The following is a 72,089-nucleotide window of genomic DNA, read 5'->3' as shown; positions in this document are numbered from 1 at the left end:
CCAGCGCCTAAATACTAGGCCTCAAATTTATATCCCGCTAAATCTGTCGTTACCGCTGTACTGTTGTGGCTGGGCAAGTTATTTAGTGTCCGTTAAAGCACATTTTTTGTTCAGGGTTGAAATACAATTCCCAATTTAGCAATTTCATAATTTAGTGGTTTCTGCTATATCAGAGCTATTTGAAATCTATCCCTAAAAGGGTATATAATATTCAAGGTGCACATAGGGTCATTCAGAATAACTTCACACACGCTACTGTGCATTTCCAAGTCTAATTCTGTCACTAAATCCATACCGGTCACCCAGCGCCTAAATACTAGGCCTCAAATTTATATCCCGCTAAATCTGTCGTTACCGCTGTACTGTTGTGGCTGGGCAAGTTATTTAGTGTCCGTTAAAGCACATTTTTTGTTCAGGGTTGAAATACAATTCCCAATTTAGCAATTTCATAATTTAGTAGTTTCTGCTATATCAGAGCTATTTGAAATCTATCCCTAAAAGGGTATATAATATTCAAGGTGCACATAGGGTCATTCAGAATAACTTCACACACACGCTACTGTGCATTTCCAAGTCTAATTCTGTCACTAAATCCATACCGGTCACCCAGCGCCTAAATACTAGGCCTCAAATTTATATCCCGCTAAATCTGTCGTTACCGCTGTACTGTTGTGGCTGGGCAAGTTATTTAGTGTCCGTTAAAGCACATTTTTTGTTCAGGGTTGAAATACAATTCCCAATTTAGCAATTTCATAATTTAGTGGTTTCTGCTATATCAGAGCTATTTGAAATCTATCCCTAAAAGGGTATATAATATTCAAGGTGCACATAGGGTCATTCAGAATAACTTCACACACGCTACTGTGCATTTCCAAGTCTAATTCTGTCACTAAATCCATACCGGTCACCCAGCGCCTAAATACTAGGCCTCAAATTTATATCCCCCTAAATCTGTCGTTATCGCTGTACTGTTGTGGCTGGGCAAGTTATTTAGTGTCCGTTAAAGCACATTTTTTGTTCAGGGTTGAAATACAATTCCCAATTTAGCAATTTCATAATTTAGTGGTTTCTGCTATATCAGAGCTATTTGAAATCTATCCCTAAAAGGGTATATAATATTCAAGGTGCACATAGGGTCATTCAGAATAACTTCACACACACGCTACTGTGCATTTCCAAGTCTAATTCTGTCACTAAATCCATACCGGTCACCCAGCGCCTAAATACTAGGCCTCAAATTTATATCCCGCTAAATCTGTCGTTACCGCTGTCCTGTTGTGGATGGGCAAGTTATTTAGTGTCCGTCAAAGCACATTTTTTGTTCTGGGTTGAAATACAATTCCCAATTTAGCAATTTCATAATTTAGTGGTTTCTGCTATATCAGAGCTATTTGAAATCTATCCCTAAAACTGTATATAATATTCAAGGTGCACATAGGGTCATTCAGAATAACTTCACACACACGCTACTGTGCATTTCCAAGTCTAATTCTGTCACTAAATCCATACCGGTCACCCAGCGCCTAAATACTAGGCCTCAAATTTATATCCCGCTAAATCTGTCGTTACCGCTGTACTGTTGTGGATGGGCAAGTTATTTAGTGTCCGCCAAAGCACATTTTTTGTTCTGGGTTGAAATACAATTCCCAATTTAGCAATTTCATAATTTAGTGGTTTCTGCTATATCAGAGCTATTTGAAATCTATCCCTAAAAGGGTATATAATATTCAAGGTGCACATAGGGTCATTCAGAATAACTTCACACACGCTACTGTGCATTTCCAAGTCTAATTCTGTCACTAAATCCATACCGGTCACCCAGCGCCTAAATACTAGGCCTCAAATTTATATCCCGCTAAATCTGTTGTTACCGCTGTACTGTTGTGGCTGGGCAAGTTATTTAGTGTCCGTTAAAGCGCATTTTTTGTTCAGGGTTGAAATACAATTCCCAATTTAGCAATTTCATAATTTAGTGGTTTCTGCTATATCAGAGCTATTTGAAATCTATCCCTAAAAGGGTATATAATATTCAAGGTGCACATAGGGTCATTCAGAATAACTTCACACACACGCTACTGTGCATTTCCAAGTCTAATTCTGTCACTAAATCCATACCGGTCACCCAGCGCCTAAATACTAGGCCTCAAATTTAGATCCCGCTAAATCTGTCGTTACAGCTGTACTGTTGTGGATGGGCAAGTTATTTAGTGTCCGCCAAAGCACATTTTTTGTTCTGGGTTGAAATACAATTCCCAATTTAGCAATTTCATAATTTAGTGGTTTCTGCTATATCAGAGCTATTTGAAATCTATCCCTAAAAGGGTATATAATATTCAAGGTGCACATAGGGTCATTCAGAATAACTTCACACACACGCTACTGTGCATTTCCAAGTCTAATTCTGTCACTAAATCCATACCGGTCACCCAGCGCCTAAATACTAGGCCTCAAATTTATATCCCGCTGAATTTGAATACAATACATTGGGCCAAATAATATTTTTGTTGTTGTGGTGAACCATAACAATGAGGAAAACATCTAGTAAGGGACGCGGACGTGGACATGGTCGTGGTGGTGTTAGTGGACCCTCTGGTGCTGGGAGAGGACGTGGCCGTTCTGCCACATCCACACGTCCTAGTGTACCAACTACCTCAGGTCCCAGTAGCCGCCAGAATTTACAGCGATATATGGTGGGGCCCAATGCCGTTCTAAGGATGGTAAGGCCTGAGCAGGTACAGGCATTAGTCAATTGGGTGGCCGACAGTGGATCCAGCACGTTCACATTATCTCCCACCCAGTCTTCTGCAGAAAGCGCACAGATGGCGCCTGAAAACCAACCCCATCAGTCTGTCACATCACCCCCATGCATACCAGGGAAACTGTCTCAGCCTCAAGTTATGCAGCAGTCTCTTATGCTGTTTGAAGACTCCGCTGGCAGGGTTTCCCAAGGGCATCCACCTAGCCCTTCCCCAGCGGTGAAAGACATAGAATGCACTGACGCACAACCACTTATGTTTCCTGATGATGAGGACATGGGAATACCACCTCAGCATGTCTCTGATGATGACGAAACACAGGTGCCAACTGCTGCGTCTTTCTGCAGTGTGCAGACTGAACAGGAGGTCAGGGATCAAGACTGGGTGGAAGACGATGCAGGGGACGATGAGGTCCTAGACCCCACATGGAATGAAGGTCGTGCCACTGACTTTCACAGTTCGGAGGAAGAGGCAGTGGTGAGACCGAGCCAACAGCGTAGCAAAAGAGGGAGCAGTGGGCAAAAGCAGAACACCCGCCGCCAAGAGACTCCGCCTGCTACTGACCGCCGCCATCTGGGACCGAGCACCCCAAAGGCAGCTTCAAGGAGTTCCTTGGCATGGCACTTCTTCAAACAATGTGCTGACGACAAGACCCGAGTGGTTTGCACGCTGTGCCATCAGAGCCTGAAGCGAGGCATTAACGTTCTGAACCTGAGCACAACCTGCATGACCAGGCACCTGCATGCAAAGCATGAACTGCAGTGGAGTAAACACCTTAAAACCAAGGAAGTCACTCAGGCTCCCCCTGCTACCTCTTCTGCTGCTGCCGCCTCGGCCTCTTCCTCTGCCTCTGGAGGAACGTTGGCACCTGCCGCCCAGCAAACAGGGGATGTACCACCAACACCACCACCACCACCTCCGTCACCAAGCGTCTCAACCATGTCACACGCCAGCGTTCAGCTCTCCATCTCACAAACATTTGAGAGAAAGCGTAAATTCCCACCTAGCCACCCGTCGATCCCTGGCCCTGAATGCCAGCATTTCTAAACTACTGGCCTATGAAATGCTGTCATTTAGGCTGGTGGACACAGACAGCTTCAAACAGCTCATGTCGCTTGCTGTCCCACAGTATGTTGTTCCCAGCCGCCACTACTTCTCCAAGAGAGCCGTGCCTTCCCTGCACAACCAAGTATCCGATAAAATCAAGTGTGCACTGCGCAACGCCATCTGTAGCAAGGTCCACCTAACCACAGATACGTGGACCAGTAAGCACGGCCAGGGACGCTATATTTCCCTAACTGCACACTGGGTAAATGTAGTGGCAGCTGGGCCCCAGGCGGAGAGCTGTTTAGCGCACGTCCTTCCGCCGCCAAGGATCGCAGGGCAACATTCTTTGCCTCCTGTTGCCACCTCCTCCTTCTCGGCTTCCTCCTCCTCTTCTTCCACCTGCTCATCCAGTCAGCCACACACCTTCACCACCAACTTCAGCACAGCCCGGGGTAAACGTCAGCAGGCCATTCTGAAACTCATATGTTTGGGGGACAGGCCCCACACCGCACAGGAGTTGTGGCGGGGTATAGAACAACAGACCGACGAGTGGTTGCTGCCGGTGAGCCTCAAGCCCGGCCTGGTGGTGTGTGATAATGGGCGAAATCTCGTTGCAGCTCTGGGACTAGCCAATTTGACGCACATCCCTTGCTTGGCGCATGTGCTGAATTTGGTGGTGCAGAAGTTCATTCACAACTACCCCGACATGTCAGAGCTGCTGCATAAAGTGCGGGCCGTCTGTTCGCGCTTCCGGCGTTCACATCCTGCTGCTGCTCGCCTGTCTGCGCTACAGCGTAACTTCGGCCTTCCTGCTCACCGCCTCATATGCGACGTGCCCACCAGGTGGAACTCCACCTTGCACATGCTGGACAGACTGTGCGAGCAGCAGCAGGCCATAGTGGAGTTTCAGCTGCAGCACGCACGGGTCAGTCGCACTACAGAACAGCACCACTTCACCACCAATGACTGGGCCTCCATGCGAGACCTGTGTGCCCTGTTGCGCTGTTTCGAGTACTCCACCAACATGGCCAGTGGCGATGACGCCGTTATCAGCGTTACAATACCACTTCTATGTCTCCTTGAGAAAACACTTAGGGCGATGATGGAAGAGGAGGTGGCCCAGGAGGAGGAGGAGGAGGAAGAGGGGTCATTTTTAGCACTTTCAGGCCAGTCTCTTCGAAGTGACTCAGAGGGAGGTTTTTGGCAACAGCAGAGGCCAGGTACAAATGTGGCCAGACAGGGCCCACTACTGGAGGACGAGGAGGACGAGGATGAGGAGGAGGTGGAGGAGGATGAGGATGAAGCATGGTCACAGCGGGGTGGCACCCAACACAGCTCGGGTCCATCACTGGTGCGTGGCTGGGGGGAAAGGCAGGACAATGACGATACGCCTCCCACAGAGGACAGCTTGTCCTTACCCCTGGGCAGCCTGGCACACATGAGCGACTACATGCTGCAGTGCCTGCGCAACGACAGCAGAGTTGCCCACATTTTAACCTGTGCGGACTACTGGGTTGCCACCCTGCTGGATCCACGCTACAAAGACAATGTGCCCACCTTACTTCCTGCACTGGAGCGTGATAGGAAGATGCGAGAGTACAAGCGCACGTTGGTAGACGCGCTACTGAGAGCATTCCCAAATGTCACAGGGGAACAAGTGGAAGCCCAAGGCCAAGGCAGAGGAGGAGCAAGAGGTTGCCAAGGCAGCTGTGTCACGGCCAGCTCCTCTGAGGGCAGGGTTAGAATGGCAGAGATGTGGAAAACTTTTGTCAACACGCCACAGCTAACTGCACCACCACCTGATACGCAACGTGTTAGCAGGAGGCAACATTTCACTAACATGGTGGAACAGTACGTGTGCACACCCCTCCACGTACTGACTGATGGTTCGGCCCCATTCAACTTCTGGGTCTCTAAATTGTCCACGTGGCCAGAGCTAGCCTTTTATGCCTTGGAGGTGCTGGCCTGCCCGGCGGCCAGCGTTTTGTCTGAACGTGTATTCAGCGCGGCAGGGGGCGTCATTACAGACAAACGCAGCCGCCTGTCTACAGCCAATGTGGACAAGCTGACGTTCATAAAAATGAACCAGGCATGGATCCCACAGGACCTGTCCATCCCTTGTGCAGATTAGACATTAACTACCTCCCCTTAACCATATATTATTGGACTCCAGGGCACTTCCTCATTCAATCCTATTTTTATTTTCATTTTACCATTATATTGTGAGACTACCCAAATTTGAATGAACCTCTCCTCTGTCTGGGTGCCGGGGCCTAAATATATGCCAATGGACTGTTCCAATGTTGGGTGACGTGAAGCCTGATTCTCTGCTATGACATGCAGACTAATTCTCTGCTGACATGAAGACAGATTCTCTGTTACGGGACCTCTCTCCTCTGCCTGGGTGCTGGGCCTAAATATCTGACAATGGACTGTTGCAGTGGTGGCTGACGTGAAGCCTGATTTTCTGCTATGACATGCAGACTGATTCTCTGCTGACATGAAGCCAGATCCTCTGTTACGGGACCTCTCTCCTCTGCCTGTGTGCTGGGCCTAAATATATGCCAATGGACTGTTGCAGTGGTGGCTGACGTGAAGCCTCATTCTCTGCTATGACATGCAGACTAATTCTCTGCTGACATGAAGCCAGATTGTCTGTTACGGGACCTCTCTCCTCTGCCTGTGTGCTGGGCCTAAATATCTGACAATGGACTGTTGCATTGGTGGCTGACGTGAAGCCTGATTCTCTGCTATGACATGCAGACTGATTCTCTGCTGACATGAAGCCAGATTGTCTGTTACGGGACCTCTCTCCTCTGCCTGGGTGCTGGGCCTAAATTTATGAAAATCGGACTCTTACAGTGGTGGGTGACGTGAAGCCTGATTCTCTGCTATGACATGAAGACTGATTCTCTGCTATGACATGAAGCCAGATTGTCTGTTACGGGACCTCTCTCCTCTGCCTGGGTACTGGGCCTAAATTTATGAAAATGGACTCTTACAGTGGTGGGTGACGTGAAGCCTGATTCTCTGCTATGACATGAAGACTGATTCTCTGCTGACATGAAGCCAGATTGTCTGTTACGGGACCTCTCTCCTCTGCCTGGGTGCTGGGCCTAAATTTATGAAAATGGACTCTTACAGTGGTGGGTGACGTGAAGCCTGATTCTCTGCTATGACATGAAGACTGATTCTCTGCTATGACATGAAGACTGATTCTCTGCTGACATGAAGCCAGATTGTCTGTTACGGGACCTCTCTCCTCTGCCTGGGTGCTGGGCCTAAATTCATGACAATGGACTGTTGCAGTGGTGGCTGACGTGAAGCCTGATTCTCTGCTATGACATGCAGACTGATTCTCTGCTGACATGAAGCCAGATCCTCTGTTACGGGACCTCTCTCCTCTGCCTGGGTGCTGGGCCTAAATTTATGACAATGGACTGTTGCAGTGGTGGCTGACGTGAAGCCTGATTCTCTGCTATGACATGCAGACTGATTCTCTGCTGACATGAAGCCAGATTCCCTGTTACGGGACCTCTCTCCTCTGCCTGGGTGCTGGGCCTAAATTTATGACAATGGACTGTTGCAGTGGTGGGTGACGTGAAGCCTGATTCTCTGCTATGACATGAAGACTGATTCTCTGCTGACATGAAGCCAGATTGTCTGTTACGGGACCTCTCTCCTCTGCCTGGGTGCTGGGCCTAAATTTATGAAAATGGACTCTTACAGTGGTGGGTGACGTGAAGCCTGATTCTCTGCTATGACATGAAGACTGATTCTCTGCTGACATGAAGCCAGATTGTCTGTTACGGGACCTCTCTCCTCTGCCTGGGTGCTGGGCCTAAATTTATGAAAATGGACTCTTACAGTGGTGGCTGACGTGAAGCCTGATTTTCTGCTATGACATGCAGACTGATTCTCTGCTGACATGAAGCCAGATCCTCTGTTACGGGACCTCTCTCCTCTGCCTGTGTGCTGGGCCTAAATATATGCCAATGGACTGTTGCAGTGGTGGCTGACGTGAAGCCTCATTCTCTGCTATGACATGCAGACTAATTCTCTGCTGACATGAAGCCAGATTGTCTGTTACGGGACCTCTCTCCTCTGCCTGGGTGCTGGGCCTAAATTTATGAAAATGGACTCTTACAGTGCTGGGTGACGTGAAGCCTGATTTTCTGCTATGACATGCAGACTGATTCTCTGCTGACATGAAGCCAGATCCTCTGTTACGGGACCTCTCTCCTCTGCCTGTGTGCTGGGCCTAAATATATGCCAATGGACTGTTGCAGTGGTGGCTGACGTGAAGCCTCATTCTCTGCTATGACATGCAGACTAATTCTCTGCTGACATGAAGCCAGATTGTCTGTTACGGGACCTCTCTCCTCTGCCTGGGTGCTGGGCCTAAATTTATGAAAATGGACTCTTACAGTGGTGGGTGACGTGAAGCCTGATTCTCTGCTATGACATGAAGACTGATTCTCTGCTGACATGAAGCCAGATTGTCTGTTACGGGACCTCTCTCCTCTGCCTGGGTGCTGGGCCTAAATTTATGAAAATGGACTCTTACAGTGGTGGCTGACGTGAAGCCTGATTTTCTGCTATGACATGCAGACTGATTCTCTGCTGACATGAAGCCAGATTGTCTGTTACGGGACCTCTCTCCTCTGCCTGGGTGCTGGGCCTAAATTCATGAAAATGGACTCTTACAGTGCTGGGTGACGTGAAGCCTGATTTTCTGCTATGACATGAAGACTGATTCTCTGCTGACATGAAGCCAGATTGTCTGTTACGGGACCTCTCTCCTCTGCCTGGGTGCTGGGCCTAAATTTATGACAATGGACTGTTGCAGTGGTGGGTGACGTGAAGCCTGATTCTCTGCTATGACATGAAGACTGATTCTCTGCTGACATGAAGCCAGATTGTCTGTTACGGGACCTCTCTCCTCTGCCTGGGTGCTGGGCCTAAATTTATGAAAATGGACTCTTACAGTGGTGGGTGACGTGAAGCCTGATTCTCTGCTATGACATGAAGACTGATTCTCTGCTGACATGAAGCCAGATTGTCTGTTACGGGACCTCTCTCCTCTGCCTGGGTGCTGGGCCTAAATTTATGAAAATGGACTCTTACAGTGGTGGCTGACGTGAAGCCTGATTTTCTGCTATGACATGCAGACTGATTCTCTGCTGACATGAAGCCAGATCCTCTGTTACGGGACCTCTCTCCTCTGCCTGTGTGCTGGGCCTAAATATATGCCAATGGACTGTTGCAGTGGTGGCTGACGTGAAGCCTCATTCTCTGCTATGACATGCAGACTAATTCTCTGCTGACATGAAGCCAGATTGTCTGTTACGGGACCTCTCTCCTCTGCCTGGGTGCTGGGCCTAAATTTATGAAAATGGACTCTTACAGTGCTGGGTGACGTGAAGCCTGATTTTCTGCTATGACATGCAGACTGATTCTCTGCTGACATGAAGCCAGATCCTCTGTTACGGGACCTCTCTCCTCTGCCTGTGTGCTGGGCCTAAATATATGCCAATGGACTGTTGCAGTGGTGGCTGACGTGAAGCCTCATTCTCTGCTATGACATGCAGACTAATTCTCTGCTGACATGAAGCCAGATTGTCTGTTACGGGACCTCTCTCCTCTGCCTGGGTGCTGGGCCTAAATTTATGAAAATGGACTCTTACAGTGGTGGGTGACGTGAAGCCTGATTCTCTGCTATGACATGAAGACTGATTCTCTGCTGACATGAAGCCAGATTGTCTGTTACGGGACCTCTCTCCTCTGCCTGGGTGCTGGGCCTAAATTTATGAAAATGGACTCTTACAGTGGTGGCTGACGTGAAGCCTGATTTTCTGCTATGACATGCAGACTGATTCTCTGCTGACATGAAGCCAGATTGTCTGTTACGGGACCTCTCTCCTCTGCCTGGGTGCTGGGCCTAAATTCATGAAAATGGACTCTTACAGTGCTGGGTGACGTGAAGCCTGATTTTCTGCTATGACATGCAGACTGATTCTCTGCTGACATGAAGCCAGATCCTCTGTTACGGGACCTCTCTCCTCTGCCTGTGTGCTGGGCCTAAATATATGCCAATGGACTGTTGCAGTGGTGGCTGATGTGAAGCCTCCTTCTCTGCTATGACATGCAGACTAATTCTCTGCTGACATGAAGCCAGATTGTCTGTTACGGGACCTCTCTCCTCTGCCTGGGTGCTGGGCCTAAATTTATGACAATGGACTGTTGCAGTGGTGGCTGACGTGAAGCCTGATTCTCTGCTATGACATGCAGACTGATTCTCTGCTGACATGAAGCCAGATTCTCTGTTACGGGACCTCTCTCCTCTGCCTGGGTGCTGGGCCTAAATATATGCCAATGGACTGTTGCACTGGTGGCTGACGTGAAGCCTGATTGTCTGTTACGGGACCTCTCTCCTCTGCCTGGGTGCTGGGCCTAAATATATGACAATGGACTGTTGCATTGGTGGCTGACGTGAAGCCTGATTCTCTGCTATGATATGAAGACTGATTCTCTGCTGACATGAAGCCAGATTGTCTGTTACGGGACCTCTCTCCTCTGCCTGGGTGCTGGGCCTAAATATCTGACAATGGAATGTTGCATTGGTGGCTGACGTGAAGCCTGATTCTCTGCTATGACATGCAGACTGATTCTCTGCTGACATGAAGCCAGATTGTCTGTTACGGGACCTCTCTCCTCTGCCTGGGTGCTGGGCCTAAATTTATGAAAATGGACTCTTACAGTGGTGGGTGACGTGAAGCCTGATTCTCTGCTATGACATGAAGACTGATTCTCTGCTGACATGAAGCCAGATTGTCTGTTACGGGACCTCTCTCCTCTGCCTGGGTGCTGGGCCTAAATTTATGAAAATGGACTCTTACAGTGGTGGGTGACGTGAAGCCTGATTCTCTGCTATGACATGAAGACTGATTCTCTGCTGACATGAAGCCAGATTGTCTGTTACGGGACCTCTCTCCTCTGCCTGGGTGCTGGGCCTAAATTTATGAAAATGGACTGTTGCAGTGGTGGGTGACGTGAAGCCTGATTCTCTGCTATGACATGCAGACTGATTCTCTGCTGACATGAAGCCAGATTGTCTGTTACGGGACCTCTCTCCTCTGCCTGGGTGCTGGGCCTAAATTTATGAAAATGGACTCTTACAGTGGTGGGTGACGTGAAGCCTGATTCTCTGCTATGACATGAAGACTGATTCTCTGCTGACATGAAGCCGGATTGTCTGTTACGGGACCTCTCTCCTCTGCCTGGGTGCTGGGCCTAAATTTATGAAAATGGACTCTTACAGTGGTGGGTGACGTGAAGCCTGATTCTCTGCTATGACATGAAGACTGATTCTCTGCTGACATGAAGCCAGATTGTCTGTTACGGGACCTCTCTCCTCTGCCTGGGTGCTGGGCCTAAATTTATGAAAATGGACTGTTGCAGTGGTGGGTGACGTGAAGCCTGATTCTCTGCTATGACATGATGACTGATTCTCTGCTGACATGAAGCCAGATTGTCTGTTACGGGACCTCTCTCCTCTGCCTGGGTGCTGGGCCTAAATTTATGAAAATGGACTCTTACAGTGGTGGGTGACGTGAAGCCTGATTCTCTGCTATGACATGAAGACTGATTCTCTGCTGACATGAAGCCAGATTGTCTGTTACGGGACCTCTCTCCTCTGCCTGGGTGCTGGGCCTAAATTTATGAAAATGGACTCTTACAGTGGTGGGTGACGTGAAGCCTGATTCTCTGCTATGACATGAAGCCTGATTCTCTGCTATGACATGAAGACTGATTCTCTGCTGACATGAAGCCAGATTGTCTGTTACGGGACCTCTCTTCCTCTGCCTGGGTGCTGGGCCTAAATTTATGACAATGGACTGTTGCAGTGGTGGCTGACGTGAAGCCTGATTCTCTGCTATGACATGCAGACTGATTCTCTGCTGACATGAAGCCAGATCCTCTGTTACGGGACCTCTCTCCTCTGCCTGGGTGCTGGGCCTAAATTTATGAAAATGGACTGTTGCAGTGGTGGGTGACGTGAAGACTGATTCTCTGCTATGATATGAAGACTGATTCTCTGCTGACATGAAGCCAGATCCTCTGTTATGGGACCTCCCTCCTCTGCCTGGGTGCTGGGCCTAAATATCTGACAATGGACTGTTGCATTGGTGGCTGACGTGAAGCCTGATTCTCTGCTATGACATGCAGACTAATTCTCTGCTGACATGAAGCCAGATTGTCTGCTACGGGACCTCTCTCCTCTGCCTGGGTGCTGGGCCTAAATTTATGAAAATGGACTCTTACAGTGGTGGGTGACGTGAAGCCTGATTCTCTGCTATGATATGAAGACTGATTCTCTGCTGACATGAAGCCAGATCCTCTGTTACGGGACCTCTCTCCTCTGCCTGGGTGCTGGGCCTAAATATCTGACAATGGACTGTTGCATTGGTGGCTGACGTGAAGCCTGATTCTCTGCTATGACATGCAGACTAATTCTCTGCTGACATGAAGCCAGATTGTCTGTTACGGGACCTCTCTCCTCTGCCTGGGTGCTGGGCCTAAATTTATGAAAATGGACTCTTACAGTGGTGGGTGACGTGAAGCCCGATTCTCTGCTATGACATGAAGACTGATTCTCTGCTGACATGAAGCCAGATCCTCTGTTACGGGACCTCTCTCCTCTGCCTGGGTGCTGGGCCTAAATATCTGACAATGGACTGTTGCATTGGTGGATGACGTGAAGCCTGATTCTCTGCTATGACATGCAGACTAATTCTCTGCTGACATGAAGCCAGATTGTCTGTTACGGGACCTCTCTCCTCTGCCTGGGTGCTGGGCCTAAATTTATGAAAATGGACTGTTGCAGTGGTGGGTGACGTGAAGCCTGATTCTCTGCTATGACATGAAGAAAGAATCTCTGCTGACATGAAGCCAGATTGTCTGTTACGGGACCTCTCTCCTCTGCCTGGGTGCCGGGGCCTAAATATCTGAGAATGGACTGTTCCAGAGGTGGGTGACGGGAAGCCAGATTCTCTGCTATGGGACCTCTCTCCAATTGATTTTGGTTAATTTTTATTTATTTAATTTTTATTTTAATTTATTTCCCTATCCACATTTGTTTACAGGGGATTTACCTACATGTTGCTGCCTTTTGCAGCCCTCTAGCCCTTTCCTGGGCTGTTTTACAGCTGTTTTAGTGCCGAAAAGTTCGGGTTCGGGACGAAGTTCGGATCGGGTTCGGATCCCGAACCCGAACATTTTCGGGAAGTTCGGCCGAACTTCTCGAACCCGAACATCCAGGTGTTCGCTCAACTCTAGTCTATAGTCCTCGTCCTTGTGGATGTCTGTACCTCTATGAACTGGTGATACCCACATTACACAAATGTCTGCAACTGGAAGAGCAATGGAAACCCTAGAAATGGGAGGGTGGCAGGAGCATAATGACAATAGACCCTACAGGGAGCTGATGCATAGTGGGTCGCTCTCCTCATTTATTTCCTGTTATCAATACTATAGCACCTATATAACACAACTGGGCAAACTAACATCAGATCTAAAAATAAAGATAACCCTGTAAAATGCAAACATTTCCTCAAATATAGAAAGTATACAAAGCTTACTAAATAATAGCATAAAAACAGATATAAAATATAGCAGCAAATCACACACGTGGGAAAAGTGAGAGGTACACACTCAGGCCCCTTTCACGCGAGCGAGTTTTCAGCGCAGGTGCAATGCGTGATGCGAACAAATAGCACCCGCACTGAATCCTGACCCATTCATTTCAATGGGTCTGTGTACATGAGTGTTTTCTTTTTCACGCATCAGTTCTGCGTTGCGTAAAAAACGCAGCATGTTCTATATTCTGCATTTTTCACGCAGTCCTGGCCTTATAGAAGGGAATGAGGCTTCCGTGAAAAACACATCGCATCCGCAAGCAAGTGCTTATTTCACTGATGGTTGCTAAGAGATCTTGCTTGTAAACATTCAGTTTTTTATCACGCGCGTGAAAAACGCATAAAAACGCATTGCACTCTCGCAGAAAAACAACTGAACACAATCGCAGACAAAACTGACTGAACTTGCTTGCAAAATGGTGTGAGTTTCACTGAACGCATCCGCAGCTAATCCGTCACGATCGTGTGAAAGAGGCCTCAAATGGCTATACTTCAGTCATAAATGCATAAAGTGTAGTATAAGGGCTTGTTCACACGACAAATAGCGGATCAGCAAAACACGGATGCCGCCCGTGTGCTTTCAGTAATTTGCGGAACGGACAACCCTTTATAGAAATGCCTATTCTTGTCCGCAAAACGCGTTGCGGGGCCACGGAACGGAGCAACGGATGCGGGCCGCACACGGAGTGCTGTCCACATCTTTTGAGGCCCCAATGAAGTGAATGGGTCCACACCCGAACGCAACCGTTTTTTTTGTTGTTGTTTTTCTTTCTTTTTTTTTTTTTCTTTTTTTTTAAGAACAAAGATCTATCAAAGTCTGATCTTCACAACAACATGGCATGAACAAAAGAGATTTCTGAGGACCTCAGAATGAGAGGCTGGAAATAAAGATCAGTCTGGAAAAGGTTATAAAACCATCTCTAAAGAGTTTGAACTCCACCAATCCACAGTCAGACAGATTGTGTGCAAAAGGAGGAAATTCAAGACCATTATTACCCCCTCCATCCTCCAGGAATAGTCAACCAACAAATATCACGCCAAAAGCAAGGTGTGTAATAGTCTGAGACAGGGGCTGATACAGACAGCAGAGGGCCCCTGTGCAAAGAATGGGCCTGCCCCCCCCCCCCTCCCTTATTGCTTTGTGGCAACGGGCAGGGGTGCACCTAGCCTTTCTGCTGCCAAAGGCAACAAATTTTATTGGCACCCCCATCATGCCAAATTCTCAACCTAACCCCCTCCGGTTAAATACATACTTAGAAACCATTACATACAGCGCTATAAACATACAGGAGAATACAGCGCAAATACCTATTATATCCAGTCTACTCTGATGTAGATATTCTCTTTCCTCATCTTCACCATTCAGACCAAACCGCCATGATGACTTCTTTCAGCCATCTCTTGTGTCTACAGAGTTTAACAAAAAGATTGCGGTATGCCAGACCAAACAGTGGAATTATACGTGAGGTCACGGTGTGAGCAATGGGTGGGCCGAGGTAAATACAGTTCTGGTTACTCCCGGTCACGTCGTCCCTGGGCAGGCTCGCATAAGTGAAAAGGAGAACGGCACAAGGATTCTCTGGGGCACACTCTGGTCTAAGGGACACAGGCCAGATGGTGATTTGAGGTGCCCTTGATGGTCTGTATTAATGTGCCTATGGCAAGGTCTCTTGTAGTCATGACGCCAGTACCTTTTGTGGTGGTACAACCATTTACTGTAGTGTTAATTTAGGAACTGAAGACGGAGACGAGGATGGTGTAATTCAACTGATAACTTTTACTGAACATTGCTCCTGGTAACGGTAACATCCAATACATCCAGACATAAAATACAGTCTCTTTAAGATGGACAGAGGTAAAGCTGCATGAGGTCCACCGCTTCCAGGTGTGATGTCTCTCTCTCAGGCTATTAATGATATACGTTTTATGCTTACTGGTAGAGGACTTCTAGGCTGGTCATTGTTATCCCAGTGTAGGTTAGTGAGGCTGCCGGAGGCCAGAAAAAATCCTTCACTTTTGACTCCATAGGTCCTAAGGTGCTTATAGTGATGGCTGTAACCCTTTGAGTGTATGTTTCTCTAGTGCTTTCTGAATTAATATACTTCTGAGTATGTGGACCAATTCAGCTCTGGGCTGAAGCCTGGCTAAGAGCTAAAGACTGCAGACTCAGACTGAACTGGAATCCACTGGCTAGGCCTGAGCTGAGCTATATACAGTTGCAAGAAAAAGTATGTGAACCCTTTGGTATGATATGGATTTCTGCACAAATTGGTCTTAAAATGTGATCGGATATTCATCTAAGTCACAGCAATAGACAATCACAGTCTGCTTAAACTAATAACACACAAATAATTAAATGTTACCTTACACTGAATAGAAAAATGCCCCCTTTACAATGTGCTCCAGTACAAAAATACCCCCTATAATGTGTGACAATACAAAAATTACCCCCCTTCCTTTTAGATCAGACCCCTATATCAGACCTTAAATCAGATCCTTAAATTAAACCTCCATATCCGATCCACAATTTAAACCGCCATAGCAGATCCGCAATTCAAACCACCATATCAGATCAGCAATTTAAACTGCCATATCAGATTCTCAGACCCCCATAGCATATCCTCAGACCCCCATATCAGATTCTTAAGCCCCCATATCAGATGCTGCGGCCCCCTTATCGATGCTCAGACGTCCATATCAGATGTTCAGGCCCCTCCATTTTAGATTCTCATTCAAGCCCCTATAGGATAAGCTAAGGTCTCGATATGCTCAGACAGGACCCCATATGCTCAGACAGGCCCCCATATGAGATGCTCAGCTCCCAACCATGTCATATGCTCATTTAGACCCCCATGAGGAGCTCAAACAGGCCCCCAGAAAAGTTGCTCAGACAGGTCCCCATATCAGTTGTTCTGAGAGGCCACCATATCAGTTGTTCAGACAGGACCCCATATAAGTTGCTCATACCCCCCATATCACTTGCTCAGAAACCCCCCCATATCAATTGCTCAGACCCCCCATATCAGTTGCTCAGACCCTTATATATCAGTTGCTCAGACCCCCCATATCAGTTGCTCAGACCCTTATATATCAGTTGCTCAGACCTCTCATATCAGTTGCTCAGATGCTTACCCCCATATTAGTTGCTCAGACCCCCCCCCCCCCCCCTTATCAGTTGTTCAGACCCCCAGGGCGCCAAATTGCAGGGGGCAGCAGGCATTGGGCCATGGGAGCCTATGGCTCCCGTTCCCTCCGTTCTGCCTCATAGGCTTCAGGCCACCATGCCTAAAGCCTATGGGGCAGTATAGGGGCGCAGGAGATTGTGTTTACCTCACTGTGACCTCCTGCACCGGGTCTCACGAGATGATGTGATAACGCGGCGCAGGAGGCCACAGTGATGTGTTCGTGAACTCAGGCCAGAAGCAATGATAGGGTGAGGAAGAGAGGTAAGTATTTTTATTTTATGTAAGTACCCTGAGGCAGGCAGCAATCGTGGCACTATGGAGGAGGGGGGCATTAGCTATACCACAAAAGAGGAAGCATACCAAGGAGGCAATTATGTAGAAAAAAAGTGGGCTATTGTATATGACAATGCTAATAAAGAGGGGCTATTATAATAATAATACAGAGGGGGCCATTATAATAATAACAATGATAGTAATACAGAGGGGGCCATAATAATAATAGAGGGGCCTTGTTACTGCTGGGGCCACTATAGGAGACCTTATTACTACTAGGGGCCTATGGGGGCATTTTTATTTAGCACATATTAATGTGGATGCTATTGGAGGTCCTGTGGGGCAGTGTTCCTCAACTCCAGTTTGCAGGGCCCTCCTGCCGGTCATGTTGTAAGAATATCCCACAGGGTGAATACCTGTGGTAAGTACTGATGCATTGATACTAATTATATCACCTGCTCAATACTAAGGAAATTCTGAACACATGACCGGCAGGTGGACCCTGAGGACTGGAGGTGAGAAACACTGGTGTAGGGAACGCTATTACCATCGAGGACAGTTTGGGAGCATGATATTATGGGGAACTATCTGTCTGGCTCTACCACAGTATTGGGGGGCAGCAGGATGACAGTGTTGAGGCATCAGACGACTCCCGCCTATTTATGAATATTATTGAGATTACCCAAAATATCAATAATTAATATTTCCTTTAACACACAGTATAGGCAGTAACCTGCCAATTAGCGACAAAGTAGGGAGGGCAGCTTAAAATTTGTGATAGATTTCCTTTATTCTGCCGCTTAGCATTTAATAGATGATAGCCAAGGCTGAACATCTAATGTGTATGGGGTAACTTTCTCCCTGACAGCAAAATCGAGGTAGACTAGGATTTCGAATGCCCATCCCTTTTGTGTTCAAGGAGATTAGTCACCAGCAGTAGTGTGTGGCAGTGGCCAAGGTATAATATACTGTAACTCATGGAGAAAATCTATACTGGGTTAGGATAGTTTTAGTGCTCACAACATTTGGAAAGAATGAGCCACTTATATACTTATATCTTGATTCATTATTACAATTATATATTAATTATTATGCAACATTGTTTCCATTTGTAAAAAAATAAAATATTGCTAATCATTTGGTAATTAAAATAAACGTTACTTCATACATGTTGTAAGCATTCAAGGGGTGAGGTTATTGATGGTAAGGCTGCTGCTCTCAGTGATGTAAATCCCAGAGGTAAATGGTAACCAGTGATGTTAGATTGCTGAGTTTGTAGTAGCTGGAATTTGGGTCTGGGATTTAGGAGTGACTGAAGAGTTTGGGTGGGAAGGTCACTCCCATACTCCATCTCGTAGTGGCGTCGCTAGAGGGGGGCGAGGGGGGGCAATTGCCCCCCCTATGTTGTCCCTTGCCCCCCCGGGTGCCCCCCCCCCGCTGATTCCCCAGAGTGAATACTAATGAGCGCTTCCATTATGGAAGCGCTCATTAGTACCGAAGGACCAGGAAGTGGTGAACGCTCTGTACTCACCACTTCCTGGTCCTCGGCTGTCGGCTGTGCAGGGCTGCGCACAGCGTGAGGGCGCTCTGTGACCTCACGCTGTGCGCGCCAGTTTAGAGCACAGTCGACTGAGGAGAAAATGGCAGGCGGCGTCCGTCCAGGAACAGGAGAGGTAAGTGTTTTTATTTTTTATTTTATAAAAAATGTGGCTGCTGGGGGCATTATGGGGGCTAATAGGAGGCATATAAGGGCTAATTGGAGCCATATGGGGCATTTGGAGGCATATTTGGGGGCTAATAGGAGGCATATGGGGGCTATTTGGGGGCTAATTGGAGGCATATATGGGGGCTAATTGGAGGCATATTTGGGGCTAATTGGAGGCATATTTGGGGCTAATTGGAGGCATATTTGGGGCTAATAGGAGGCATATGGGGCTAATAGGAGGCATATGGGGCTGATAGGAGGCATATGGGGGCTAATTGGAGGCATATGGGGGCTAATTGGAGGCATATGGGGGCCTATGGGGCTAATTGGAGGCATATGGGGGCTAATTGGAGGCATATGGGGGCTAATTGGAGGCATATGGGGGCATATGGGGCTAATTGGAGGCATATGGGGCTAATTGGAGGCATATGGGGGCTAATTGGAGGCATATGGGGCTAATTGGAGGCATATGGGGGCATATGGGGGCTAATAGGAGGCATATGGGGGCTAATTGGAGGCATATGGGGGCTAATTGGAGGCAAATGGGGGCATATGGGGCTAATAGGAGGCATATGGGGGCAATAGGAGGCATATGGGGGCTGATAGGAGGCATATGGGGGCTAATAGGAGGCATATGGGGGCTAATAGGAGGCATATGGGGGCTAATTGGAGGCATATGGGGGCTAATTGGAGGCAAATGGGGGCATATGGGGCTAATAGGAGGCATATGGGGTAATAGGAGGCATATGGGGGCTGATAGGAGGCATATGGGGGCTAATAGGAGGCATATGGGGGCTAATAGGAGGCATATGGGGGCTAATAGGAGGCATATGGGGGCTAATAGGAGGCATATGGGGGCTAATAGGAGGCATATGGGGGCTAATTGGAGGCATATCGGGGCTAATTGGAGGCATATGGGGGCATATGGGGGCTAATAGGAGGCATATGGGGGCTAATAGGAGGCATATGGGGGCTAATAGGAGGCATATAGGGGCTAATTAGGAGGCATATAGGGGCTAATTGGAGGCATATGGGGGCTAATTGGAGGCATATGGGGGCTAATTGGAGGCATATGGGGGCTAATTGGAGGCATATGGGGGCATATGGGGGCTAATAGGAGGCATATGGGGGCTAATAGGCATATGGGGGCTAATTGGAGGCATATGGGGGCATATGGGGCTAATAGGCATATGGGGGCTAATAGGAGGCATATGGGGGCTAATAGGAGGCATATAGGGGCTAATAGGAGGCATATGGGGGCTAATTGGAGGCATATGGGGGCTAATTGGAGGCATATGGGGGCTAATTGGAGGCATATGGGGGCATATAGGGGCTAATAGGAGGCATATAGGGGCTAATAGGAGGCATATGGGGGCTAATTGGAGGCATATGGGGGCTAATTGGAGGCATATGGGGGCTAATTGGAGGCATATGGGGGCATATGGGGGCTAATTGGAGGCATATGGGGGCTAATTGGAGGCATATGGGGGCTAATAGGAGGCATATGGGGGCTAATAGGAGGCATATGGGGGCTAATAGGAGGCATATGGGGGCTAATAGGAGGCATAATGGGGGCTAATGAGGCATAAGGGCTGATATGGGGGCTAATGAGGCATAAGGGCTGATATGGGGGCTAATGAGGCATAAGGGCTGATATGGGGGCTAATGAGGCATAAGGGCTGATATGGGAGCTAATGAGGCATAAGGGCTGATATGGGGGCTGATATGAGAGGCATAATGAGGGCTAATGAGAGGCATAATGTGTCATCCACAGATGCCCCCATAACAGTGTGTCTTCCACAGATCCACCATAACAGTGTGCCTGTGCACTGACGAGAGACAGAAAGAAGGGGAAAGAATACGTGGATGCAAGCAGAGGACGGCACAGCAGACGACTGAGTAGCTTCTTTTGTAAGTAAATTGCTTTATTATAACTGTATCCCTGCATATCGCAATTCACTCGTATTTTGTAATCTTATTGATATATACTTATTTTGTTTGTGCCCCCCCATTTTTGACTGTGGTATCTTTGTGCCCCCCCTATATATTGTTCTTAGAGTCGCCACTGCCATCTCGTGTGTTACCACCTCACCCAGCTGGAAGCTAATTTAAAAATACACACTGCCAGTGAGTGGGTGGTGTTGGTCTGGAGAGGACTTGGGAGCATTTCTCTCCACAGTGTTCCAGAGAAGGGAAAAGACAAGACTCTGCACAAAGGTGACTCCTGTATTACTGCCTGTTTAAAAATGAACTGTTATATGACACATGAGGGCTGAAGATAAGTGCTTTATGTGACTGAACTTTGATGGGCTGAAGCCAACCCATCCTGTTGGAACAATTGTTGTTGTTGTTTTTCCCCCCAATAAAACTCTTACGTTGCATCCAATCCTGTCGACTGCCTACCATTTGTAAAGCTAAATCCCACATATGGTGGAGGATGCGTGCAAGTGGTTTCTAAGGGTAATGGCTGCATACCTTTTTGTTTTAACTCCGTAACCTGCTTATGTCCTGCATAAAAGCTGCTACATTGTTGCCCAGCGAGACTCCTGCCATGGAGGAGCTGGTTAAGCAGTTGGTGCAGGTCAGTGCTTGCCAGCAGGAAACCAACCGTCTGTTGCTGGAACAGGTCACAGTCCTGAGAGAGAGTGTGTCAGCTCAGACAAGGAATATGGAGGAGTTATCTGGGACTGTGAATGTAAAAAAGTCAGTGCACTGCGTCTTGCAAAAAATGACCCCAGATGACGACATAGAGGCTTATCTGGCGGTGTTTGAAAAGATTGTGGAAAGGGAGAAACTCCCTGCGGCTGAATAGACTGAGGTTCTGATGCCTTATTTGACTGGGGAGCCGCAAAAAGCATATTTTGATTTAACGGCAGAGCAGGCCAAAGGCAGAAATGATGGCGCGGCTGGGAGCCACCTTATCTGTGCGTGATCGCAGAGTCTATGACTGGCAGTTTGAGAAAAATAAGCCGTCCCGCTCCCAATTGTTTGATTTGCTACACCTTGTGCGCAAGTGGCTACAACCCGAGATACTGTGTCCCGCAGACACTGTTGACCCAATTGTGCTCGACCGCTATGTGAATGGACTTCCTTTGGACATCCACCGATGGGTTGATCAAGGAGATCCCAAAACGTTGGATCAGTTGGTTTCACTTGTTGAGCGGTTTACAACTAACGATACCTGTCTGAGGCCTGAAGTTAAACCACAGCAGTTCGTCGGTCCTCCGTTGGTCGTCGACAGAGAGCAACCTCCACAGCCAATTCTGCATCTGATCAGGAGGACAAAGCCAACAGACAAAGGGGAAAGAGGTTTTTTGTTCCAAGAAAGGTACCCTCCCGTTCTGAAGCCCCACTGGAAGGTCGACCTGAGGTCCTTTGTTTTAAATGTCAGCAACCGGGGCATATTGCAGCACACTGTCCCCAGGGGGAGGAGCCAATAGAGTGTGGTGCCACCTGCCGCCTCTCCATGTTTGCTCGTCCTTTTTGCAGCGCTACACCCTGCAGGAACCAGGTCCCCAGGAGGATCAACTCCAGGTAAACGGTGTTAGTGTTGTGGCCCTGTTTGACTCAGGTAGCCTGGTCACCCTCTTTTGTGGTGCCATACCCCATGATCTGGTCATCCCTGAAAGGCAGGTAGGGTTGGTTTGTATCCATGGGTACACTAAGTGTTATCCGCTGGCCAAAGTGACTGTGGGGACTGGCTGTGGGACAGTGACCCATGAAGTGAGTGTGGTACCAGACTTAATACATCCATTGATTGTGGGACGTGATTTTACGTTGTTCTGGGAACTCTGGTCTCATTCCTACTGTAACGATACGCCTGTTGCATGTTCACCTTCTTTCAGCCCAATTCCCTTAGGTGAAGAACCCCAAACAGATGCTGTAGGGGTGACCACTGAGGTATCGGACAGTTTTCCCCTTGCAGTATTGGCTGGGGATGAGGATGAGGTGTCTAACCCTGAGCAGAATGACTTGGAAGTGTCACGGGAGAACTTCGGGGACTGCTCAGTTACGAGACTCCATCCTGAAACATGCATGGGAAAATGTAAGACCTACAAAGATTGGAGCTCACAGGTACAATACAAAAATATACTTTATTGAAATTACAATAGTACATAAAGTACAGACCAAAAGTTTGGATACACCTTCTCATTCAAAGAGTTTTTCCACACATGTGGAATTATATACATAACAAAAAAGTGCGAAACAACTGAAAATATGTAATATTTTAAGTTCTTCAAAGTAGCCACCTTTTGCTTTGATTACTGCTTCGCACACTCTTGGCATTCTCTTGATGAGCTTCAAGAGGTAGTCACCTGAAATGGTTTAATAAGTGGGATTTCTTGCCTTACAAATGGGGTTTAGTGATGTCCCGAGCTATTCGCCGGCGAACAGTTCCCGGCGAACATATGCGATGTTCGGTCCGCCCCCTATACATCATCATTGAGTAAACTTTGACCCTGTACCTCACAGTCAGCAGACACATTCCAGCCAATCAGCAGCAGACCCTCCCTCCCAGACCCTCCCACCTCCTGGACAACATCCATTTTAGATTTATTCGGAAGCTGCATTCTCAGTGAGAGGAGGGACAGTGCTGCTACTGCTGATCTAATAGGGAAAGCGTTAGCTAGGGCAGTGTTCTGTGTCCACAGACTCATCTGCTGTAAGGACAGCGTCCTGACAGCACCCCAAAAAGCCATTTTCAGGGCTGGTACATCAATCTGCTTTTTTTTTTTTTCATATATACACTCACCTAAAGAATTATTAGGAACACCATACTAATACGGTGTTGGACCCCGTTTTGCCTTCAGAACTGACTTAATTCTATGTGGCATTGATTCAACAAGGTGCTGATAGCATTCTTTAGAAATGTTGGCCCATATTGATAGGATAGCATCTTGCAGTTGATGGAGATTTGAGGGATGCACATCCAGGGCACGAAGCTCCCGTTCCACCACATCCCAAAGATGCTCTATTGGGTTGAGATCTGGTGACTGTGGGGGCCATTTTAGTACAGTGAACTCATTGTCATGTTCAAGAAACCAATTTGAAATGATTCGAGCTTTGTGACATGGTGCATTATCCTGCTGGAAGTAGCCATCAGAGGATGGGTACATGGTGGTCATGAAGGGATGGACATGGTCAGAAACAATGCTCAGGTAGCCTGTGGCATTTAAACGATGGCCAATTGGCACTAAGGGGCCTAAAGTGTGCCCAGAAAACATCCCCCACACCATTACACCACCACCACCAGCCTGCACAGTGGTAACAAGGCATGATGGATACATGTTCTCATTCTGTTTACGCCAAATTCGGACTCTACAGAAATCGAGACTCATCAGACCAGGCAACATTTTTCCAGTCTTCAACAGTCCAATTTTGGTGAGCTCGTGCAAATTGTAGCCTCTTTTTCCTATGTGTTGTGGAGATGAGTGGTACCCGGTGGGTTCTTCTGCTGTTGTAGCCCACCTTTCTTTCCCATTCTGACATTCAGTTTGGAGTTCAGGAGATTGTCTTGACCAGGACCACAACCCTACATGCATTGAAGCAACTGCCATGTGATTGGTTGACTAGATAATCGCATTAATGAGAAATAGAACAGGTGTTCCTAATAATTCTTTAGGGGAGTGTATATATATTGCAGTTGCCTGGCTGCCCGTGTGTGAGAGGCTGCAGGCTCAGTCACAGACAGCACTGTGTACACACCATTCATACAGGGTGTGACAGAAAATACCTTGCAGATAAAAAAAAAATTATATTTAATATTTTTCTGTGATATAATCCCAGTTGCAAGCCAGTGTGTGTCAAGCCCACACAGACTGTATTGTGGCCACTGGCTAGTTGACTGGCTTACATAGGACACCCAATCTTCAACAGCTTCCGCTAAGAACCTTGACGCACCATCCTCCTCCAGCTCAGCTTTGGTCACCTGCTCTCAAGTTACCACTCCCCCGCCCGCCGCCACCACCACTACCACCACTACCACCACAGCCACCACAGCCGCTTCACTTGATCCCTCAGAGAAGTTATTTACACTTCAGTTGGATGAAATTACTGATGCGCAACCATTATTGCCAGAGGATGTAGATAACAGGGATATGTCTCAGTCAGGCAGCATTACACACATGGATGTACAGTGTGATGATGATGATGATGATGTTGTACCCGCTGCTGCTTCCTTTGCTGAGGTGTCAGATACAAGTGAAGTGGTTGATGATGACGATGTGTCCGTGGATAACACGTGGGTGCCTGCTCAAAGAGAAGAAGAAGAGGAGGAAAGTTCGGAAGGGGAGACAGAGAAAAGGAGGAGACAAGTTGGAATCAGGGGGAGGTTGTCGCAAGGAGCTAGTGGCACAGTCAGACAGCATGTATCGGCACCCGGGATCAGCCAGACAGCATGCCAATCAACGCATGCTGTTGCCACCACCAGAATGCCGTCATTGCAAAGCTCAGCAGTGTGGCATTTTTTTTGTGTGTCTGCCTCTGATAACAGCGATGCCATTTTCAACCTGTGCCAAAAGAAAACTGAGTCGTGGGAAGTCCAACACCCACCTCGGTACAACTGCTTTGCGAAGGCACATGATCTCACATCACAAACGCCAATGGGATCAACACATGAGTACAAGCAGCACACAAACTCAAAGCCACCATCCTCCTCCTGGTCCAGCATCTTCAGCCACGTCAACCACTGCTGTCCTACTTGCCTCGTCTCAACTGCCCGCCACTCCGCCTCTCACCTTCAGCAGTTCCATCTCATCTGCCCACAGTCAGGTGTCTGTAAAGAAAATGTTTGAGCGTAAGAAGCCAATGTCAGAATCACCCCCTTGCCCGGCGTCTGACAGCTGGCTTGACGGAACTCTTAGCCCGCCAGCTTTGACCATACCAGCTGGTGGAGTCTGAGGCCTTCAAAAAAATTGTCGCTATTGGGACACCACAGTGGAAGGTACCCGAACAAATTTTTTTTTTCAAAAAAGGCAATCCCAAACCTCTACTCAGTGATTGAAAAGGAAGTCATGGCATCTCTGGCATACAGTGTTGGGGCAAGGATCCATCTGACCACTGATACCCAGTCTGCAAAGCACGGTCAGGGCAGGTATATTATCTACACTGCGCATTGGGTCAACCTGCTGACGGCTTCCAAGCATGAAATGCGTGGCTCTGCAGCGGAGTTGGTGACACCGCCACGACTTGCAGGCAGGCCTACTGCCACCTCCTCTACTCCTCCTACTCCATCCTCTTCCATAACCTCCTCATATGTGTATGACCGGGGTGCTAGGACAGCCTCTGCGGAGCTGGGAATTTTTTTGCCACGTTACTGGACGTTCATGCACAATGCCTGTAGGCTCATGCGTCCCTTTGAGGAGGTGACAAACCTAGTCAGTCGCACTGAAGGCACCATCAGCGACCTCATCCCATTTGTTTTCTTCCTGGAGCATGCCCTGCGAAGAGTGCTGGATCAGGCTGTAGATGAGCGTGAAGAGGAAGAGTTGTGGTCACCATCACCACCAGAAAAAGCCTTGTCATCATCGCTTGCCGGACCTGCGGCAACGCTGGAAGAGGAGTATGAGGAAGAGGAGTCAGAGGAGGAATGTGACTTTGAGGAGGAGGAAGACCAACCACAGCAGGCATCCCAGGGTGCTCGTTGTTGTCACCTATATGGGACCCGTGGTGTTGTACGTGGCTGGGGGGAAGAACAGACCGTCAATGACATCAGTGAGGACGAGGAACGGGAAATGAGTAGCTCGGCATCTAACCTTGTGCAAATGGGGTCTTTCATGCTGTCATGTCTGTTGAGGGACCCTCGTATAAAAAGGATGAAGGAGAACAACCTGTACTGGGTGGCCACGCTACTAGACCCCCGGTATAAGCGGAAAGTGGCGGAAATGTTACCAAATTACCAAAAGTCAGAAAGGATGCAGCAGTTCAAAACCAAACTAAAACATATGCTTTACACAGCTTCTAAGGGGGATGTCACAGCACAACGGGAATCTAACAGGGGAAGAGGTGAAAGTAATCCTCCTCCTACCACGACCACGGCGGCAAGGACAGGACGCTTTACAGATGTGTTGTTGATGGAGGACATGCAGAGCTTTTTCAGTCCTACACATCGCCACAGCCCTTCGGGATCCAGCCTTAGAGAACGTACCGACAGGTAGCAGACTTCCTTGCCTTAACTGCAGATATCGACACTCTGAGGAGCGATGAACCCCTTGACTACTGGGTGTGCAGGCTTTACCTGTGGCCTGAACTATCCCAGTTTGCGGTAGAACTTCTGGCCTGCCCCGCTTCAAGTGTCCTGTCAGAAAGGACAGCAAAAAGTGTTTATTACCTCACCTTCATTAATATGAATGAGGCATGGATCCCGAAGGGACTGACAGTGGGGGATACGTTTGACTAACAAAAGGCCTGATGACATGCCTTGGCCTCAAAATAGTCCCCACGCTGCTGTATTTAATGTCTGCATACCGGATGACTTTCGTGAATTCTCCGCCACCAACTAGGGTTCAAGCCGCAATGTTTTAGTCACCTTTCCGCCTGGAAAACATACACTTTTCCGGCTGCTGCTACAGCAGCGGCTGCAACAATACCTCATTTTTCTGGCCTCTAGTGCTGCACTGTGGCTGCAAAAACAAAACAAAAAAAAAGGCACATACATGTGTCAATTCCCCTTCGTGATCGGTACCTTGTTGTGGTGAAGGGGCTTGCGTATCACAATGAAGTGATCATCACCTCTGAGTGTGTTGGCAATGTTGCCACACCCACCCCAGATAAGGCCGTTGCTTCATTATGATCAGACTAAAAGCGATCGGCTGGATAATTTTTCATAGAAAAAACATAATTATTAATATAATTTTTTTAGTTGTATGGGTTTTTAATACATAAAATAAAAAAATCATAATAAAGTCTCTTAATAGTTTATTAGAAATAATGCAGACAATTAAAAAAATCCCCATCTATTCCAAAACAAAGCAAGTACAGAGCTCAGAACAAAATTATTTCAGGATGTTGTTAATTCGACAATGATTAATCAATTCGACACATGTCCCCGGATAGGGGACGTAACAGGGATTAAACTGAAAGGAATACTACTAGTTAAGACACCACTCATATAGGGTGTCACAGCACATTGCTCCGTGCACGCTCCGTGCCCCAACTTGGGAGTAAGAGGACGGACCAAGCTGCTTTTTCCATCTCAAGGTTCCTAAAATTAATTCAGTTTGGTGTATCAGAGTTTGGTCTGTCACTGTGAAGGCAGTCCAAGGTACCCGGCCTAAATTTATTTTTCTCAAAAGGCAATCCCTGATATGGGACGTAACAGGGATTAAACTGATGAGAATAGTACTACAGAAAATACCACTCATATCGGGTGTGACAGTAAATTGCACGGCGCAGACGCAGTGACCGTGGCGTGGATTCAAACAAAGGGGAGGGAGCCTGCATTTTTTTAACCATCTCCCCGTTCGAAAAATCAATTCAACTCACCTTTCGGGGACCCTTGGTGTTGTACGTGGCTGGGTGGAGGAAGAAACCTTCAATGACATCAACGGGACATGGCTAGCTTGGTATCCAACCTTGTGCAAATGGGAAGTTTGCGGTTGGGCAAATGGACTGTTTGTGGTTGTTTGCGGTGCATTAAAAGGGGAGTTTGGTCTGTCAATGTCTGTGAAGCGGGCGTAACCCTTACACTACCTGATCGATACAACATCATACCTGGTCGTATACACACACTGGATGTTTTAAACCACGTTGTTCAAAAAAAATTTGGATTGTTATATGATTTAAGCCCTTTATGGATTAAAATCCAACTCTGCGTCAATTATGTAATTTTCCATGGGATTTTTGCCATGGATCCCCCTCCGGCATGCCACACTCCAGGTGTTAGTCTCCTTGAAACAACTTTTCCATCACTACTGTGGCTAGAAATAGTCCCTGTGGGTTTTAAAATTTGCCTGCCTATTGAAGTCAATGGCGGTTCCCCCAGTTCGCCCGTTCGCGAACATTTGCAGAAATTCATGTTCGCCGTTTGCAAACTGAAAATGTTATCTTTGTGACATCTCTAATGGGGTTGGGACCTTCAGTTGCGTTGTGAAGAAGTCAGGTGGATACACAGCTGAAAGTCCTACTGAATAGACTGTTAGCTGCTTTTTTCTTGCCATAATACAAATTCTAAGTAAAGAAAAACAAGTGGCCATCATTACTTTAAGAAATGAAGGTCAGTCAGTCCGAAAAATCGGGAAAACTTTAAAAGTGTCCCCAAGTGCAGTCACAAAAACCATCAAGCACTACAAAGACACTGGCTCACATGCGGACCGCCCCAGGAAAGGAAGACCAAGAGTCACCTCTGCTGTGGAGGATAAGTTCATCCGAGTCACCAGCCTCAGAAAGTGCAGGTTAACAGCAGCTCAGATTAGAGACCAGGTCAATGCCACACAGAGTTCTAGCAGCAGACACATCTCTAGAACAACTGTTAAGAGGAGACTGTGTGAATCAGGCCTTCATGGTAGAATATCTGCTAGAAAACCACTGCTAAGGACAGGCAACAAGCAGAAGAGACTTGTTTGGGCTAAAGAACACAAGGAATGGACATTAGACCAGTGGAAATCCGTGCTTTGGTCTGATGAGTCCAAATTTAAGATCTTTGGTTCCAACCACCGTGCCTTTGTGCGACGCAGAAAAGGTGAACGGATGGACTCTACATGCCTGGTTCCCACCGTGAAGCATTGAGGAGGAGGTAAGATGGTGTGGGAATGCTTTGATGGTGATACTGGTGGGGATTTCTTCAAAATTGAAGGCATACTGAACCAGCATGGCTACCACAGCATTATGCAGCTGCATGCTATTCCATCCGGTTTGCATTTAGTTGGACCATCATTTATTTTTCAACAGGACCATGACCCCAAACACACCTCCAGGGTGTGTAAGGGCTATTTGACCATGTAGGAGAGTGATGGGGTGCTGCGCCAAATGACCTGGCCTCCACAGTCACCGGACCTGAACCCAATCAAGATGGTTTGGGGTGAGCTGGACCGCAGAGTGAAGGCAAAAGGGCCAACAAGTGCTAAGCATCTCTGGGAACTCCTTCAAGACTGTTGGAAGACTATTTCAGGTGACTACCTCTTGAAGCTCATCAAGAGAATGCCAAGAGTGTGCAAAGCAGTAATCAAAGCAAAAGGTGGCTACTTTGAAGAACCTAGAATATGACATTTTTTTTATAGTTGTTTCACACTTTTCTGTTATGTATATAATTCCACATGTGTTAATTCATAGTTTTGATGCCTTCAGTGTGAATCTACAATTTTCATAGTCATGAAAATAAAGAAAACTCTTTGAATGAGAAGGTGTGTCCAAACTTTTGGTCTGTACTGTATATAAAAGACGTTGTAGTTAAACAGGTAGCAGCAAAGAAAAACACCATCCTAGTGGGACACTGGCTACATATTGTATTATAATAAACAGCAATTTGTAAACATATATCCGTATGGTATGAGTCTCATATTTCAAAGCAATATATACATAAAGGACAAAAAGTCTCCAAAAATGTTCCCAGCAGTCCTAAAAGAGAGTGTCAAGACTAGATGTACTGCCCATAAAACAGGGACAAAAACATATAGAATGATGACGGCACAGACATAGTACCCAGGATCCAAATCAAAAGGAGAGACTCGCCTGCAAAGCTCAGTGTACCCAGATAAGGATGGTGCTACCCCGATGCGCGTTTCGACGTGCATTCGTCAGGGGGTAACCGCTTATATGGGAAAATGTAACCATACTGAATCAGGTGCCTCAGGAGTCTAATGCTGATCAAAGGTTTCCTCATTTTGCTGTCAGTGATAATTTACTGCATCGTGTTACTATGATACGTGATTAAATAGTGGAGCAATTGGTGGTACCCATACCTTATAGAAGGATGGTCCTTGATATGGCCCACACCCATTTACTTGGGGTTCATCTGGGGACTGAAAAAACAAAGGAAAAAATCCTGCAAAGGTTCTATTGGCCAGGTTGTTGCCAAGAGGTTGAAAGGTTTTGTCGGTCCTACCCAACCTGCCAAGTAACGGCTCCTGTGAGTCACTTTCGGAGCCCCTTGGTTCCCCTGCTAATAATTGAGATTCTATTTGACAGAATAGCTATGAATTTGGTGGGGCGGTTAGTCAGGTCTGCCTGAGGCCACCAATATATTTTGGTAGTGCTGGACTATGCCACCAGGTATCCTAAAGCCATTCCGCTGCGGAATACCTCCTCCAAGTGCATTGCTCTGGAGTTGGTTCATATATTTCCCAGAACTGGCCTACCAAAAGAAATACTGACTGACCAGGGTACAACTTTCATGTCCAAAGTTATGAAAGAGCACTGCAACCTGCTGAAAATTAAGCAGCTAAGAACCTGTGTATATCATCCACAAAGAAATGGCCTTGTGGAGAGGTTCAATAAAACCTTAAAGGGGATGTTGAGAAGGGTGGTAGTAAAGGATTGGAGGGACTGGATTGTCTGTTGCCATATCTCATGTTCTCCATCTGAGAGGTCCCCCAGTCCTCCACTGGCTTCTCTCCATTTGAGTTATTATATGGGAGACATCCCAGGGGATTGCTGGATATTGCCAAGGAGACTTGGGAGAGTAGGGCTACCTCTTACAGAAGTGTGATAAAACATGTGGCCCAAATGCAAGATTGCATCAGCAGTATTATGCCCATCGTGAGGGAATACATGCAGAAGGCCCAAGAGTCCCAGAGCAGGGTGTACAATAGAGCGGCCCGGGTGAGGCAGTTCAACCCTGGGGACCGGGTACTAGTGCTGGTTTCCACGGTAGAAAGCAAATCTCTACCCAAGTGGCAGGGTCCTTTTAAATTAGTAGAGAGGGTTGGAGAAGTCAATTATAAAATACATCAGCCTGGGAAAAGAAAACCCATCTAACTCTATCACATCAATTTAATCAAACCTTGGTAGGATAGAGAATCCCTAGTAGCAGCCACAAAACTCCAAATGGACTGTCACACAGATATTGAAAAGGTGGCAATAGGTGACACCCTGTCCAAACCCCAAAAACAAGAAACCAAAGAGTTTCTACAGCGGAACAGAGATATTTTTATGAACTTTCCAGGCACTACAGATATCATTCAGCATTACATAGTCACTGACCCCAAGGTAGCAATAAACATTAAACCGTACAGAATCCCTGAGGCTCGGAGACAAGCGGTCTCTGAGGAGGTAAAGCGTATGCTAGCTCTGCAGGTTATTGAGGAATCCAAAAGCGGGTGGTCCAGCCCCATTGTATTGGTGCCTAAGCCAAACGGGACCTGGCAGTTCTGCAATGACTTTCGCCGTCTAAATGAAGTTTCTAAATGTGATTCATATCATATGCCACGGGTAGAAGAATTAATTGAAAGGTTGGGACCAGCTAGGTATATTACCACACTTGACCTCACCAAGGGGTACTGGCAGATTCCCCTATCAAAGGAGGCAAAGGAAAAGACTGCCTTCTCAACCCCAGATGGGCTCTTTCAATATACCAGGATGCCACTTTCCAGAGAGTGATGGACAGGGTCTTGGGGCCCCATAAAAAGGTACGCAGCAGCATACTTAGAATATATTGTGGTCTTTAGCACGGACTGGGAATCCTACTGGATTCCCTTAGGAAAGCTGGCTTTACTGCTAACCTGGAGAAGTGCGCTATTGCGTTAGAGGAGGCTCTCTATCTGGGATATATTGTAGGGAAGGGCACAATAAGATCACAGGTAAACAAAGTGGAGGCAATTCAGAAGTGGCAACAGCCTCGAACAAAAAAAACAAGTGAAGTCGTTCTTGGGGATTGTTAGCTATTATCGCAGATTTGTCCCGAACTTTGCCACCATTGTAGCACCATTAACAGACCTTACAAAGGGGAGAAAGTCAGTAATGGTCCAGTGGTCTCAAGAGGCAGAAAAGGCGTTTGAGGACCTTAAAAAAGCCATATGCAGTCAGCCTGTGCTGATTGCACCAGACTTCTCAAAAAGGTTTATTGTCCAGACCGATGCTTCAGAGGTTGGTTTAGGGGCATTAATGTCACAAGAGGTAAATGGGGAAAAACACCCCATCATATACAGTATTTGAGTAGAAAACTCACTTCCTGTGAGAGAAACTACTCAATAGTGGAGAGGGAGTGTTTGGCAATAAAGTGGGCCCTCGTGGCTCTACGGTACTATTTGGCAGGTAGGAAGTTCCGCTTGGTTTTGGACCATGCCTTTATAAAATAGATGTGCCGAAATAAATGGAACAATGTAAGGGTGACAGGATGGTTCCTGGAGTTACAAGACTTTAATTTTGTGGTAGAGCACAGGGCAGAGAAGCTTCATATCAATGCTGATGCCTTAAGGATTTACTGTCTATCAAGGACAAGTGCCCAGTCCCCTGGCCTTGGGCAGAGGGGGGGGGGGGGGGATATGTAAGAATCCAAGGAGTGAGGTTATTGATGGTAAGTACAGTGGATATGAAAAGTCTATACACCCCTGTTAAATGTCAGGTTTCTGTGATGTAAAAAAAATGGACAAAGATAAATCATCAGAACTTTTTCAACCTTTAATGTGACCGATAAACTGTACCTCTCAATTGAAAAACAAACTTAAATATTTTAGGTAGAGGGAAGAAAAAATATAAAATAAAATAATATGGTTGCATAAGCGTGCACACCCTTAAACTAATACTTTGTTGAAGAACCTTTAGATTTTTTTACAGCACTCAGTATTTTTGGGTATGAGTCTATCAGCATGGCATATTTTGACTTGACAAGATCTGCCCACTCGTCTTTGCAAAAACACTCCAAATCTGTCAGATTGCGAGGGCATCTCCTGTGCACAACCCTCTTCAGATCACCCCACAGATTTTCAATCGGATTCAGGTCTGGGCTCTGGCTGGGCCATTCCAAAACTTTAATCTTTTTCTGGTGAAGCCATTCCTTTGTTGATTTGGATGTATGCTTTGCATCGTTGTCATGCTGAAAGATGAAGTTCCTCTTCATGTTCAGCTTTCTAGCAGAAGCCTGAAGGTTTTGTGCCAAAATTGACTGGTATTTGGAACTGTTCATAATTCCCTCTAGCTTAACTAAGGCCCCAGTTCTAGCTGAATAAAAACAGCCCAAAAGCATGATGATGCCACCACCATGCTTCACTGTGGGTATAGTGTTCTTTTGGTGATGTGCAGTGTTGTTTTTGCACCAAACATATCTTTTGGAATTATGGCCAAAAAGTTCAACCATGGTTTTATCAGACCATAACACCTTTTCCCATATGCTTTTGGGAGACTTCAGATGCGTTTTTGCAAAATGTAGCCTTGGTTGGATGCTTTTCTTCGTAAGTAAAGTCTTTCGTCTTGCCACTCTACCCCATAGTCCAGACATGTGAAGAATACGGGAGATTGTTGTCACATGTACCACACAGCCAGTACTTTCCAGATATTCCTGCAGTTCCTTTAATGTTGCTGTAGGCCTCTTGGTAGCCTCCCAGACTAGTTTTCTTCTCGTCTTTTCATCAATTTTGGAGGGATGTCCAGTTCTTGGTAATGTCACTGTTGTGCCATATTTTCTCCACTTGATGATGACTGTATTCACTGTGTTCCATGGTATATCTAATGCCTTGGAAATTCTTTTGTACCCTTCTCCTGACTGATACCTTTTAAAAATGAGATCCCTCTGATGCTTTGGAAGTTCTCTCTGGACCATGGCTTTTGCTGTGGGATGTGACTAAGAAAATTTCAGGAAAGACCAACTAGAGCAGCTGAACTCTATTTGGGTTTAATCAGAGGCACTTTAAATGATGACAGGTGTATGCTGACTCCTATTATGATTTTGAATGTGATTGCTTAATTCTGAACACAGCTACATCCCCAGTTATAAAAGGGTGTGCAACCACATTATTTTTTTTCTTTTTCTTTTCTTCACTCCACCTAAAAGATTTCAGTTTGTTTTTCAATTGAGTGGTACAGTTTATAGGTCACATTAAAGGTGGAAAAAGTTCTGAAATGAATTATCTTTGTTTCATTTTCTTTACATTACAGAAACCTGACATTTAACAGGGGTGTGTAGACTTTTTATATCCACTGTATGTGTCACTGAGGCTGCTGCTCTCAAGTGATGTAAATCCCGGAGGTAAATGGCAACCAGTGATGTTAGATTGCTGAGTTTGTGGTAGCTGGAATTTGGGATTTAGGAGTGCCTAAAGAGTTTGGGGTGGGAATTTCACTCCCATACTCCATCTCGTGTGTTGCCACATCACCACCTCAACCAGTGTGTATGTGTGTGTGTGTGTGTGTGTTGGTCTGCAGAGGACTTGGGAGCATTTCCTCTCCACAGTGTTCCAGAGAAGGGAAAAGACAAGACTCTGCACAAAGGTGACTCTTGCATTTCCGCTTGTCTAAAAATGAACTGTTATATGACACATGAGGGCTGAAGATGACTGTTTTATGTGACTGAACTTTGATGGGCTGAAGCCAAGCCATCCTGTTGGAACAAGTTTTGCATTTTTATTTTTTATAGAGGTGGGACAATGAATCCATCAAATCCACGAATCCCTTGAATCTTGCTGGATTCGAAGGATTCGTGGACTCGAATCCCGACCTCATTTACAAAATTTGAATCCGACGGATCCCAGGCATAGTCATCTGCCTTGCCTGTGCTGCAGCAGGAGTGTCTGCTGGGACTCAAACCCACGACCTTCTGTATCAGAAGCAAAGCACTTACCCACACAGCTATTAGAGCCTTATAGCTACTGACTGAAAAATATGAGACTTCTTCTGTAGACTCTGTTTAGCTGTTATAGCCAGTGTACATCTATACCCATGACAGCTGCCCCAACACACCAAGCTCTGCTATATCTCTATATGACAGCTGCCCTAGCACACTTAGCTCTGCTTTATCTCTATATATGATAGCTGCCCCAGCACATCCAGTTCTGCTACATCTATACACATGACAGCTGCCCCAGCACACTCAGCTCTGCTATATCTCTATATATGATTGCTTCCCCAGCACACTCAGCTCTGCTACATCTATACACATGACAACTGCCCCAGCACACTCAGCTCTGCTATATCTTTATTAAATATATAGCAGAGCTGAGTTTGCTGGGGCAGCTGTCATGTGTATAGATGTAGCAACGCTGGGTGTGCTGGGGTAGCTGTCATTTAGAGATATAGCAGAGCTGAGTGTGCTGGGGCAGCTGTCATGTGTATGGATGTACACTGGCTATCAAAGCTATGACAGAGTCTACAGTAGAAGTCTCATATTTTTTTCAGGCAGTGGTTATGCAGCTCTTGTAGCTGTGTGGTTAGGTGCCTTGCCTCTAATGCTGGTTCGAGTCTCAGCAGAAACTTTTCTGAAATACACAAGCACTGACTCCATATATGGACATATAGCTCTTTTTTTTTTTTTTATATCGGACTGTTACTGCCACATGGGGGAGCAGGAGGCACTTGATACTGGCACATGGGGGGGGGGGAATGGGAAGGAGAGAGGCACTTTGATACATTATGGCATAAGTATGGTATAATAACCAAGCTCAATATGGAGATATGATGATGGATCCAAGCGTAGGTCAGTGCATATATGGTAACAGAACCAAACTTACTAAATAGATAGAACAAGCATAGCATACATATAAAAAAGTGCACTATCAGAATAGAAATAAGTTACTAGAAGTAAGTTCATTACATATACACTACTCACAAGTAGTTAGGGATATTTGATTTCAGGTGACATTTATGATTTTTTTTTAAAGTTCACGCTACAGTGATATTATATCATGAAAGTAGGGCATTTAAGTAGAAGTATGCAATGGTGATTTCCTCATCTCAAACAATTTATTGAAACAAAAGCCAACAACAGTGGTGGGTATGCCCCCACAAAAAATGTCAGTGTCTCAAAAACTTGTTATGTGGCCTTAAAGGGAACCCGTCACCAGGATGTTGGGTATAGAGCTCAGGACATGGGTTGCTAGATGGCCGCTAGCACATCCGCAATGCCCAGTCCCCATAGCTCTGTGTGCTTTTATTGTGTAAAAAAAACGATTTGATACATATGCAAATTACCCTGAGATGAGTCCTGTCCCTGACTCATCTCACATACAGGACTCATCTCAGGTTAATTTGCACATGTATCAAATCGTTTTTTTTTTACACAATAAAAGCACACAGAGCTATGGGGACTGGGTATTGCGGATGTGCTAGCGGCCATCTAGCAACCCATGTCCTCAGCTCTATACACAAAATCCCGGTGACAGGTTCCCTTTAAGCATCAATTACAGCTTGACAACGACATCTCATGCTGTTCACAAGTCGACTTATTGTCTGGTGAGGCATGGCATTCCACTATTCTTGAAGGGCGGCCCTCATGTCATTGAGGTTCTAGGGTACAGAGTTAAAAGCCTCTACACGGCAACTCAGCTGATCACATAGGTTATCAATGGGATTCAGATCTGGAGAAATTGCAAGCCACTCCATTTTAGGTACCCCAGTCTTCAGCAGCATTTCCCTAATGATGCTGTCTCGATGAGCTGGCGTATTGTTGTCCATAAAGGTGAAATTAGGCCTGTGTTGTTCATGCAGAGGCACACTGACTGGATTAATTCAGTTATTTAAGTAGTATGGCTTGTCACTGTTCCATTCACAAAATGTAACACCACCACCACCACCAAAGGCTCATCTGGTGACAACAGTGGCTGATGCTTAGTGCTCTTCTTGATGTCTCCAACATCATTGGCGGCCATCATTTCTGCTCAGAGTGAATCAACTTTCATCAGTGAACAGCACTAAAGCCCACTGGTCCCTCTTCAAGTGTAGATGCCCCTGGTCCATGCAAGACGATGAGGCCTGTGGTCAGGTACTCTTGCAGTTCATCTAGCATGCAAACCACGCTGTTGTAAACAGTTTCTAATGGTCTAACGGGACACTTGGGTGCCTCTCACCTACCTTAAGTGTGACTGGAGTTGTGTGGCATTCATCATCCGGCTCCACAGGGCACTTTTCACAAAGGGGTCATCAGTGTAGGATGTGGCCAAAGAATGTCCACTTCTATGGCTTTCTGTGACTCTTCCAATCTCTCTGTATTTCTGTTGCAACCTGCTGATGACATTCTAAGTTCAGTTCCCACTTTCGTCTGAGAACATCCTGCTTGAAGCCTCGCAATGGCGAGATACCTTTGATCAATTGATAGATGTCATCTTGGTCTCATGTTGTCAAAATATAAACAGCATGATGAGGAGTAAAAAGAAAGATATTTAATCACCAGTCCGCAAAAAATTCTGCTGCAGGTCCGAGGAGTGTTGTGGGATTGATCACACTTTCATGGAATTTGCATATAGGGTTTGGACCGCGTGTATCGTAAATAGGACGGTATACAAACAGTTTTTTTCTCCTCCTTTTTGAAAGGTAAGTCTAAGAAAAAGTAAGAAAAAAACTGTTTGTATACCGTCTATTTACGATAAGCATGATGAGGAGGACTTGTTTAAATCCCAATTTTAATTGAACCAGGAAATGTATTGGGCGATTCATGGATCAAACACCTGTTCTGAATTTTGCCATTAAGCTCCTTGTTAGAGAACAGCAAGTTATGCAAAAAGAGCAGAAACATTGAACAGATAGAAAAGTTTAGTGAAGGTCACATAAAGTTCACCTGTAAAGGTTAGAGTGTATTTTAGGTTCATCCTAAAATTTCACCGACAAGCCAAATACCCCTTTTTGTGAGTAGTGTTTATATGACAACAGCAACAAAGTGAGTATATAAATATAAGATAATTCGATTCAGCGCATAGATGTGGTACCAGTACTAGGATTAATACAAAGTTAGAGTGCCAGAACCAATCTCGGTACGTACACTATATAGAAAAAAGTATTGAGACACCTACACATTACCCCTACTGAATCTTTAAAAGGGTTTTCCAGTGTGCAACAGCATCCTTTAAAGGGCATCTGTCAGCAGCTTTGTACCCATGAAACTGGCTGACCTGTTACATGTGCACTTGGCAGCTGAAGGCATCTTTGTTGGTCCCATGTTCATATGTGCCTGCACTGTTGAGAGACACAAATTTTTAATATATGCAAATGAGCCTCTAGAATCAACCCTTTATAAGAACATGGGACCAACACAGATGTCTTCAGCTGACAAGCGCCGATGCAACAGGTCGGCTTTTTCAAAGGTACGAATCTGCCGACAGATGCCCTATAAATAATCACTTAAGAAGGTAACTATAATTTTGTAATGTACAGTATTTATTTTACCTTTATGGCTCTATCTTCCATTCTGGGCTGTGGTCACATGACCCTGTCCATACGGCTCTTATATCCTGTAATGGGAAACAAGTCCATTGGCAGCCGACTTCTTAAGGCATGAGGAACAGGTAAGCAAGCGCTGTTATCTATAGCCCACATGCCTTGGGAAGCCCTCAGCTAGGAGGATTGCGATCATCTGCCTCCATCTATGCTGTTTCTATTTGGTGACATTACTTCATCAGTTTAGTGTTCCTTCTTTCAGCCCCTGAATGGAGACCTACATTATTATCTGGTTGCTTGGTCTCTGAATATATTTAAGGTCTATTGTCTGCAAGTTTCCCTTGATGAGCAGCATATACTGCAAAGCATGCATTTATGTTCCTAACTACGAGTATTACCTGACCCCATCGGTGCTTCACACCTGTGCCTCTAACCCATGTCGGTCAGCAGCCATCCACACAGGGACTATATGAAGATCTAGCTACCAGATGGCTCCCCTGCAGCAACGTCCAAATCCATGTATAGGGTTTAAAGGGTAAAAACCAGCAGACTGCCAGGATAATGCCTTAAGTCTAACTGGGTAGTTGGCACAGTGGTTCTACACCCACACTTACTGCTCATGAGAGATACAGTAAGTGAACCAAGCTCAATAAAAAAAAAATTGGCCAAATAAACCAAGATCACTGCAGTGTAATGGTGACAGGACCAAGCGTGTAAAACCATTTATAATCAGTTCTTGAAACAAGCTCTGCACAGAGCTTCCACTGGCCGGATGTAAGGAGGGCCCAGGTGTCCCCCTGGGCATTGACCCACTGGAAAATTTCCCTGTAAGGTCTATGGACAATCCGCCCCTGTATGCTGGTGCTATTTAGACCAGGGTTCCCCAACTCCAGTCCTCAGGGCCCACTTGCAGGTCAGGATTTAGGAGTATCCCACAGAATAAATACCTGTGGCAAATCCTGAAGGATGGACACTAATTATATCAGCTGGCTAATACTAAGGAAATCCTGAAAACATGACCGGTAGATGGGCCCAGAGGACTGGAGTTGAGGACCACTGATTTAGACAACAGAGATACAATAAATAACCAGCTTACAGATACAGCACTAGCATGAAGCTGAGTACATAAATATGGAAGAAGAATCAAGCTTACTGCCGAGAAATGGTCCAAAATGGCCAAGCTCAGATTTAAGGTTTAGTAATAGGATCAAGCATACTGCACGGGTATGATAAAAGAACCAAGATTTAGACATTGCTACAGATAAATGATACCAGAACAAAGACCATTACAGATAAATGGTAGCAGAAACGAGTTTAGCTCTTTTAGTAACTCTCATAGATTTCAGTGGAGAGATATACATACAAATGTTAGATGGTTAATGGAGGCCAGAGGCTATGGGACTTTCTATCAATGTATGCTATACTGTAATTTAGATAAGAAAACAACATGGCAGTATTCACCAATGAGACTAGAAGGAGTTTGGATGACAGCTATAAGGATGACTATTATGGTAATTTTTTGTACAACTGTTTAACATTATTAGAATGTACCGCCCCTTTAAATTTACTGCTGCATGAATCATCATGGCGTGTGCCGCAAGCATCAGCCAATAGAATCGCAGGATTTGAATTCAAAGAAGGGAAGAAAACGTCAGTTGGTGCCAGTTTGCGATTTCTTCACTAGAGATAAGAGGTTCATCACTTCTTGTCAGAAGAGAGACGTTTTGGGGAGCGAACACGATGGGGATCTGCGCGCTGAGGAAACATCTACTAACAGCGATTCATCAGAGGTAAAAACCGTCATCTGATCAATGGCATTGCTGACTTATGTCATCCCACAAACTGACCATCAGGGATCTGTATCATAAGGAAACCAACATTTACTGGATTTTATTAATAAAGTATCCAAAATACGGAGAGACTGAGGTTATTGTGAATAAATATGGAGAAACCGGGGTGATGATATTGATTAATATGGAGAATCTATGACCAAACTTGGGTGACTGGTTAAATATGGATCAAAAAGGTTGTCTATGGATAAATATGGTGGATCCTGGGTCTAAAATTATTTTTAGTAATTGAAAGACATATGGGGGTCATTTATGAAACTGGTGTAAAGTAGAACTGGCTTAGTTGCCCATAGCAACTGTAAAGGGGGAATAATAATCACCAATATTATGCGAATATCGGTAATTAATATTCCTAAATAGGAGGAGCTGTCTAGTGAAGACTCCGCCTATTTATACCTTTATATAACAATAACAACAATATTTTCGCTATACTTTACACTAATCACTATACTAGCTGCATGCGCCTTACTTACTACCGCTAACAAGTACACACTACACAAAGGGTACAAATATTACGGTATTTATTACAATACACTACGCACGCAATACTGACAACACAACACTAAATATACAGTACTCAACTACACTACACGTTCCCAAATTCCACCCACAAACTAACTATACAATACACACATACAGGTATAACAACCCACCCCACCTGACTACTTCTATCCCTAAGGTGTGCGACGAGGATCTACGGTGGTCGTGCTGGGGTTAAGCAGACCACAAACACAAAAGGTTGACAATGGGGAGCTGTACAGCAATGCAGGGGTGAAGTATTCTGCAAGTGTACAGTGAGGGGGGTGTGTGTGCACGGGTTAATAATGCACAGATAATAACCAGGGGAATGGGGGTATGGCAGGGGTTAATCAAGGGCACAGAATCAGGGGAACCAGATGATAACCAGGGGAATGGGGGTATGGCAGGGGTTAATCAGGGGCACAGAATAACCAGGGGAATGGGGGTATGGCAGGGGTTAATCAGGGGCACAGATAGTGAGGGGGTTAATAGCGTTGGTGGGATAGTGGGGGGGTTAATTTCGTTGGTGGGATAGTGGGGGGTTAATAGGGTTTCGTTGGTGGGATAGTGGGGGGTTAATAGGGTTTCGTTGGTGGGATAGTGGGGGGGGTTAATGATACTTAAGATCCTGCTCGTTGTCCAGGGGGGCTCGTCAGTCCAGGGGATGATCCTTCAGGGAGGGTGGGCGGCCGGCTCTCTTCTCCCTAGTGTCCGGCCAGCCGGACTTATATGTCCAGCCGCCCGCACTCCGTGCCGCCCACACAGCGGCGCGCAAGCGCGCACCACTGTGAGGGACACGTGGGTCGGCGCGGTGAGATGACGTCACCGCGCCTGCCCGCGCATCCCTGCACGCGCGCCGCAGGGCCGCGTGTACTTGCTGACAGGCGGGAGATCCTTTGATCTCCCGTCTGCAGCTCTCGGCATTCCGAACATCGCAATGGTAATTGCGATGCCGGAATGCGCATAATAGAGGGAGCGGAGGTGTTATGCTTTAATTATCTCCAGCCGGGCTGCAGATAATTAGAACAAAAGGATTCAAATTCATTAGAATTTGAATCCTTTTGAGGTCACCAGAATGACCGGACCTTATCCGGTCATCCTGGCGCCTTTACTCAGAATACATCAATGTTAATGATTGGGCCACATTCACATTGATGCATCTGGGTCCATGTAGGGGGGGGTTTATGGATATGGGGCTGTATGTGATATGATAAGGGGGCACGAAAGGGGCATATTATATGAAAAGGGGCACATTATATGAAAAGGGGCACGTATATACACATATATTAAAGGGGCACGTATTTACACATATATGTATATGTATCTGCGGGGCACACTATATGAATTCCCACAGGGGCAAGGATGAGCCCCTGGGGAATATCAGAGGCGGATGTGCGCAGGTGCTGGGCACATCTGCGCACATCGCCCTCCGAGGGAAATACTGCCAACACATACATACACACACACATGCAACACGTGCCACCCTTCCTCAACAGCAACCAATCAGAATTCACTTTTAATTTTCTAAAGGAGCTGTGAAAAATGAAAGCTGGAATTTGATTGGTTGCTATGGGCAACTAAGCCAGTTCTACTTTACACTAGTTTCATAAATGACCCCATGATATATATGTGTGCGGTCATTATTACACGGTATAGAATATTTGTAGAGTATACCTACAGGTAAGCCCATAGGGAGACATTTATGAATTCTGGTACGCCAGAAACTGGCATTAAACGACACAAGTTTTTGACAGAATTTAGCTACTTTTTGCCTCCTGCACTGCCCTGCTCCACTTTCTACAGTGGGCTGGGATGAAGTGTAAATTTGCAGATTAGATCGCTTTTTCAGTCTCATTTATCTTCTGTGACAATCAGTAAAGTTGCAAAAATGTCACAACTCCACGGCAGACACAACCCAGGCCTACTGTAATAGACCATATCGCACTTGCACCAAATTCCTTATAACTGTGCACCATTTCATAAATCCCCCATTGTTTATCTCAGTGGTAATATGAAATATATTGTAATGGATCATTTACTATAGAGAGAGACAGGATATACAGGGAGTGCAGAATTATTAGGCAAGTTGTATTTTTGAGGATTAATTTTATTATTGAACAACAACCATGTTCTCAATGAACCCAAAAAACTCATTAATATCAAAGCTGAATATTTTTGGAAGTAGTTTTTAGTTTTAGCTATTTTAGGGGGATATCTGTGTGTGCAGGTGACTATTACTGTACATAATTATTAGGCAACTTAACAAAAACAAATATATACCCATTTCAATTATTTATTTTTACCAGTGAAACCAATATAACATCTCAACATTCACAAATATACATTTCTGACATTCAAAAACAAAACAAAAACAAATCAGTGACCAATATAGCCACCTTTCTTTGCAAGGACACTCAAAAGCCTGCCATCCATGGATTCTGTCAGTGTTTTGATCTGTTCACCATCAACATTGCGTGCAGCAGCAACCACAGCCTCCCAGACACTGTTCAGAGAGGTGTACTGTTTTCCCTCCTTGTAAATCTCACATTTGATGATGGACCACAGGTTCTCAATGGGGTTCAGATCAGGTGAACAAGGAGGCCATGTCATTAGATTTTCTTCTTTTATACCCTTTCTTGCCAGCCACGTTGTGGAGTACTTGGACGCGTGTGATGGAGCATTGTCCTGCATGAAAATCATGTTTTTCTTACCTTGCAGACTTCTTCCTGTACCACTGTTTGAAGAAGGTGTCTTCCAGAAACTGGCAGTAGGACTGGGAGTTGAGCTTGACTCCATCCTCAACCCAAAAAGGCCCCACAAGCTCATCTTTGATGATACCAGCCCAAACCAGTACTCCACCTCCACCTTGCTGGCGTCTGAGTCGGACTGGAGCTCTCTGCCCTTTACCAATCCAGCCATCTGGCCCATCAAGACTCACTCTCATTTCATCAGTCCATAAAACTTTGGAAAAATCAGTCTTGAGATATTTCTTGGCCCAGTCTTGACGTTTCAGCTTGTGTGTCTTGTTCAGTGGTGGTCGTCTTTCAGCCTTTTTTACCTTGGCCATGTCTCTGAGTATTGCACACCTTGTGCTTTTGGGCACTCCAGTGATGTTGCAGCTCTGAAATATGGCCAAACTGGTGGCAAGTGGCATCTTGGCAGCTGCACACTTGACTTTTCTCAGTTCATGGGCAGTTATTTTGCGCCTTGGTTTTTCCACACACTTCTTGCGACCCTGTTGACTATTTTGAATGAAACGCTTGATTGTTCGATGATCACGCTTCAGAAGCTTTGCAATTTTAAGGGTGCTGCATCCCTCTGCAAGATATCTCACTATTTTTGACTTTTCTGAGCCTGTCAAGTCCTTCTTTTGACCCATTTTGCCAAAGGAAAGGAAGTTGCCTAATAATTATGCACACCTGATATAGGGTGTTGATGTCATTAGACCACACCCCTTCTCATTACAGAGATGCACATCACCTAATATGCTTAATTGGTAGTATGCTTTCAAGCCTATACAGCTTGGAGTAAGACAACATGCATAAAGAGGATGATGTGGTCAAAATACTTATTTGCCTAATAATTCTGCACGTAGTGTATAGGAAGACACGTTGGGGAATGTATCAAGGGGAAGTCAGTTTTCTGCCATAGAAAAGTCCAGATCTCCACACCATGTACATTGTGTGTCTTATCTTATATCAATGTGTCCAGAGATGTTACTCAGCTGATCAGTAGGGCTGTAGGCTGTTGGTCCACCACTGATCAGATAGTCAGATATTGGTAGCCTAGTCTGAGGACAGGTCATCAATGTTATAATCCTGGAATACCCCTTTAAGCCTTTGGGACTAAGTGTGACTGTTATATTTAGGCACGGTGGACATTCTCTATAAGGAATTCATCAGGGGAAAAAAAAAAATTCACACTCCAAATATATATATATATATATATATATCTTTTTTTTCCCCCTTCTCTTTAAGCTTCCCAAGAAGAACAGGAGAAGCAACCACAAGGAAGAGGAAGACAGAACTGTAAGTGGATCGGCCTTTATCAGCAGAGAAGAAAAGGAATTGAAAAAAAAGCTCAGTGAATAGAAATGTATAACGTTATGTGCACTGAGGTCCCTCTAGGGCTGCCATACTATTATGTCGTGAAGCTAGAGGTCAGCACCAGACACCCTCACCATGCCTCCATAACAGTGCCATGGTCTGCCTCCATGGTGAAGCATGTGATACTGGTATAAACTAGACACACAGCAAGGAACAGCATAGGCCCACAGACATCTGACATCACAACTCCTAGAAACTCAGAACTAGTGCATAATGCAGCCATGTGCATGAGGGCTCATAATGTAATGTGGACTGTATTTCTTCTATCACAGTTCACCAGAAGAATCCAGGAAGAGGAAGAAGATGGATGATGACATCCCGCAGCCAGAAGAACGGGCTGCTTTCTTCACACTCCTTGGTAGGATTAAGCCAGACATAGCGGGACACATTTACTAAAGATTAACGTTGGGACGTAAGAGGTGGAGGACGATGGGAGTAAGAGGTGGCAAATTTACTCAGAGGCACAGGCCCCTGGATAAGCTGTCACATCTTGTGCTGTCCACAAACTGAAGTCTACAGCCTGGATTAGATTTCAGCTTTACTACTGCCATATAGCTTCTGTAAATGTGCCCCATCCTTCGTCAGGATGCAGGACCTGTCCCTCCCCTGCTCTACTGCTTATTGCAATAAGATGTCTCACTGAGGTGTAACAGCGTGTTTCTCTATGGTATATGAATGTAATCTTGTGATTTGAGAAAAGTATCAATTACGTAATAATATTATCCCATTTCTATTATAGAAGACGAGCACATCCAGTACTTTCTAGCCAGGGACAGCTGCCTTAAGATCTCGGACAAGGTATTATTAAACCGAGGGACAGAAAATCTTCCAGATTTCAGAAGACAGACTAGAGATATACTGCACTTCATGACCTAGTGGTATAAAGCCCCTTTCAGTAGAGCGAGGGTCACGCTGCAGACTCGCAGCACAGCACCCGTCCTGAACTCCCAGGGTCGCATAGAGTTATATTGATTTAGGGCTCATTCAGACGGCCGTATGCTATCCGCAAAAATGCGGATCCGTTTTTTTGCGGATTAGATGCTGACCTATTCACTTCTATGGGGCCCTTTTCTATTACAAGGATCCGCAAAATAAATGAAACATGTCCTATACTTGTCCGTGAAAATCAAGACATGGCGCTATTGAAGTCTATGGGTCAACAAAAATACTGAATGCTATCCGTTTTTTTGCGGATCCGCAAAAAAACGGATAGCATTCAGTATTTTTACGGACAGCATACGGCCGTCTGAATGAGCCCTTATGATGCAATGTAACTCTTACGGTTCTGGAATGTATTAAATAACACTGACATAATGCTGTCAGTGTTATCCATAGCATCATAAATCAATATACTGCTATGTGACCCCCGCAGTGCTGGAAGTTCAGGATGGGAGTTGCGCTGCGAGTCCACAGTGTGACACTCGCTCATCTGAAAGGGGCCTAATAGTCATTAACCACCTCCCGACCGCTGTACGCATATATGCGTCCGGGAGGTGGTTGCTTTATTCCTCCTGGACGCATATACGCGTCTTCTCGCGCGCGCTCACAGGAACGGAAGGTAAGCGAGTGGATCTCCAGCCTGCCAGCGGCGATCGCTCGCTGGCAGGCTGGAGATCCAATTTTTTTTAACCCCTAACAGGTATATTAGACGCTGTTTTCATAACAGCGTCTAATATACCTCCTACCTGGTCCTCTGGTGGTCCCTTTTGTTAGGATCGACCACCAGAGGACTCAGGTAGGTCAGTACAGTCGCACCAAACACCACACTACACTACACTACACCCCCCCCCCGTCACTTATTAACCCCTTATAAACCCCTCATCACCCATGATCACCCCATATAAACTCCCTGATCACCCCCCTGTCATTGATCACCCCCCTGTCAGGCTCCGTTCAGACGTCCGTATGATTTTTACGGATCCACGGATACATGGATCGGATCCGCAAAAAGCATACGGACGTCTGAATGGAGCCTTACAGGGGGGTGATCAATGACAGGCGGGTGATCACCCATATACACTCCCTGATCACCCCCTGTCATTGATCACCCCCCTGTCATTGATCACCCCCCTGTAAGGCTCCATTCAGACGTCCGCATGATTTTTACGGATCCATGGATACATGGATCGGATCCGCAAAACACATGCGGACGTCTGAATGGAGCCTTACAGGGGGTGATCAATGACAGGCGGGTGATCACCCATATAGACTCCCTGATCACCCCCTGTCATTGATAACCCCCCTGTAAGGCTCCATTCAGACGTCCGCATGTGTTTTGTGGATCCGTTCCATGGATCCATGGATCCGTAAAAAATCATGCGGATGTCTGAATGGAACCTTACAGGGGGGGTGATCATTGACAGGGGGGTGATCACCCTGATCACCCCCTGTCATTGATAACCCCCCTGTAAGGCTCCATTCAGACGTCCGCATGTGTTTTGTGGATCCGATCCATGTATCCATGGATCCGTAAAAATCATGCGGATGTCTGAATGGAGCCTTACAGGGGGGTGATCAATGACAGGGGGGTGATCAGGGAGTCTATATGGGTGATCACCCCCCTGTCATTGATCACCCCCCTGTCATTGATCACCCCCCCCCCCCCCCCCCCCCGGTAAGGCTCCATTCAGACATTTTTTTTGGCACAAGTTAGCGGAAATTTTTTGTTTGTTTTTGTTTTTGTTTTTTCTTACAAAGTCTCATATTCTACTAACTTGTGTCAAAAAATAAAATCTCACATGGACGCACCATACCCCTCACGGAATCCAAATGCGTAAACATTTTTAGACATTTATATTCCAGACTTCTTCTCACGCTTTAGGGCCCCTAAAAAGCCAGGGCAGTATAAATACCCCACATGTGACCCCATTTCGGAAAGAAGACACCCCAAGGTATTCCGTGAGGGGCATATTGAGTCCATGAAAGATTGAAATTTTTGTCCTAAGTTAGCGGAAAGTGAGACTTTGTGAGAAAAAAAAAAAAAAAAAAAAAAATCAATATCCGCTAACTTATGCAAAAAAAATAAAAATTCGAGGAACTCGCCATGCCTCTCATTGAATACCTTGGGGTGTCTTCTTTCCAAAGTGGGGTCACATGTGGGGTATTTATACTGCCCTGGCTTTTTAGGGGCCCGAAAGTGTGAGAAGAAGTCTGGGATCCAAATGTCTAAAAATGCCCTCCTAAAAAGAATTTGGGCCCCTTTGCGCATCTAGGCTGCAAAAAAGTGTCACACATGTGGTATCGCCGTATTCAGTAGAAGTTGGGGAATGTGTTTTGGGGTGTCATTTTACATATACCCATGCTGGGTGAGAAAAATATCTTGGTCAAATGCCAACTTTGTATAAAAAAATGGGAAAAGTTGTCTTTTGCCAAGATATTTCTCTCACCCAGCATGGGTATATGTAAAATGGCACCCCAAAACACATTGCCCAACTTCTCCTGAGTACGGCGATACCACATGTGTGACACTTTTTTGCAGCCAAGGTGGGCAAAGGGGCACATATTCCAAAGTGCACCTTTCGGATTTTGCAGGCCATTTTTTACACATTTTGATTGCAAGGTACTTCTTACACATTTGGGCCCCTAAATTGCCAGGGCAGTATAACTACCCCACAAGTGACCCCATTTTGGAAAGAAGACACCCCAAGGTATTCCGTGAGGGGCACGGCGAGTTCCTAGAATTTTTTATTTTTTGTCACAAGTTAGCGGAAAATTATGATTTTTCTTTTTTTTCTTTTTTCCTTACAAAGTCTCATATTCCACTAACTTGCGACAAAAAATAAAAAATTCTAGGAACTCGCCGTGCCCCTCACGGAATACCTTGGGGTGTCTTCTTTCCAAAATGGGGTCACTTGTGGCGTAGTTATACTGCCCTGGCAATTTAGGGGCCCAAATGTGTGAGAAGAACTTTGCAATCAAAATGTGTAAAAAATGCCCTGCAAAATCCAAAAGGTGCACTTTGGAATATGTGCCCCTTTGCCCACCTTGGCTGCAAAAAAGTGTGACACATCTGGTATCGCCGTACTCAGGAGAAGTTGGGGAATGTGTTTTGGGGTGTCATTTTACATATACCCATGCTGGGTGAGAAAAATATCTTGGTCAAATGCCAACTTTGTATAAAAAAAATGGGAAAAGTTGTCTTTTGCCAAGATATTTCTCTCACCCAGCATGGGTATATGTAAAATGACAGCCCAAAACACATTTGTCGCAAGTTAGTGGAATATGAGACTTTGTAAGGAAAAAAGAGAAAAAAAAAAATCATCATTTTCCGCTAACTTGTGACAAAAAATAAAAAATTCTAGGAACTCGCCATGCCCCTCACGGAATACCTTGGGGTGTCTTCTTTCCAAAATGGGGTCACTTGTGGCGTAGTTATACTGCCCTGGCAATTTAGGGGCCCAAATGTGTGAGAAGAACATTGCAATCAAAATGTGTAAAAAATGCCCTGCAAAATCCAAAAGGTGCACTTTGGAATATGTGCCCCTTTGCCCACCTTGGCAGCAAAAAAGTGTGACACATCTGGTATCGCCGTACTCAGGAGAAGTTGGGGAATGTGTTTTGGGGTGTCATTTTACATATACCCATGCTGGATGAGAGAAATATCTTGGCAAAAGACAACTTTTCCCATTTTTTTATACAAAGTTGGCATTTGACCAAGATATTTTTCTCACCCAGCATGGGTATATGTAAAATGACACCCCAAAACACATTGCCCAACTTCTCCTGAGTACGGCGATACCAGATGTGTGACACTTTTTTGCTGCCAAGGTGGGCAAAGGGGCACATATTCCAAAGTGCACCTTTTGGATTTCACCGGTCATTTTTTACACATTTTGATTGCAAAGTTCTTCTCACACATTTGGGCCCCTAAATTGCCAGGGCAGTATAACTACCCCACAAGTGACCCCATTTTAGAAAGAAGACACCCCAAGGTATTCTGTGAGGGGCACGGCGAGTTCCTAGAATTTTTTATTTTTTGTCGCAAGTTAGTGGAATATGAGACTTTGTAAGAAAAAAAAAAAAAGAAAAAAATCATCATCATTTTCCGCTAGCTTGTGACAAAAAATAAAAAGTTCTATGAACTCACTATGCCCATCAGCGAATACCTTAGGGTGTCTACTTTCCGAAATGGGGTCATTTGTGGGGTGTTTGTACTGTCTGGGCATTGTAGAACCTCAGGAAACATGACAGGTGCTCAGAAAGTCAGAGCTGTTTCAAAAAGCGGAAATTCACATTTTTGTACCATAGTTTGTAAATGCTATAACTTTTACCCAAACCATTTTTTTTTGCCCAAACATTTTTTTTTTATCAAAGACATGTAGAACAATAAATTTGGCGAAAAATTTATATATGGATGTCGTTTTTTTTGCAAAATTTTACAGCTGAAAGTGAAAAATGTCATTTTTTTGCAAAAAAATCGTTACATTTTGATTAATAACAAAAAAAGTAAAAATGTCAGCAGCAATGAAATACCACCAAATGAAAGCTCTATTAGTGAGAAGAAAAGGAGGTAAAATTCATTTGTATGGTAAGTTGCATGACCGAGCGATAAACAGTGAAAGTAGTGTAGTGCAGAAGTGTAAAAAGTGCTCTGGTCATGAAGGGGGTTTCACCTAGCGGGGCTGAAGTGGTTAACAGATGCTGCACCATGAGCTTCTAACCCCTTGTATGATACAGTAGGATTTTGGACAGGAAAATACTGAACTCTGATATATGTACTGTATAATAGAATGTATTTACATAGGAAATCTACTACCAGACTCTAACTCTGCTTCTCATCCCTCTAGTATCTCCTGGCCATGGTCCTCACGTACTTTAGAAGAGCAAACCTGCGTACTGAGGAATACAGGACTTACTTCTTCCCAAGTCTGTGAGTTTCTTTTATCCTGTACCAATATGTTTTAATATATTTAATATTTGATAAAAACACAATAAATTATAATTTTTGTAATATTACCACAAGTGATATCAGTACTTATTCGTACTTCCAGATTTTTGGCCAACCAGTTTGAAGAGGAAGAGTTCTTTAGACGTGAGATCTACCCCTGGGCCCTCGGATTGATGTGGATGATCCAGAAGAAGCAGCTTCATCATCTACGCGATCAGATGTTCATCCGGATGGGATTCAGAGCTTGGGTGGAACGGGAAACCTGTGATCTGGTTAGTTAAATAAAAGCTGTAAATTGTGATTAAAAGTTAGTGGTGATTAAAATAATTTATATGATTTATAATTCTAGATCATGGCACAAGACCCTGACCATTGCGCATGGAAGAGAGAGAGGAAAGTCCATCACAGCTGGGCTATACGCCAATGCAGGAGGGATGATGTAGACTTCACCATCACAGGTACATGGATCACCCCTGCACCCTGCTCTCTGTGTAACACCATTCTCCATCCATGCCAGGAGGAATAGAACATCCATTGCCAGGCAGATACATAGGAGGAACACAGAACAGCGGACTCACAAACATCTCTGGTAAGTGTTACGTTGGTGTGGCAAAAGGGCTTCAGGAAAGATTCATTGTCTAATTCTTAGAGGCCAAACCTATCCCTAAGTGATGATTTAGTCTGTATAGATTTGCTTGATGACACTGGTACAGTTTGCTTCTTTCCATAATAAAATGTTTATAATGTTTTGAACTATGATTTCCATGTATTCCTTAGATTTGCTGCTGACAGGATGGGAAACATGGCCACTGGACCTCCAAGGAGAAGAGTCAAGACAGGACGATTGAAGACCTGGATAAAATATGTCCTTTATGTCTTACCGACCCCTAGAACATCTCAGGTAAACAACACAAGACAAGCAATAACACAACATTGCAAAGACCAAAACAAATATTTCATTCACAGAGATAAGACATGGCAGGAAACTGGACCAGCAAGTAAGGGACCAGTGGCAGGTAATACCACTGTACCAAGTGTACCGGTTTGACTTGGGGTCAAACCCAGAGGACGGAAACTTAGTGAGCCCCTTTCTTCACAGATGGTGGGGATGAACTTAGCCAAGAGCTCACTGGTCGCACCTCCAGGATGGTCCCGATGCACTTGGCTACTTACCTGCAGAGACAAACGTTGGTGCAAGCACCAGCGGTCCAGACAGACATGGGACGAACTGGAAAGCAGGCACACAAACAGTAACCTGAACAAACTCAGGACACTGTTCAGACTGGACAAAATGGTAACCAAAAAACAAGAGAGATGCCTGGACCCCATTAAGAACAGATGCAAGGGTCACAGGCAGAGTTGCCCAGACAAGCAGATGCCTGGATCCCATGTGGAACGGCTGCATGGTGGTCATAGGCGGAGCTGCACAAATAGGAAGAAAAGCACATATCTGGATCTCATGCGGAACAGATCCCCGGGGAATGACACATGGCAGTCACAGACATACTTGATCAGACAGGCTGATGTCTGGACCTCCATGCAAAACAACACATGGTGGTCACAGACAGAGATGCAAAAGCTGGCAGACAGGCAGATGCCTGGACCCCATGCGGATGCATGGCAATCACTAGACAGGCATACAAGCAGCTGAACGGCTGCATGGTGGTCAGAGGCAGAGATGCCTAGACAGGCAGACAAGCAGATGCCTGGTTCCCATGTAGAAAGGCTGCATGGTGGTTATAGGCAGAGCTAGACAAACAGGCAGATGCCTTGATCCTATGCGGAATCGCTGCATAGTGGTAACAGGCAGAGCTACACAAACAGGCAGAGAAGCAGATGCCTCGATCCTATGTGAAACGACACATGGCGGCCACAGAGAGAGCTGCAAAAAAAGGCAGACAGGCAGATGCCTGGACCCCATGCAGAATGAATGCATGGCGATCACAGGCAGTGCTGCTTAGACAGGCAGACAAACAGATGCCGAGATCACATGTGTAACAGAAGCGTGGTTGTCACAGGCAGAGCTTCACAAGCAGGCAGATGAGCAGATGCCTGGACACCATGCAGAATGGATGCATGGCGGTCACAGACAGAGCTGCTAGACATGAGACAAATAGATACCTTGACCCTATGTGGAACAGATGCATGGTGGTCATAGGCAGAGCTGCACAGACAGATAGACAGGCAGATGCCTGGATCCCATGTGAAACGGCTGCATAGTGGTCACAGGCAGAGCTACACAAACAGGCAGACAAGCAGATGCCTGGACCCCATGTGAAATGACACATGGTGGTCACAGACAGAGGTGCCAAGACAAGCAGATGCCTGGACCCCATGCGGAACGGATGCATGGCGGTCACAGGCAGAGTTGCCAAGACAAGCAGATGCATAGATCCCATGTGGAACAGAAGCATGGTGGTCAAAGGCAGTGCTGCACAAATCAGGCAGATAAGCAGATGCCTGGACCCCATGCAGAATGGATGCATGGTGGCCACAGACAGAGCTGCTAGACATGACACAAACAGATGCCTGGTTCCCATGTGGAACAGATACATGGCAGTCACAGACAGAGCTGCCCAAAAGGGGCAGACAAGCAGATCCTTGGACCCCATGCAGAACGAATGCATGGCAGTCACAGGCAGAGCTGCCCAAACAGGCCACAGAAATGGACAAGGTGACATTGATGACTCACTAGGTGACCACACAGACAGGGCAGCTGGAATATCCCAGGTCAGGTGCATAGATCCTGCACCCAGCAAAGCTGGAGACAGTGACCTCAAGGCTCACAGCTAACAGGATTATAAGGCTGGTAAATGAGATCATCTGACCACCTAGTAACCATACCCAGACCAGACCATTAACCCCACAAGAACCAAACAGGGAGGTGAGCATTCATCAACAGAGAACAGTACACATACAAGCTGCCATAACTACACGTCGCCCCTGGCAACCAAAAAGCACATAATGCACACACCTGATCACAATACTCAGTGTTACTACACACCCAATCACATCACAGTAACAACACACAAAATCATTTTTCTCGTGCTTTTTTCCATTGGGGGACACAGACCATGGGTATAGCTTAGAGGTATTAGTAGGAGGGACACTATGCAAATGAAAGAGCTCCTCCTCCTCGGGCTATACCCCCAGACTCCACCAGGAGGAACTCAGTCTTTGCTTAGTGTCTGGTGAAGGAGGTTGACACTCTCTGATTCTACTCCTTTTTGTTATTTTTATTCTAGATGGGGACACAGGTCGGCATGGCGCCTTCCTGGTCCCCCGTGGAGTGCCCGCCGCCGTCTTTGGGACGTTGCCTGGCTGCCTCCATTTCCCCCCAAGAAGATAAGTGGATCCGGGCTCGACCTGTTAGCTCCGGCATCCCACCAGCTGCTGGGACGCCTGCTGCCTACCCTCCTCCAGAGCACTGTTCTCCTGGATTGGAGTCAGAAGTCTGAAGAGGCGCATCCCTGCTGGTCTGGACATCGAGGGAGCATGCTGAGCAGATAAGTGTTGCAATCCCTCCCCCTCCCTCTGTGTCTATTTGTCTGTGGCTGCCTGGGTGAGCTTGAAGAAGGATCCTGATGGGGCACTTTCTTCATTTTGGCACTGGAGTACTGGCATCTCTTCCCCTTAAACTGTGGGCTTCAGCGCTTCTCTCGTCGGGCCTTGGCTGCTGCGCTCCCTCAGCGCCCGCCGGCAGGCCGCTCCTCCACGTGGTGCGCTTATTTTCGCGCATATTCTCGCGCGCGCATATTTTCGCGCGCGCTTATTTTTCGTGCGCGCGCTTATTTTCGCGCGCTTTTTTCGCGCCATAATGACGCGTTAGGGGAGGCGGAGCCTCGGCATGCCGCTCTGACTCTCCTTACACCGGAGACTCTGTTTGCTCATGGCCGTGCAGCTCCTCATCACTCTACTCCGTTTTGTGCCAGGCAAGCTGGTAGCTCAGTGGTACTGCTGCTGTTGCCCCATGTCCAGGCTTTCTGAGTTCAAAGCCCCTTTCAGCCTTCAAAAATTGTTCATATTATTCTAGATGGGGACACAGGTCGGCATGGCGCCTTCCTGGTCCCCCGTGGAATGCCCGCTGCCGTCCTTGGACGCTGCCTGGCTGCCTCCATTGCCCCCCAAAGAAGACAAGTGGATCCGGGCTCGACCTGCAGCTCCGGTATCCCACCAGCTACTGGGTCTCCTGCTGCCACCCTCCACCAGAACACTGCACTCCTGGACAAGGAGTCAGAAGCCTGATGAGGTGCATCCCTGCTGGTCCTGGAGTCGAGGGAGAAGTTCTGCAGGAGCAGATAAGTATTACCTGCATCCCTGCCTTACCCCCCTCCTCCACCCCTCCTCCACGTCCCTGGGGGCCTGCGGTCCCCGCTTGGGCATCTGCCATGTCCAGCGCGGCCGCTAAATTGGTCTTAGTCACCAAGGCAACCATGTCCTTTAATCCTGTGGCGCTAACGACTCCATCTCTCTCAGTGGTCCCCACAGTGGGTGACTGACTACGAAGAGGCAGCGTGAGCGGCAGCATCCCACCTCGGATGTCTCTGTCTCTCCACCCCCCTCACCTCGCCGGTGGCGCTTGCGGACTGCTCTTCCCCCTCCCTAGGGAGAGTACTCCGAAGGAGAATTATCCGGCTCGGACGAGCCACGTCCTTTTTGGACTATAGGGCATTTTCAAATCCTGTGACGCCAACCACCTCTCTAAGTGGTTTTCCACAGAAGACGCCCGAATACTAACAGGGAGCGTGAGCAGCAGCATCCCTCCTCGGATGGCTCTGGCTCTCCCCCCCCCCCCCCCCCTCGTCTAGAGGCGCGTTCGGGCGACTCTCCCCTCCCTTAGGGAGCGCAAGTCTGAAGGAGAATTTCCGGCTCTGATTAGGTCATGGAGCGGGACCCCTCGCCTAAGCTCTCCACCAGGGTGGCTGACTTAGTGGTGACTGTCCGAGACACCTTTATTCTCCAAGGGGATTCTCCTCCTTCCACTGGTCAGGAGTTCCCCCTTTTTCCGTCCAGGCAGTCGGAGACTACCATGTTCCCGGTCCATGAGGGATTTTTCCGCGGTCATGTCCAGGGCCTGGGGTGGTCTTAATAAGGTTCTCGACCACCCAGCGCATGAATATACTTTCCTTTCCCTGCTGACGGCGAGGAGAGGTGTCTCCTCCCCCTAAGGTGGATCCTCCGGTGGCCGGATTAGCCAATTATGTGGCCCTTCCTGTCTTAGTCAGTTCCTCTTTCCAGGATGCTGTAGACAGACGCATAGACTCTCTTCCAGGTCCTTTTTTCGCTGGCAGCGCGTCCCTGTGACCTACCTTTCACTCAGCAGGGGTAGCCAGTGCTCTCTCGGTGTGGTTACAACACCACCACCAGGAACTGGCGGTACGAGATGCGGCTACTAACACACTGGAGTTGGTTCTCCAGATGTCTCAGGCTTCTAACATTCTTTGCGAAGCTTCTAGGGACATTGTTTCCCTCTTTGCCCGCAGGTTGGCCATCTCTGTCACTCAGCGCGAAGAGATCTGATTGAAGGTGTGGGACGCTGACGCCTCCACCAAGCGTTCCCTTGCTAATCTCCCCTTTGGGGTTTCCAGGCCTTGTGGGGATCAGCTGGACGAGTTCGTCTCTGCATGCCTTTTGCCATTTCTCATCTGGTAGGCCGTCGCCTGCTTCCTCCGCCGGGGGTCTCAGGTCGCCCGCAAAGAGGCCTTCCTTTGCACCAGCCTTCCCGGCACTAGAGGGCCCAGTCAGCCCGCCCTGCTGCTCCTAGGCCTATCACATGTCCCGATTGCGGAATCCCACCATTGATTCCTGCGCTTCGCCATTATGGGTCGACACTGTCAGTTTGTCGCCCTTCCTTCGGGTTGGCGACCACCCCGCGGGTCCTTGCCACGGTCCTGGACCGCTCATGGCGCTTCTTCGTACCAGGGGCATTCCTTTGCTGCCCTGTCGGGACGATATCCGGATAGAGGCCCCCCTCTCTACCGCAGACCACGAACAGCGTCCGGATCACTGTTCAGACCCTGGAACGGTTCGGCTGCCTGGTAACTTTCCCAAACTCCTGCCTCTTCCCGTCCCAGAGGCTCTCCTTCCGGAGGGTGATTTTGGACACCTCGGCTGCCAAAGTATTCTACCAGCCTTCAAGTCCTCCCAGGTCCAGGGGGCAGTGTCGCATCTGCTGCGCTCCCCGTGCCTCTCCATTCGGGAATACTTGCAGGTCCTGGGTCTTATGGTAGCCTCTTTCGAGGCCTTTCCATATGCCCAGTTTCACACTCGCCTGGCGCAACAGGAGATCCTTTACCTTTCAGCGGGTTCGGGCAGTTCTCCCTTGGTGGCTGTTCCCAAAGAACCTGAGGTCGGGGAGTTCCTTTCTCGCATTCTCCTGGACGATCGCCGCCACCGATGCCAGCATCCTGGGTTGGGGGGGCGTTTTCCAGTCTCGCACGGTTCAAGGAATTTGGCCGGCGGCAGAGTCTCGCCTTCCAATCAACTTTCTGGAATTGAGGGCGATTTTTTCCGCTCTCTCTCTCCTATTGGACCTCTCTCCTTGCGGGCCTCCCAGTGCGGGTTCAAACGGGCAATGCCGCGGCCGTGGCCTATATCGACCATCAGGACGGGACCCGCAGCCGGATGGTGATGCAGGAGGTGAAGTGAATTCTGACGTGGGCGGAGACTCACGTTCCGGTGTTGTCAGCAGTTTGCATTCCAGGAATGGACAACTGGACAGCGGACTTTCTAAGCCACAACACGGTGGATCCAAGCGAGTGGTCTCTGCATCCAGAAGGGTTCGAAGAAATCTGCCACAGATGGGACCGTCCGGATGTGGACTTAATGGCGTCCGGGTTCAACAACAAGATCCCAGTGGTCCTGGCTCGCGCCCGAGATCCGGAGGCGTACGGATGGATGCGCAGGTGTCTCCGTGGCAGGACTTCAGCCTCCTCTGTTTTTCCTCTGTTTTTCCTCTCCTACCAAAGGGTCTACGCCAGTTCGAGGCGGAAGGGACTCCGACCGTTCTCATCACCCCAGAGTGGCCTCGCCGCGCGTGGTTTTTCGGACGTGGCTCGGTTGCTGGCGGACGCCCCATGGCCTCTTCCCGACGGACAGGACTTACTGTCTCAGGGCCCGTTCTTCCACCGGAATTTGCGGTCTCTTCGTTTACCGGCGTGACTGTTGAAACCGCCATCCTGATAAAGATGGGGTTCTCGGATTCAGTGGTTAGGACCATGATCAGTCCGGGGAAGTCTTCTTCCTCCCGGATTTACTATCGTACCTGGATGGCCTTCCTATCCTTTTTTGAGGGTTCGGGGTTCCCTCCCCTTCGGTTTTCCATCTTGATGGTACTGTCTTTTCTTCAGTCTGGGCTTGTGCAGGGACTGTCGCTTAGTTCCCTGTAAGGTCAGGTTTCGGCGCGGGCCGTCAGAGGTCCCTTGCTCTTAAGGGTCCGGTGGTGACCTTTCTTCGGGGGTGGCGCATTCGGTTCCCCGTATGTTCCCCCTTTGTCTCCTTGGGATCTCAATTTGGTTCTGCGCGCTCTGCAGTCGGCTCCCTTCGAGCCTTTGAGGAGGGTCTCTCTGACTGTTCTCATCTGGACTTCCTTGTGACCATAGCTTCTGATACAGCTACATAGCGTAGTGATTAAAGTTCTGGGCTATTATGCAGTGGCTGTGAGTTCACGTCCCATCACGAGCTTTTAGGTCAGACTGGTGTCGAAGCTGGCCGCTCTTTCCTATCAGGAGCCTTAATGGTTTTCCTCCAGGATTAAGTTGTGCTCCGTCCAGTCCCCTTCTTTTTGCCCAGGGTGGTCTCTCGCTTCCGCCTTGATGAGGATCTTGTCCTGCCTTCCTTTTGTCCTTCTCCGGCTAACCCCAAGGAACGCACTCTGCATTCCCTGGATGTTGTACGGGTCCTGAAGGTGTGTCTCGCGGCTACTGCTTCCGTCCGCCGTTCTTGGCGCTCTGGATCTGCTTGGCTATTTCCGCGGCTTGTCACGCTTGTGGTGGAGTTCCCCCGGCTAGAATTGCCGCTCACTCCATTGGGGCGGAGGGGGCTTCCTGGGCAAGACGCAGTCGTGCCTCTGCGTCTCAGCTGTGTACGGCGGCCACCTGGTCGTCCTTGCATACCTTTGCAAATTTTTGTCAGTAGCATTCACTGGCTTCGGCTGATGCGGCTTTGGCCGCAGGGTTTTGCAGGCTGTGGTTCCTGTTTGACCGTTGGGGCGTTCCTCCTGGCGGTGCTGATATTTTTTCCCACCCCATGGACTGCTTTTGGACGTCCCATGGTCTGTGTCCCCCAATGGAAAAAAGCACGAGAAAAGGAGATTTTTGTGAAACTCACCTGTAAAATCTTTTTCTCGTCTTTTCCATTGGGGGACACAGCTCCCACCCATTATTCCTGTTGCAGGAGGGGTCTTTAGTTCGGTTTTTCTGTTTCTGGTTGGACCTTATGGCTTGGTCCGATGGTTTCCATGATTTTTTCTTGCTCCTTCTCCTACTGCTTGTGCAACGCCTGAGTTCCTCCTGGTGGAGTCTGGGGGTATAGCCCGAGGAGGAGGAGCTCTTTCATTTGCATAGTGTCCCTCCTACTAATACCTCTAAGCTATACCCATGGTCTGTGTCCCCCAATGGAAAAGACGAGAAAAAGATTTTACAGGTGAGTTTCACAAAAATCTCCTTTTGACACATGATCACTACACCTCACAGTCACCATATACACAATCACCACACACATACAATTATTGTTTAGACGACCGTTAGTGTCACATTACCGCATTTGCGGATCCGCAATTCACGGGCACCGTTCCGTTGTCATTCCGCATCATGGATGCAGACCCATTCATTTCAATAGGTCCGCAAATTCGAAGATATGGAACAGAACACTACGGAAGTACTACGGAGTGCTTTCTGGGGGTCCGTTCCTTGCCTCCACACCACAAAAAGATAGAATGTGCTCTATCTTTTTGCGGAACGGAGGGATCGTAGACCTATTCAAGTGAATGGATCTGCGATCCCCATGCGCCTGCCCCACGGAAGGTGCCCATGCATTGCGGATCGCAATTTGCGGATCACAGCACGGGACACCAGCGGTCGTGTGAACGAGCCCTAACACATATGTTACAGTGGTAACCTCCCTTAGTATGCCCGGAGGAAGGGCAGTACAGCAGCCATGGCTTCCCACAGGTTTCCTCCACAGGGGGTTTTGCCTGTCCTGAGTGTTGCTGTACACTCTTCGTGAGTAATGGGAGTAGACCACCACTTATAAAATATACACATATGTATAATAAACTTCATATTTTTAACACTCTTTATTGTGTCTGAGTCATTTCTTCTATTTTTTGTGTGTGAAAGAAAGATGTGATTGATGTAGGATTCGCCTTTTGACATAATGTATTAAGACATACTGATCTTCTGGATCTGGTAACCCTGTTCATCTGTTATTGATGGGGACAAATACTTGCAAATACTACAGCACCGCAGCATGAAAAATAGGTAATTTATACTGTTCATTGAAATAAATGAGCATTTACTTCATTGGTCACCTTGATTCTCCACTGAGACCCCTTAGCAATGAACCATGTGAATTAAGGTTCTTGGCTGATAGACAAAGCTGGAGAATATAAAAGGCAAAATGTGCAATTGTCCGAGAGCCTCCACCATCTAGGGGTCTCTACCACCCATTTCCCAGATGTGGTTTCCAGACTCTATGAGCTGCAAAACATAGAAACCAGAACATGATTCTCTATGTTTAGAGCTCCAGAGCCTCATCACTACTAAGTAGAAATATCCATTCAGATTTATTGCTATAGGAAGAGGAGGGAAAGTGGCTGCAGAACATCTCATGTAGTAAATAAAACATGCAGACATCAGAGGACACTTGTGCTGCCCCTATACAGATTAGGTTATCGGCAGATGCTGTTGATGTTGGTGGGATCTTCCAGAAATGAGCAAATGTGTATTTGGAGCTCAAAGAGGTTCTCCGGGCTACAGATATTAATTACCTATTTGGAGAACTTCTTTAATTTATCCACACATTACATGAACCTGTTACTGGGGAGGGGGTGTATATAATATTTTTAGTCCAGGTCAGATATCCCATCTCATGGCAGTATGGCCGGAAACAGATATATATTTTTTTCTATTCGTATCTCTTATACAGCATGAATGAAAAAAACAATTTGTGTATTTTACAGATCCAGTTTAACCCATTAATTGGAGGTTTTTAATCCATTAACACCCAGAGCATCTTCTTGTATGTGACCAGACACTTTTTAGCGTTTTTGTACATTTTGTGGTCATTTAGCAGCCACGACTTTCTTCATTTCTTGGGTTATCAAAATAATTTGTGGGCCTTGTATCTAATGGACACATGTTTGCTACTTTCTATGCTGCGGTGTCATTTCTACCTTTATTGTCCATATAGCGCTCACTGAACAAAAAAGAAGACAGAAAGGGTTAGAAACCACTTCTACCGCGTCCTCAGGGTCCATGGCTGTCTATAAGTGTCCCCTGACTTGCTCCTTCTAGATTGTAGAAGCTTTGTTCATACATTTACAATGGTGTGGGATTAAAGTCCAAGGCCAAGTGACACAGAGAGAAGGCATTTGGTCCTTATTGGGTTGAAACCAGTGTCGCTAGTAGTGATGAGCGGCAGGGGCTATATTCAAATTAGCGATATTTCATGAATATTTTGTAGAATATTCGTCATATATTCGAGGATTTGAGATTATTTTATTGAATGCGAAAAATCGTCAATGTAAAAATCACTTAATGCAAATTCGTAACGTGAAATACAGGCGTGGGTCACTGGCAAAAATTTTCAAGCTGCTAGAAGTTTCATGAGTTTCTCCTTACATTACAATAGCGTTATATGCACATAGATTCAAGTGCTCCAATATATTCGCGATTGTGCTAATCGGCAGTGATTAGAATATTTTTTACGTGCAACTTCAGATTTTAGCAGGTCTGACTACAGATTACTGATTGGTGCACTAAGTATTGTTGTGAACTTGACATTGCTTCCTTTCATTGCCCCACAAGCTAGAAGCAGAGAGGAATCATGTGTTCAGATGGAAGAAAAATGCAGAATATTCGATATAACGAATATATAGCACTATATTCTAAATATTTGCGATAAAAATTCGGTATTCGAATATTCGCGCTCAACACTAGTCGCTAGTACAAAGAGTTAGTCCAAGTAAATAAATACAAGAGAGTTTACAGGAATCTATTGCCAGCACAGTACATTGTCTCTCGTAAAGGACGGCCACCTATCAACTGCTGAAGAGTACAGGCAACTACCATCCTTAGGCCTCTTGCACACGAACGTTGTGTGCCCATTGCCGTATTGCGGCCCGCTTGCGGCTGGTCCGCAATACACGGCACCGGCCCGTGTTCCCTCCGCATCACGGATGCGGACCTATTCACTTGAATGGGTCCATAATCACAGAGATGCGGAATGGAAGCACGGATCGGAATCCCATGGAAGCACTACAGAGTGCTTCCGTGGTGTTTCTGTCTGTGCCTCCGCACTGCAAAAAAATAGAACTTGTCCTTCAAAGTTAGTGTAACGGATCACCTGGCACCCCGACTGAGTACCTCCGTTGCTGGATGCTCCTAGTGTTTCCTGAGGTCTCCAAGCACTCTGGCAGACACCACCATCACTGAACCGAAGAAGCAGATACAGTCATGTGAAAAAATTAGGACACCCTTTGAAAGCATGTGGTTTTTTGTAACATTTTTAATAAAAGGTTATTTCATCTCCGTTTCAACAATACAGAGAGATTAAAGTAATCCAACTAAACAAAGAAAACTGAAGAAAAGTCTTTTCAAGATCTTCTGTAAATGTCATTCTACAAAAATGCCTATTCTAACTGAGGAAAAAGATAGGACACCCTCACATGTATTCCCTCTTAAATTGGCTCAGATCTCACACAGGTGTATCACACCAGGTGCACATAATTAGTAGATCGTTACTCTGCATGTTGAATGAGGCTTGCCCTATTTAAACCTCAGACATTTAGTTTGGTGTGCTCCTGACTGTTGAAGTGAGAGTGAGCACCATGGTGAGAGCAAAAGAGCTGTCAGAGGACTTCAGAAAAAAGATTGTAGCAGCCTATGAGTCTGGGAAGGGATTTAAAAAGATCTCAAAAGATTTTGAAATCAGCCATTCCACTGTCCGGAAGATAGTCTACAAGTGGAGGGCTTTCAAAACAACTGCCAACATGCCCAGGACTGGTCGCGCCAGCAAGTTCACCCCAAGAGCAGACCGCAAGATGCTAAAAGAGGTCTCCAAAAACCCTAAAGTGTCATCTCGAGAACTACAGCAGGCTCTGGCTACTGTTGATGTAGAAGTACATGCCTCTACAATCAGAAAGAGACTGTACAAGTTTAACTTGCATGGGAGGTGTGCAAGGAGGAAACCTTTGCTTTCCAAGAGAAACATCGAGGCCAGACTGACATTTGCCAGAGATAAAGTTGACAAAGACCAGGACTTCTGGAATAATGTTCTTTGGACAGATGAGTCCAAAATTGAATTATTTGGACACAACAGCAGAGGACATGTTTGGCGTAAACCAAACACAGCATTCCAAGAAAAGAACCTCATACCAACTGTGAAGCATGGAGGTGGAAGTGTCATGGTTTGGGGCTGCTTTGCTGCAGCAGGACCTGGTCAGCTCACCATCATAGAATCCACGATGAATTCTACTGTGTATCAGAAGGTGCTTGAAGAACATGTGAGACCATCAGTTAGAAAATTAAAGCTGAAGCGGAACTGGACCATGCAACATGACAATGACCCAAAACATACTAGTAAATCAACCAAAGATTGGCTGAAAAAGAAGAAATGGAGAGTCCTGGAATGGCCAAGTCAAAGTCCAGATTTGAATCCCATTGAGATGCTGTGGGGTGACTTGAAAAGGGCTGTACGTGCAAGAAACCCCTCAAACATCTCACAGCTGAAAAAGTTCTGCATTGAGGAGTGGGGTAAAATTTCCTCAGACCGATGTCGAAGACTGGTAGATGGCTACAAGAACCGTCTCACTGCAGTTATTTCAGCCAAAGGAGGTAACACTCGCTATTAGGGGCAAGGGTGTCCTATCTTTTTCCTCAGTTAGAATAGGCATTTTTGTAGAATGACATTTACAGAAGATCTTGAAAAGACTTTTCTTCAGTTTTCTTTGTTTAGTCGGATTACTTTAATCTCTCTGTATTGTTGAAACGGAGATGAAATAACCTTTTATTAAAAATGTTACAAAAAACCACATGCTTTCAAAGGGTGTCCTAATTTTTTCACATGACTGTAAATCCTCTTCAAACATATGAATGCTGTAGACAGTGGAATAGGAAACCATACGAATAGGTTTACGCTCCTAGCAGTCAAACTGGAACAGCATAGCATAAATCCTCCCCCAAGAATGAGACGACACTTCACCTTGAGGGTTAAAACAGGAACTGACTGTACTTCATGTACAGCCTCTTTTATTCACAAACCACCAACATAGTACTGCCCACAGGGTTTTGAAATACAACCAATCAATATTTTACAACACATACAATGTAAGTACAGCAACCAATCGTTCACGCCCCTGGGGGACCAGAAGGGAGACTGCGACACAGGACAGATACAACACATCCCCACAATGCATCATGGTTTCCTCCTCTCTGTCCTGGAGACAACCGAGGAGCAATCCAATTATCTCTCAGGACAAAAGGAAATCGTCAATACACATGTGGAGACAACAGGACAGACATCACCATTTAAACACACAATGGGACAATAGAAACACACCCACACAAAATCCTCCCCTCTGCCGGTGATGATTACTGAACACAATGGCGAATATAATTATCAAAGGCAGAGAAATACAGTTTTATAAAACATCTCACAGGAACCCCAAAACATGCAGTAACCCCATATCCTCTGAACCGGGGGATCTGGGTGAACCACATATCCAAAATTCACCCACATCCGTTCAGTAGTTTGGAAGATACAGTTTTATGCCAGTTACACCGAAAATATACAAGTTATACAGAAAATAGTCACTAATAAATGTGTCCCCTGTTTGATAGTTTCAAACTACTGAATGATGTCTCTGTGCACCAAATACAGGCAAGATAGCACTGTGTTGAAAAGTCAGAACAGTGTCTGTGAGTTAAAATGGCCGCTATCTATTGTTCTCACCATGTGCTTCATCCATTGTTCTCACCATGGGAATAGTAAAATCCAAGCAAGTAAGGCAAATGATGCAATCCAGGGACAGAGGGCTCAGTCCCAAGTGCCTTAAGACCCAATAACTTAAGGGACCATAATCCCAGGGCAAGAGGCGGGCACGCAGCCCCCTCCAAAAGCTCATGGCAAACTCTGGCAAAAAGGTGAGTTTGCTACAGTTAGTATGGGCCATAATCCTGGGGCAAGAGGCTGGCAACCAGGCTCCTCCAAAACCCAGTGGCGATGTTGGTTTCGCCACACATCTCCCCCTCCCAGGGAAGACTAACCAAATACTGGACCTGGTGAATTTTGGGACCTGTCTTTTCTCGTATGTCCCCAGCTGTTGAGTGGGCATCTGCAACTCCTTGCTTCGTTGGTGTTCTCTAGCTTGGAGCTGTAGGTACTTGGTGGGAAGAGGCCAACTGCGCTCTGCCCAGATGCCAGCTCTTCCGCTTGGATAGCCAGTGGGGAGTCAGCCTCTGGACAAGAGGATAGGGGAGGGCAGAGGCCGACTGCGCTCTGCCCAGAAGCCAGCTCTTCCACTGGGGTAGCCTGTGGGAAGTCCGGCTCTGGAGAAGAGAATAGTGGAGGGCAGAGGCCGACTGTGCTCTGTCCAGATGCCAGCTCTTCCTCTGGGGTAGCCTGTGAGGAGTCAGCCTCTGGACAAGAGAATAGGGGAGGGCAGAGGCCAACTGCGCTCTGCCCAGATGCCAGCTCTTCCACTGAGATGGGGTCAGGGAATCCTGCCCCCAAGACCTTGTTGCAGATCAGCTGTTGAGAGGAGGTATTGCTTACCTCCTCCTCCTGGCATTCCTGCGGGGTTGGTGGGGGATCCGTACCGGCCGTCTAGCATCCCAGTAGGCCTGGTGCAGAGACTGCGGTCCCATCTGCCCCATCAGAGTTAGGAGTGCTGTCCCCCTGTGGTTGGGGAGAGAGACCAATTGTCTCCTCTCCCTTCAAGGTACACTGCCGCTGGGGAATGGAGACAATGCTCTCCTCTCCCTGCGAAACATACTGCCGCTGGGAGCAGGACCAACTGTCCCTACTCCCTGAAACTCCGGCTGCCGTTAAGGATCTGGGCCGACTGTCCAGCATCCCTGTAGGGCCGGTGGAGAGATCTCGGTCCCATCTCCACCTGCCTATGAGGTCCCCTACCTCTGTAGCTGGTACTGAAGCAGGGAATACTTAAGTCGGGTCTTCCCAGCTGTAGGGTTGTAGGTCTGGGACGGCCACCCAGCTCTCTGGCAGTGTATCTTGGGACCAAATTGAGCTAAAGAAGTATTGGTAGTCCTGCTCCAGCTCCCACTCCTTTGCCACTAGAGATGCCAGGTCTTGTCTCACCTCTCTCGCTGTCGCCCAATCATGCATAGCCTCCCTGTAGTCATAGATATCCCAGAACCGGGACTCTCCAGCATCTCCGAATTCCGGTTCTGCAAAGGCCTCAAACAACAGGCCAGGGCCATCATAATCCTCACCCTCGGGTCTGTTGTGCTCAGCCATCCAGGGGTAGTGCCGAATCACATCCCACCAGAGTGCCTGGTAGGCGTTGTCTAGCCAAAGCTCCTTCCATACCAGACTCTCCAGTTCTGTCACCCACTCATCCAGGGGCTGCTCTCCCAAGAGACTCATCCGTATCGCCACACGCTTCTGTAGCCGCTGCTCATAACTGGGGAGGCTCTCACCTCACCACTGCTGGGCATTCTCCAGGGCATCATACCAGATTTCCTTTCTGTCTGCATCTCTGTAGTCCGCGGCTGCCTCCTCGTCATAAAACGCTGTCCGAAGACTAGCCGATTCCATCCTGCTGTAGCCAGGAGCGCTGTACGGATACTAGCGTTGCCCTCGGTTTTGTAAATCCACGAATGGTGTCTCCGAGCTGCTTCTCCTCTCACTTGGACGCCACCCCACTGCTTGCCACCAATGTAACGGATCTCCTAGCACCACGACCGGGTACCTCTGTTGATTGATGCTCCCAGTGCTTCCCGAGGACTCCAAGCACTCCGCTCTACACCAAAACCACCAAAGGAGCCAGGAACAGCTCTTACAAGAGCTAGTAGTTATAGCCAGGGGAGTATAGCAAATCTTCAGCGTATAGCAATCCCCACACACATGAGACGAGGCTCTATGTTGAATGTAAAACAGGAACTCTTTAATGGGTTATTTTCCAGCCTTTTATGCAGGTCTCCTAGCAAGGGACACTCCCCCTGGGGCCCTTGTAGAAGACTGTGACAGTTTATATTTTAGCCAATCACATGCATTTACAGTATTGAAACCTTCCCAGCAATTGTACACAAAACCCCCTTCCCTCTGTCTGTAACGCAATCAACAAAATACAATGAGCATTGTCTTTGACGCAATTAACTAACACACTGGCATTGTCTGAGACGCAATTAACTAACACACTGGCATTGTCTGAGACGCAATTAACAAAATACAATTACCAATAATACAAAGGCTACAACCCAATACCCCCTTTGCCTGTGATATAATCATGGTACACCATGGTTAACATAATCATCACAGGCAGGAGAATACACAATGTCCTTTGTCCTGGAGACAACCGAGTTGTAATTCAATTATCTCTCAGGACAGAGGGCAATTGCCAATACACACAGAGAGACAATGGAACAGACCTCACTACTCAACGTATACAATGTCCCACCCTTTACAATACACATAGACATTTAACATCCCAAAATAGCACAACTTAGTTGTAAAAGTCTCTTGGGCCTGGCTGTACTCATGGCTTTTCTGTCCAAAACAGTTCCACAGATTTAAGCTGTGCGGCCGGTCTGTCTTCTCCTTCAAAGTTAGTATGGGCCATAATCCTGGGGCAAGAGTCTGGCAACCAGGCTCCTCCAAAACCCAGTGGCGAGGTTGGTTTCACCACAATGGGTAACAAATTATGGAGTGCTTTTTCTACTGTTACTCTTTGTGAAAATGAAAAAGCAACATTTTACTGGAAAAAAATAAACTTTTCATTTTCACAGCCAAGTGTTTCCAAATTCCATAAAATGCTCAGTACTCCCCTTAATATATTCTTTGAGGGGTGTAGTTTCCAAAATGGGGTCACTTTTTGAGGGTTTCCACTGTAGGGGTACGTCAGAGTCTCTTCAAATACAAAATGGTGCCCAAGAACCATTCTAACAAAATCTGCCTCCAAAAACCATACGGCGCTCTTTTTCTTCTGACCACTGTGATGTGCCCCAACAGCAGTTTACTACCACATTTTGAATTATTTGAAGGGTGAAGTTTGTAAGATGGGGTCATTTATGGGTGGTTTCCATTATGTAAGCCCCTCAAAATCACTTTATAAGTGGACACCTAAGGGCTGCTTCCCCATATATCTCATGTGCACGCAAGTATTGCTGGTTCTACCAGCTTATCTACTATGTCAGGGAGATATGATGACTGATTATTAAATAAGCTATAGCGTCTGTGCATATCATATCTACCTGATTACTTAGTTTACAGCCACTAGTCCACATGTTTATTTGATCGATTTATCAGATATGTTGTTCATAAAGGGAATTCTCTTTCTTTTCCTATATTCAGCTACTGTGCCCTGCAATATAAGAGGTGTAGGTAGAGTAGCTAATAAATTATAATTCTTAAACTTTAGCTGCCCAATTTACCGCCGGCTTATTCTATAAAGACACAGCCAGCCATCATGATGACCGGGCTCTCGACGGTCGTAATGCCGGCTTCGCCAAGAGAGCCCAGTATACCGCGTGCTCTGGAAGTGTAGAATTAATGGGGCCCATTTATGCCGATATATTTAATCAACCGAAGTTAATACTGAACGGATTAGATCTAAAGATAAAATTGACCAGAAACAAAGACACCTTCTGCCTTATGTTCGCCGAGGCGACCCATTTTAAAGTCCAAATACAGCAGGCTTCCCTGTTTGTCAAAAGAGTACAAGTATCGCCCGCTGTGAGAATCAGGCACAGTCGTGCTCTGTTAATAGCTAATGCAAAGTATTCAATATATCGCGCTTCGCTTAAAGTGTATAGTATACTCGCCGGTACTCGCATATCTAACCACGAGAATCTTTTTCTGGGGAACATACCGAGAACAGTAATACTAACGTTTGTGGACAACAAGTCATTTTCAGGTCATTAGAAATCCTTTGTGCTTCAACCACTATAATGTGAATTATGCGGCCTTATATTTGGACGGGCAACAGATACCCACAAAACCATTTCAACCTAATTTCCAAGACGAATCAGCGGTTCGAGCATATATGTCACTCGTGCATATTTCAGGAAAGCATAAGGCTGACAACGCTTTATCCGTGGACTGGTCCGAATTTTTGAACGGCTACACATTGTTCGCTTTTGATTTATCGCCGGATCAAGAACCCGGCGGTCATTTCTCACTAGTAAAAAGGGGAAATCTCAGAGCTGAAATTAGATTTGCTGACCCAGTTGTTAACATGATTGTGTATTCAGTTCATGAAAACATTATTGAAATAAATAATAGAAGGGAAGTTTTATGTGATTTTCAATAAAAATGAATAATTATGAAATTACACGTGTTATTGAAACCGACTTTCACGCCCGTCGCATAATTAAAAGTGTATTTCCGGGGGGCGTGGCCGGAAGCTGGCATGAGCAGACGCGGTTAGCAGTAGCTCTGGACCTCATACCCTAACTTTCCATTTATCCTGAATTTACTAAACGCCAACATTTCCACACCGAGAGGTAGGAGATTGGGTAGATCTCGTGCACCGAAAATGTCCCGAAACAGGGCTCTTACTGCTGCAGAAAAGCTCAAAGAGTTTGCCCGCCTGGATAATCAAGATGGCGGCGGAACGGAAGCGCAGTCACGCGCATCATCGGCCTCTGGGGACTAGTTAGTGGAAACTGAGGAAGCGACTCAGGGTGAGCATTCACTAAAACAGGTGATGGAGCAGTTATTGCTAGCCATCACATCCTGCCAGTCTTCTTTATCCGGAAAAATAGAAGAGGTGAAGGTGGACATAGGCCTGCTGAGGGCTGACATGCAGAACATGCGTGAGCGCATTAAAGAATCGGAGCAGAGAATCTCCATTGTGGAAGATAGAGTGAACCCGATACCTGCGCAAATATCCGACTTGGAAAAGAAAGTTGAATTTTGGCAGCAGAAATGCGATGACTATGAGAATCGCACGCGACGCAATAATCTGCGCATAGTTGGACTTCCAGAAAGAGCAGAAGGTACTGACCCCGGTACTTTTGTTACATCATGGCTGAAGTCTACCTTTCCTGATGCCACCTTTTCCAGTGCGTTCATTGTAGAGAGAGCCCATAGAGTTCCCGCCAAAGCACCGCCACAGGAGCCCCTCCACGTCCGTTGCTGGCACGATTGCTGAACTCCAACGATAGGGATCGCATCCTTCAATTGGCAAGGCGTAAACAGAATATCTGCTTTGAAAATGCTACGATCATGCTCTTCCCGGATTTTTCTGCGGAATTGCAGAAACGCAGGGCTACGTTTGTGGCAGTGAAGAAACGCCTGCGAGAACTGGACATACCCTATTATATGGCGTACCTAGCTCGCCTGCGGATCACTGATGGAGAGAGGAGTAGATTCTTCAGCTCGCCGGCGGAGTTTTTCGCCTGGTTAGAGAGCAGACCCCGTCCTGCCAGAGAACAAAGATGACTTTATTCCTGGGACATGTGTGGTATGCTACAGTGATGGGAGGAGGACGTGATATTGGGTTGTATGACCTTAATAATGGGGATGCAATATTTCTTCACACATGCCTTGTTTTCGCAGGTAGTAGCCTGCCAGGGGAAATTGTTCATGTTCTGCCTTGTTTACTCAATTGTATGCTCTTGTGAAGTTTTGAGACCTTGAAAATGATGGGTTATGCTGGATGTACGGGGAGGCAGCTTTCCTCTAGATACAGGAGTTTAACAGTTTATTATTGTATGTCCACGACGTGTCTGGTGCAGGATACGTGTGAGAATGGCTGGAGGGCGGATGCCTCGCCGGGGCCTAAGCATTTATAGTGATGACGTTCTCTTATCATCTATACGAATGACTTAAGTTGTGCATATGCGCATTTTTCATATAACTGTGTGAAAGTTAGGGTATGTGTTTTTTTACATGTTACAGCTGTCAACATCAGTGCAATTGGTAAAGTTATACCATTAGTACTCCCCGTTTAAGTGTTGCCACGGGGGTCCTTGACATTATTTAATTATCGCAGGGCTGAACAGTGCCTATCCGGAATGAATCAAATTCTGAGTCCTGCTTCTTGGTATTGTTTTGTGTATTTTTCTTACATGTTCATTGGTCCGTACTATGTCAATATTACGTTATTAAGTCCACCAAGTAACGTAACTGTTAGGATATCTGATATGGAGGATGGGAATCATGGGGATATGCGAATATGGTCCCGAATCACTGAGTTTTACATGCTAAAATGGCGGACATGAGACTTATGTCATGGAACATCCGGGGTCTATGGAGCGTTAGGAAAAGGGCTATGGTGTTTTATGAGATAAGGAAATTTAATCCACACATATTATGTCTGCAGGAAACTCATTTAACCATAGACACGGTTAGGCGACTGAGAAAGCCGTGGCAGCAATGGGCACAGCATTCCTGCTATACGAATATGTCCCGAGGAGTATCCTTAA

At 46.5% G+C, this 72,089-nt stretch overlaps 1 protein-coding gene across 1 annotated transcript; it reads left to right on the top strand.

Annotated features, from left to right (window-relative positions):
- The first annotated feature begins 39,013 nt into the window (after window positions 1-39,013).
- On the top strand, window positions 39,014-51,784 carry LOC122931716 (speedy protein 1-A-like). Its single transcript, XM_044285784.1, has 6 exons — window positions 39,014-39,024; window positions 45,644-45,729; window positions 46,111-46,169; window positions 51,158-51,240; window positions 51,362-51,530; window positions 51,608-51,784. The coding sequence occupies exons 1-6, from the start codon at window positions 39,014-39,016 to the stop codon at window positions 51,782-51,784; spliced, it is 585 nt and encodes a 194-aa protein (XP_044141719.1).
- The last annotated feature ends 20,305 nt before the right edge of the window (window positions 51,785-72,089 follow it).

This window comes from Bufo gargarizans, chromosome 3 (assembly GCF_014858855.1).
Source record: "Bufo gargarizans isolate SCDJY-AF-19 chromosome 3, ASM1485885v1, whole genome shotgun sequence".
In the NCBI taxonomy this organism is placed as follows: Eukaryota; Metazoa; Chordata; class Amphibia; order Anura; family Bufonidae; genus Bufo; species Bufo gargarizans.
Note: the sequence above shows the minus strand (reverse complement) of the source record. Positions and strands in the feature narration are given on the sequence as shown.

Coding starts and splice junctions, on each gene's coding strand:
- LOC122931716 (XM_044285784.1), top strand. Junction 46,170..51,157: donor GCCTTAAGATCTCGGACAAG/GTATTATTAAAC, acceptor TCATCCCTCTAG/TATCTCCTGGCCATGGTCCT. Junction 51,241..51,361: donor ACTTACTTCTTCCCAAGTCT/GTGAGTTTCTTT, acceptor TCGTACTTCCAG/ATTTTTGGCCAACCAGTTTG.